Source organism: Callithrix jacchus, chromosome 2 (assembly GCF_049354715.1).
Source record: "Callithrix jacchus isolate 240 chromosome 2, calJac240_pri, whole genome shotgun sequence".
NCBI classification, from domain to species: Eukaryota; Metazoa; Chordata; class Mammalia; order Primates; family Cebidae; genus Callithrix; species Callithrix jacchus.
This window is the reverse complement of record NC_133503.1, coordinates 67637850-67709938: the sequence shown is the minus strand read 5'-3', so window position 1 is coordinate 67709938 and position 72089 is coordinate 67637850. Positions and strand designations below refer to the sequence as shown.

Sequence of the window (72089 nt, the reverse complement as noted above, 5' to 3'; positions counted from 1 at the left end):
CCAAATTAAAGAGTGTAATATCTTTGAAAAGAAGTATGCTTTAAAATTTGGTGGGGAGTCTCTTTAGAAGTGCATATTTGCAGAAGGCTGAGGGAGTAGGGCAGGTAAGGAAGGGCTGTGGGTTGAGTCATTTAGGGGCTGTCTCAGGACAGTTTCCCCAGTATGCACATGGTGGCTGCAGTTGCCTTCTCTAACAACACCAGTGCAGTCACTCTCTGCTGTCCTGGTTTGGACTTGTTATGTGGCAAGGAACACTAAATCTAAACAAATCTGGCTTAGAAAATGCATTGGATTGGCCGGACATGGTGGCTCATGCCTATAATCCCAGCATTTTGGGAGGCTGAGACAGGAGGATTGCTCGAGCCCAGGAGTTCAAGACCAGCCTGGGCAACATTGCAAACCCTGTTTCTACATAAAGATACAAAAATTAGCCAGTGTGGTGGTGCACACCTGCCTGTAGTCCCAGCTACTGTACTCAGGAGGCTGAGGTGACAGGATCGATTGAGCCTGGGGGGTCAAGGCTGCAATAAGCCATGATCACATCCCTGCAATTGAACCTAGGCAACAGAGAAAGTCCCTGTCTCAAAAATAAAATAAAATAAAATAAAATAAAATAAAATAAAATAAAATAAAATAAAATAAAATAAAATAAAATGTGTTGAGTCATTTGGCTAAACAGTCCAGGGGCAACAAGTTTCCCAGATGGTGAGATCTGAGGGTCACCTGGAGCATGTGTCTGAGAATGCTCTGCCTCTCAGTGTCATTCCTGGAGAGAATACGGTTAGGCAGGCTTTCTCCCAGCCTCGGATGCCAGAATGGTGGTCAAGGCTCCTGGGTCCACATCCTTCTTCATTAATATCCAGCAGGAAGAAGAGAGTTTCTCCTTAGTTACCTTGGATGAAGCATAAATGTTTTTGTTTTCTTTAAAAGCTCCAGCTTCTCACTGATTCATGGGATCGAATTAGTATCCTGTCCAGCAGTGTCCACTTGGGAAGCTTATTTACGTTTCATTTCATCTAGACCTAATGACTCAGAGGGGAGGGGAAGTGACTTCTCCAGTGGTTTATTTAAATTCTTTGTGATGCCCAAAGAATGGCCAAAAAGCAGGGGGGCGGCGAAGAAGAAAAGATAGATGTACTTTCCTGGGGGCCAGTCTACCCATGGGTGGCCTGTCAGTCTCCTCTGTCAGAGGGAAATGGGAACAAAGACCAGTTCTTAATGGGAGCCCCTCCTGAAGCAGCAGCTCAGCCAAAGGCAGGATTCCTCAGGAAGGGCCCTGATGGATGTTTGGAGGGTGTCCTGGTGTTGGGGGTGAGGCATGCTGTGTATCTGAATGCTTTATCCACCCTCCAGGAGTTTTTGATTATGAAAAATTTTAAACATATAGAATTTTGAATGTGCAGTGATTGCTTTGTCCAGTGATCACCTTATACACCTAAAAATTTAAAAATTTTTAATTTTTAAAAGTTAACATTTAAAAAATGCATGTGAACTACTTGGAAGTGAGTTGCAAATATCAGGACACTTTTCCCATTAAGGCTTCCTGTGCATCTCCTAAAAGTGAAATCCCCTCCATAGTCATGACATAGTTATCATGCCTGGAAAATTAATACTCATTCTCTAATAGCATCTAATATCCAGAGTCAGTTGTTCTCCAAAAGTCTGTTTTGTTTGAACCAGGAAGCAGTCAGGGTTGATGCCTTTATTCTGTAGTCTCCTTTATTTTAGATCATTACCCACACTTTAAAAAAATGGCACTGGGCTTTTTGAAGAGACCATCTGTTTCCTCATTCCAGTCTATTCCACGTTTTTCTCATGAATCTGGGGTTAAATATTAAGGCTTAATAGTTAGATAGATTTGAATTAAACACTTTTTGCAAGATGATTTCACTGGTAATGCTCTGATCTTCACATCGTGCCACTGCCCTAACTGTCAGGTCATTAATGTGGTGCAGTCGATGGCTATCAGAGCTTTTCCTGGTAAAGGTGCTGCTGCTTCTCTGAATTTGCTAAGTGCCTCTGGAGTGACTCTTGGAAACAGAAGTGTTGACCTGTCCCCAAGCAACCTTCACCTAATGGTTTTAATATTTAATGACGAAGTTTCCTCGAAGCAGTGATTTTAACAGAAATTGTGGGATGATGGTTTTTCTAATTCTATAATCTTGGGTTACTTTAGAGTGGGGATGTCTCTGCTTCCAGAGCTGGAGCCAGGGAGGATAGGAGACTTAGAATATGCTATCCACCCACCACCCTGAATGTTCTTTTACCCTAGTTACCCTGCAAGTGTTGGCTTGGACACCACTTTGTCTAACAGGCCTTCCCTGACCACCATGGTCTACATCAGGTGCCCCTATAGTCCCTGCCATTGTACTTATCACAGTTTATAAGGATATTGTATTTCAAGGTTATGTGCTTAATCCCATTGGACTGTAAAGGCTGTATCTATTTTATTTACCATTGTTTATCCAGCACCAAGCTCAGAGCCTGGCACATAGTAGACGCTCAGTAAACATATGTTGGCTGGATGTAGCTAGTCAAACACAGACTATATGGTCATACAGGACAGAGCTAACGTCCTGGCTTGACCAGTCTTGGGCAATCATTTGACATCTCTGAGTTTCAGAGTGGTTAACAGCTTATTTGAGAAGCAAAGGAAATAATGTACGAAAAATGACTGTCTGCCGAGGAGAGTTCCCTTTCCTTGCTTCCCCAGCTACTAAAGCCCACATTTTTGCAAGACTCTTTGCAGTCCCACTCCAACTTGTCTTATTAGCCTTCTCCCTTCCTACCTCCTTCCCCCACTCCTGCCTTTATTCCCAAAATGGAAGATTATTTACTGGGCAGTAAAGGAAATTTGCCCAAAGAGAAGCATCTGGCTTTTGCTCTCCTGGGAGGTGGTTCCTAAGTGTTTGGAGTGTTCTGCCTGATAAGAGTACCCTTGTTTACTTGAGAGTTTTGAACAATACCAGATAGACTACACTAACGATGTGATTTGAAGTAGGGGCTCTGGTAGCTCTATCTTTGGAGGAATTGGAGATTAAGCTCAGGCATGCGGGTGACCAACAATGCCTATGTGACTATGTCCCAAACTCAGGACACCAAGGCTTGGCTGAGCTTCCCTGACTGGCAATACCCCATGCATATGGTTGCACATCATTTCTGGGAGAAGTAGGCACTGTTCATGTGACCCTTCTGGGAGAGGAAACTGGAAGGCAGTTTTTGGAACTCTTGTGGACCTTGCCCTATGCATCTCTTCCCTTGGCTGATTTTAATCTCTATCCTTTCACTGAAACAAACCATAACCCTGAGCACGACAGCTTTGAATGAATTCTCTGAGGCCATCTAGCAAACTATTGAACCTGGGGTTGGAGGTAGGGAGCCCTCAGAATTGTAGTTGGTGTCAGAAGTGGGAATGGTCTTGGGGACTCCTGTGCTTTACATCACCTTCCACATTATTTCCCAGCCCCATGTGGCTGTCTACACTTCGTCCCCTTCCTGGAATGCCCTCACCCTCTTCACCCATCCTGATACCTTTATCCATCCATCGAAAATACTCAGCCATCATTTTCCACCCCTCTCAAGCCTTCATGGACTTTCCACACCCAGGGCAGAATGACTCTTTGCTGCCCATGTGAATGTGCTTGCATTTACTACATAGGAATAGAGGAATCATTAATGAATTTGCCCTTCTCCCCTCCTAGTCTAGATGCTCTTCCCAAGTAGGGCCCAGGCTTGCTTTCCTTCCCTCTGTTACTTTCCTTCAAAAGTGAGTCTATTGAGAGCCTCTGCTACCCCTTAGCATGCCATTGCACACTTGTAAATGTGTTCTTTTTGAGCCTCCCATAGCATGGCTGGGTCACTGAAGGGTAGGCAACATTTCAGTCCTCACTTGCTCCCTCAGCTGGACGTTCTCCTGCAATGTGCACACTGCATGGCATACACAGCTGTCCTGTGTGCATTCTTGCATTAATTTATATATTCACATATGCATTTGCACATTCCTGCACTCAACACTCCACGCAACAGTGTCCACTCTAAAGACACAATGGTGCCTATGACATATCTCTCATCTATGCATCCAGAGCCTGGCATAGGCCTTGTGCCGAGTAAGGGTTTTAATGAATATATAAATAAATGAATAATTAAATGGATGACTCAAATTAGTGCAACTACTGAAGATACTATGTATTCACCAAGAATGTGCATTTAGACTTCCTCCGAGAGCAGTGATTCTGAAGCTTATCTTTGTCAGTGCCTTTTTGGAAGTCTGATGAAACCTCTAACCAGTCTCCTGGCAAAATGTACATTGACATACTGTATAAGTCAGGATAGCATAGGCTCTTCTGAGGTAATAAACAGCTCTGAAATCTTATTGGCTTAACACTGCAGAAGTCTACTTTTTCCTGAAGTTAATGCTCCATATAGTCTGGCAGGGACTCTGCTTCATATGGAAATTCAGGGCCCCAGGTTGATGGGGCTTTCACTACCTTAAAACACTGGGTCTACTCACTTACTGTGAAGGGCTACAAAAAAGTTGGAAGATTATTGAACAGCTCTTCAAAGATTTGGTGCAGAAGTGGCACACATTGCTTCTATCTTCAGCCCATTGAGCAGACCCAATTCCATGGTACTAACTTCAAGGTCACTGGGGCAGATGTATTGTTTGATGAATTCCATTGCCTCTTACACACACACACACACACACACACACACACACACACACACACACACAATTTCAGGGTGATCCATGGATCTTTTAGGGGAACCCATGTTTAAAAGTAGTCAAAGGTTAAGCTATGAAGTGTCTTGAATGCCATGCAAATATTTATATTTATATAAGTCAGGATTTTCTATTAGAAGCCGGGATTCACCAAATAAAGTCCTGCAGCACTGGGCAGTGGCACAGCAGAGTAAGCACAGGTTGTCTGTGCCTTCAGTGTGTAAGTGGCAAGGTCCGGATGGTGCATGGGCCATCTGTAGGTGGGGAAATCACCTCCTCTCTGTTCAACTCATTTTTTTTGCTGTGAGAAGTGAGTTCAGTATTTTAACATCTTCCAGCTATTCAAGAGGAACCAGAAATCCAGATTTTAATTAAAATCTTTCAATACAGAAAATGTTGGCTCATTTAAATAAAAAACAACTTGATGGTCCATGGAAGCCTACTGATGAGCTAAATACGGCACATGGACCTCTCGGAGCTTCTGACTTCTGCTGGGAAGGAAACCTTTTCTCCCTCCAGCGCAAGCGCTTGACCCACATGCACTCCCTCAGCCTGACCTGTATCCGGGGACGCAGACCCAACCTGTTCAGCTGGTGTTTAAAAGATTCATGCTCATTATTTCTCCAGAGCACTGGAAATTATACTTTGCTTCATTAGAGTTTAGGGTGAAGTCCAGTGGAATCCAGTGGGCCATAAGTAAAGCTTGATTTTATTAGCTCACAAGAAGAACCAATCCTCCCTCTTGCCATTTTCACGTCTCCCTTGGGCCTGTTGACCAACCAAGGTTGATTAATGTGGAGGCAACGAAGAGCTGAACGTACAAATAAAATGGAAGATCAAGCTATTTAGAGTTCTTCTGCAGAGAGCAAATTGCCAGGATTGTCTGCCTGCACCAGTTTCTAATTTGGGCACGTTTTATGGGGACGGAGCTGGTAGTGGTGGGGAAGGAGCTTCCTGCCTGCCAGGCACAAGGCACAGGCTATGCTCATTACCTTCTTTATGTGTTTACTGCTTTTACAGCTTTCAAGGTGCTTTGACATAAATCTTCTCATTTAATTCTCATAGCCAGCAAATGAAGCAGCTGCTATCACCCTTTCCCCAGATGAAGTAACGAAAGTTTAGAAAAGCAATGATGCCATCTGCTCCAGTTTTTAGGATGTGACACAGCCAAGTGAACTGACTTTTCATGGTGTTTCCTGAAACTACAGGATTTGAGGTGACATCTCCATAATACAGGCTATTTCTATGAGTCATGTGTATTACTGTGCAATAAATAATTTTTTGAGACAGGTTTTTTTCTCTGTCACCCAGGCTAGAGTGCAGTGGAGCAATCACAGTTCACTGCAGCCATGACTCCTGGGCTCAAGTGATCCTCCCAAGTAGCTGGAACTAGAGGCATGTATCACCATGCCTGGCTCTTTTCTTTATTTTTATTTTTTAGAGGCAGGACAATATAGTTTAGATATTGTCTCCTCTAGATGTCATATTCAATTGTAATCCCAAATGTTGGGGTTGGGCTTGGTGGAACATATTGAATGATGGGGGTTGATGCCTCATGAATGGTTTAGCACCATCCCCTTGGTGCTATTCTCACAAGTTAGTGACTTCTTTTGAGATCTCATTGTTTAAAAGTGTATAACACCTCTTCCACCTGCCTCCCACATCCATGACATGCCAGCACCCCCTCATCTTGCACGATGGTTGTAAGCTCCCTGAGGCCTCACCAGAAGCAGTTGCTGGTGCCATGCTTTCTGTACAGCCTGTAGAACTGTAAGCCAATTAAACATGTTTTCTTTATAAATTACCCAGCCTCGGATATTTATAGAGATGCAAGAATGCCCTAATACATGGGGTCTTGCTATGTTGCCCAGGCTGGTCTCAAATTCCTGGGCTCAAGTAATCCTTCCTGCCTTGGCCTCTCAAAGTGCTAGAATTAGGTGCAAGCAAGTCACCACACCTAGCCTTAAATAACTTAAAAAAATAGACTTCATACCACTCCCATTTATATTTAGCTTTGCTTTATGCAGTAATATCTTCAAAATCCCAGATATTATGTACTTTAAAAACTCTTTCTAATTTGCATTAAGATAAATAGAACAGGAGCTCTTTGCCCACTGGCTCTGGGTCTGTATTTATTTTTGTTATTTATTTATTCTAACTTTTAAGTTCAAGAGTACATGTGCAGGTTTGTTGAATAGGTAAGTTGTATGCCACAGGAGTTTGGTGTACAGATTATTTCACTAGCCATGTAATAAGCATAGTACCTGATAGGTAGTTTTTCAGTCCTCACCCTTCTCCCTTCCTCCATTCTCAAATAGGCCCTGGCATTTGTTGCTCCCCTCTTTGTGTCTATATGTAATCAGTGTTTAGCTGTCATGTGTAAGTGAGAATATGCAGTATTTGGTTTTCTGCTCCTGTATTAGATTGCTTAGGATAATGGCCTCCAGTTCCATCTACTTTGCTGCAAAGGACATGATCTCATTATTTTTTATGGCTGCACAGTATTCCATGGTATATATAAACCACATTTTAAAAAATCCAGTCTACCATTGATAGGCATTTAGGTTGATTCCTTGTCTTTGCCATTATGAATAGTGCTGCAATGAACATCTGTGTGCAAGTGTCTTTATGGTAAAATGATTTATATTCCTTTGGGTATATACCCAATAATGAGATTGCTGGGTTGAAGGGCAATTCTGCTTTGAGTTATTTGAGAAAATTGCCAAATGTCTTCCACAATGGCTGAACTAATTTACGTTCTCACCGCCAGTGTGTAAACATTCCCTTTTTCCCAAAACCGCATCAGCATCTGTTATTTTTGACTTTTTAATAGTAGCCATTCTGACTAGTGTGATATGGTATTTCATTGTCATTCTGATTTGCATTTCTCTAATGATTAGTGATGTTGAGCATTTTTTCATACGCTTATGGCAATATATAGGTCTTCTTTTTAAAAGTGTCTATTCGTGTCCTTTGTTCACTTTTTTATGGGGTTGTTTGTTTTTTGCTTGCTGATTTGCTTAAATTGCTTATAGATGTTAAATATTAGAGCTTTGACAAAGATTTCCACTAGGAATGGCAGGCTCAAGAGAATCTCATGGTGGGGCAGATAACTTGGACCATCCTGGCTTTGAGGTCACAGTTGTCAGGTGGCTCACTCTGTGAGTGCCACTTTTCCTGGGCATGGATGCTCCATCTCTTTCTGAGCTAGGTGGCCTCTCATCAGACTGTCGAAGTGCAGTCCTAGAGACAGGTCTTGGTCCAGCCCATTTTTCATGTCCCCTCAAAGGTAAGACTGCCAAGAACCCATGCCCCCCATGGAAGAGCTGGCCTCTGGAGAAACTCTGCTTGGGATTCTTGCCACCCCTGGTCAGTGTGGATGTGACCACTAAAGGGAGAGTACCTATCATGTGTGGGTTTTGCAGGAATCTTATGAGGTTAGTATAGTTATTATTCCCATTTTACAGATGAGGAAACTGAGGTGCAGTGGTGAAGTCACTTGCCACACAAGTGGCAGGTGATACAGCTGGGATATGCTCCTGTGTCTGCCTGTCCTCTAAGATAGCACTTGGTTTCCTATATCACTTTCTCTCCTAACACTTCAAACTGTAATTGTCAAATATGTTGACTGAGGAAAGTCAGAATTAATATGAAAACTCTCCCTCTTTACAGGGCACATGCTACAGCTTTAACTGCATCAAAACTTTCCCCAAATCTCAGCAAGCTAAGAGATTGTGGTGCAGAGAGATGATGTTTTGTGAGCATCCTGTATGAGATCAATTTATGTGGGAAGACAGAGAATGAAGTTGCTCATTCATTCATTTATTCACTAATCATCATTCTTTTTTGTTTCTATATTTTCCCTTTCTCACTATCTGAACATTTAAAAGTTATTTACTAAGCATCTACTATGTGCCAGACATTGTTTGAGGGGCTGGAGAAGGATTAGTAAACAAGACAAACAAATACTTAGTCTCATGGAAATAGCATCTTGGTGGGAATGAAGCAAACAAGAAGGCAAACGCATAAAATGTATGTAACGATAATGGCAATGGAGAAAATAAAGCAGCCTCCTAAGGAGAATAATAATTTACTTTTCAAATCTTATGTGGGATGATGGCACAGAGTGGTCAATGTAAGTAACTTGGTGTCTGCCCACAGGGCTCATAGTCTTGGAGGGAAAACAGACTTTAAAGGATTAAATAAAGGCACAAATCAATATGTTACCCCAAATTGTTGAAAGTTCAATGGAAGAAAATGATGCATCAGTTTTAGAGAGAAGAAAGGGAGAGCCCTAATTGAACAGGTGTCTCAGTCAGTTTGCACTGCTCTAACAGAATACCGTAGACTGGGTGGCTTAAACAACAGACATGCATTTCTCACAGTTCTGGAGGCTCAGAGGTGAAGATCTGGGTGCCAGCATAGTCAGGTTCTGGTGAAGGCATGCTTCCTGGTTTGTAGGTGGATGCCTTCTTTGTGTAATCCTAGGAGAGAGAGCGAGACGGAGAGTGAGAGGGAAAAAAAGAGGGAGAGAGAGAGAAAGGGAGAGAGGAAGAATAATCATAAAAGGAGGAGAGAAGAGAGGGAAAGAGGAAGGAGGAGGCAAGATTTCATGTCCTTTCTTATTAGAGCACTGTCTTAGTAATGTGTGTTGCTCTATATAAAGAAATATCTGAGACCAGATAATTTACAAAGGAAAGAGGTTTATTTGGCTCATGTCTCTGCAGCCTGTACAAGAAGCATGGCACCAACTTCTGCTTCTGGTGAGAGCTTCAGAAAGCTTTCATTCAGTGGAAGATGAAGGGGAGAAGGCATGGTGAGAGAGGAAGGATGAGAGGGGAGGGAGGTACCAGGCTCTTTTCAACAATTAGTCCTCTAGGAAACAGAAGCTAACAGGGCAAGAACTCACTCATTACCTGCAGGAGGCACCAAGCCCTGCCTGAAAGATCCACTCCCATGACGAAAACACCAGCTGCCAGGCTTCACCTCCAACACTGGGGATCAAATTTTAACATGAGATTTAGAGGAGAAAAACATCCAAACTATATCAGGCACTAATTTTGAAATTACCTGACAGGTTCTTCCTGCCTGCTGCACAGACAAAATCAATTCACCGAGACCATGACATTGCAGTGAAGGGAGAGTTTAATTGACATGAGGCCAGTCTATGGAAGACAGAGTTATTGCCAAATCAGTCTCCTCAAAGTCTCAGGGGTTAGAGGTTTTCAAGGATAGTTTGGTGGATAGTGGGTTAGGTAATGAGAATGTTGATTGGTTGGGGATAGAATCATAGGGGTAACAGTCCTTGCATGCTGAGTCAGTCTCTGGGTGGGGGCCACAGGGCCTGTTGAGTCACGGGTCCAAGTGGAGTCAGATGGTCACCAGAAAAGCAAAAGTCTGAAAAAAAAAATCTCAAAAGGCTGATCTTAAGTTCTACAAATGTGCTGTAATCCACCAGAGTAATTGGGGAGGTTACACATCTTATGACTTCCAGAACAATGGCTGGTTATTATTTGCCTACACTGCCTCAAAATCTAGGCACTTGCCCTTGCTTTGCTGGGGAACACTCCATCGGTACCTCTTTTCTGTTCAATTTCTGTTTACTGTGCGAATCTGAGCTGCTGCTTCCCTAGTGTGCCTGCCCAGCACCCTGTCTAAATCAGCTCCACCTGCCGCCAAATTCACTTTCTCTCGTTATCTTAGTTCTTTAAACCTCTTTCCACTTATCACAATTTGTGATAATGTCTTTTTTTGTGTGTATTTCATGCCCCCTCCTCCAGCGCACTGTAAACTTCATAAAATCGCAGGCCATTTTTGTCCTATTCATCTGCAAATTCCCAGGTGGTCTGAGCAGCTGTCATGCAGCAGGTGCTGAATGTATATTTGTTGAAATGAAATAAAATGAATGAGGGACTTATGCTAAGAGTTTCCACAGTGATTCGTTATTTAACCCCACAGCAACTTGATGAGAAGCAGTATTTCCCTATTATGCAGGTGTGGAAACTGAATCCCAAGGTCACACAGTTTGCAGGGGTAGGGCTGAGTTCAAGTTCATGTTTGTCTGACTCTAACAGAACTCTTCTCTTGATTAACAGGCTCTGCAGACAGCACTCTGCACCTCTAACAGCTCAAAAAGAGTGCATGTACACACAGACACACAGCTCAATTTTTTTTTTTTAAAGCAGCTCCTTTGTTCCTACAGCTGAATTCAGTCCTGTTTCCTCTCCTGTTTTAAATGCTGGTTTCCACGGGGATTAGTGTAGTGTAGTGTAGTGTAGTGTAGTGTAGTGTAGTGTAGCGTAGTGTAATGCAGTGTAGTGTAGCGTAATGTAGTGTAGTGTAGTGTAGTGTAATGTAGTGTAGCGTAGCGTAGTGTAGTGTAGCGTAATGTAGTGTAGTGTAGTGTAATGTAGTGTAGCGTAGTGTAGTGTAGTGTAGCGTAGCGTAGTGTAGTGTAGTGTAGCGTAGCGTAGTGTAGTGTAGTGTAGCGTAGCGTAATGTAGTGTAGTGTTGTGTAGCGTAGTGTAGTGTAGTGCAGTGTAGTGTAGTGCAGTGTAGTGTAGTGTTGTGTAGTGTAGTGTAGTGTAGTGCAGTGTAATGTAGTGCGGTGTAATGTAGTGTAGTGTTGTGTAGTGTAGTGTGGTGTAATGTAGTGTGGTGTAGTGTAGTGTAGTGTAATGTAGTGTAGTGTAGTGTAGTGTAGTGTTGTGTAGTGTAGCGTGGTGTAGTGTAGTGTAATGTAGTGTAGTGTAGTGTAGTGTGGTGTAGTGTAGTGTAGTGTAATGTAGTGTAGTGTTGTGTAGTGTAGTGTGGTGTAGTGTAGTGTGGTGTAGTGTAGTGTAGTGTAATGTAGTGTAGTGTAGTGTAGTGTAATGTAGTGTAGTGTTGTGTAGTGTAGTGTAGTGTAGTGTAATGTAGTGTGGTGTAGTGTAGTGTAATGTAGTGTAATGTAGTGTAGTGTAGTGTAGTGTAGTGTAATGTGTAATGTAGTGTAGTGTAATGTAATGTAGTGTAGTGTAATGTAGTGTAGTGCTGTGTAGTGTAGTGTAGTGTAATGTAGTGTAGTGTAGTGTAGTGTAGTGTAATGTTGTGTAATGTAGTGTAGTGTAATGTAGTGTAGTGTTGTGTAGTGTAGTGTGGTATAATGTAGTGTGGTGTAGTGTAGTGTAGTGTAATGTAGTGTAGTGTAGTGTAATGTAGTGTAGTGTTGTGTAGTGTAGTGTAGTGCAGTGTAATGTAGTGTGGTGTAGTGTAGTGTAGTGTAATGTAGTGTAATGTAGTGTAGTGTAGTGTAGTGTAATGTTGTGTAATGTAGTGTTGTGTAGTGTAGTGTAGTGTAGTGTAATGTAGTGTGGTGTAGTGTAGTGTAATGTAGTGTAATGTAGTGTAGTGTAGTGTAGTGTAGTGTAATGTGTAATGTAGTGTAGTGTAATGTAATGTAGTGTAGTGTAATGTAGTGTAGTGCTGTGTAGTGTAGTGTAGTGTAATGTAGTGTAGTGTAGTGTAGTGTAGTGTAATGTTGTGTAATGTAGTGTAGTGTAATGTAGTGTAGTGTTGTGTAGTGTAGTGTGGTGTAATGTAGTGTGGTGTAGTGTAGTGTAGTGTAATGTAGTGTAGTGTAGTGTAATGTAGTGTAGTGTTGTGTAGTGTAGTGTAGTGCAGTGTAATGTAGTGTGGTGTAGTGTAGTGTAGTGTAATGTAGTGTAATGTAGTGTAGTGTAGTGTAGTGTAATGTTGTGTAATGTAGTGTAGTGTAGTGTAATGTAGTGTAGTGTAATGTAGTGTAGTGTAGTGTAATGTAGTGTAGTGTAGTGTAATGTAATGTAGTGTAGTGTAGTGTAGTGTAGTGTAATGTAGTGTAGTGTAGTGTAATGTAATGTAGTGTAGTGTAATGTAGTGTAGTGTAATGTAGTGTAGTGTAATGTAATGTAGTGTAGTGTAATGTAGCGTAGCGTTGTGTAGCGTAGCGTAATGTAGCGTAGCGTAATGTAGTGTAGCGTTGTGTAGTGTAGTGTAATGTAGTGTAGTGTAGTGTAGTGTAGTGTTGTGTAGTGTAATGTAGTGTAGTGTGGTGTAATGTAGTGTGGTGTAGTGTAGTGTAGTGTAATGTAGTGTAATGTAGTGTAGTGTAGTGTAATGTGTAATGTAGTGTAGTGTAATGTAATGTAGTGTAGTGTAATGTAGTGTAGTGTTGTGTAGTGTAATGTAGTGTAGTGTAGTGTAGTGTAATGTTGTGTAATGTAGTGTGGTGTAATGTAGTGTAGTGTTGTGTAGTGTAGTGTGGTGTAATGTAGTGTGGTGTAGTGTAGTGTAGTGTAATGTAGTGTAGTGTTGTGTAGTGTAGTTGTAGTGTAATGTAGTGTAGTGTAGTGTAGTGTAGTGTAATGTTGTGTAATGTAGTGTAGTGTAATGTAGTGTAGTGTAATGTAGTGTAGTGTAGTGTAATGTAATGTAGTGTAATGTAATGTAGTGTAGTGTAATGTAGTGTAGTGTAATGTAGTGTAGTGTAGTGTAATGTAATGTAGTGTAGTGTAATGTAGTGTAGTGTTGTGTAGTGTAGTGTAGTGTAATGTAGTGTAGTGTAGTGTAGTGTAATGTTGTGTAGTGTAGTGTAATTTTGTGTAATGTAGTGTAGTGTAATGTAGTGTAGTGTAATGTAGTGTAGTGTAGCGTAATGTAATGTAGTGTAATGTAATGTAGTGTAGTGTTGTGTAGTGTAATGTAGTGTAGTGTTGTGTAATGTAGTGTAGTGTAGTGCAATGTAGTGTAGTGTAATGTAGTGTAGTGTAGTTTAGTTTAGTGTAGTGCTGTAGGAGGTAATGTTCATCTTTTGTGAATCTCAAGGAGTTTTACAGGTGTCAGTCCTTAATCTTCTCTGGCAAGAAAATAAGTATGTAAATACAAAATATTGATAATTACACTGTGCATATTTCAGAATATATTACAAATGTATTACAAATAATTTTTTTTCTGGGCTAGTAGGACAATGCTGGTATATCAATTGGTTTTGCCTAAAATATAAATTACTAGCATAGTAGCTGAGACCCCCAGAACCTTTGGGAGGCTGCCATGAAAGTCCATAGCTGCTTTTAGTCTTTTTTGAAGATGTGAGAGGAATTGTACCTTTCCTTGCAATCTGACCATGAGTCCCCACATTTCTCAGCTCTGAGAGGACATAAGAACTCCCGTCACCACCATTAATAATACCTTCTGTTTTTGAAACCATGTTTTTGGAAAAGATTTTGCTTTACCAAACAGACCGTGGATAGTGTTGAAAAATACACGTCTTCTGGGTTCCTGCTAATCACAGACCTAGAGAAGAGCTATCGGAGCAATTGATTCTGGAAACGATGAGCTAGAAATGAGAATACAGGCTCACAGTTGTTTTCATAGAATTCCCGGGTCCTCAGAGCTCTGGAAATGGAAAGTGGTTATGTAACAGGATTAGCCATGGGCCAACAACCACGACCACATGAGAGACTAGATGGCTGCAAGCCTAAAATATTTCCTACCTGGACCTTTCCAGAAAAGTCTACTGACCCCTTCCTTTAGTGGCAAAACCTGAACGTCAGTGAGGCAAGTTGCTTATTCGTGGGTTTTTCTGTAGATGTGTCGTTGTGTTTAATTACAGGGTATGGTCCAGAACTCTCTGACACCGTTTCTTATTATATGCAATATACAATTTATTACATTCTTGATATCTAAATGTCCTGCAGCCTATCTGTTGTCAGGGTTTAAAACAGAAAAACGAGGACCTGTGATAGCTAACATTGACTGTTTTCTCTGTGCTGAAAAGGTTTTAAGTAACATCCATGTATCAAAGCTTAATCCCTTGCAACTCTTCCAGATAAATCATATAATTACCTTTTGACAAATGATGACACTGTGACAAGAGAAGTCAGAAGACCGAGAGTAAGTCACTAATAAATGACAGAGTCACATCCTAATCCCACATTCCGCCTTGAGACCCTGTGTTCTTATCCCTTCTCTGGACAGCTTCTCACAAACAGCTATTTCTGATGCAATGATGTAGACGCTGGACCTAGGAGGGAAAATGTGGGCTTTTGAGGTCAGGCACACTTTGCCCTGACACTTGCCAGGTATGTGACTTTATGCAAACCGTCACCTCTCCATCCTCCTTATCTGCAGCATGGGAATGATCAAAATTGCCGGGGTTATTCTAGGGATTGCTATTTAGTTAATTATGGTAGCTAACACTTACATAGAACTTTTCGCATGCCCAGAACTTTTCGGAGCTGTTTATATACATTAACTCAGTGCTCATCACAATTCTGTGAGGTAGGCCCTACTATTATGCCCATCATACAGATGACAAAACTGAGGGGCAGCAAGCTTATGTGACCTGTCCATGGTCACCTGCTGGTAAGTGACCACGGACAGGTTACATAAGCTCTCTCTGCCTGAATCCAGCTGTCTGCTCCAGGCTCTGGGCTCACAACAGCCATGCACAGCTCACTATATGTTATGAACCCAGGCCTCAATTTCCATATTCCCAAAACATGGACCATTTCTTATGACTTCCAGGATTGCATGAGAAACCGCAGATAGATAGATACCTAACAGATATCTAATAGATATCTAATAGTAGGTATTCAGCACAAGTTAATACAAAAAGTGACAAATATCATGGGGAGATAATCTTACCCTTTCTGAAAACATTCAGAAAAGTTGCAATGAACCTATTTTCCCCAACATTCATTTTCAAAGCAGAGTTTGGGCTTCTTATTGGGGTAAAGACTAAACTCTTGTTTCCTTTGCTCCACTTAGAGTGGGTCCATCTTGTGATCTACATAGAGGATGCCCAGGACTTGCAGAGTTCCTTTTCCCAAATGTGCCACATCTCCTTCTGCCACTGGCAGATGGCAGTCACTCCCTCCTCCCTTGCTTGGTTGGTGCCTATCCCTGTTTCAGGCTCTGCTTAAGATCACTTCCTCTTGGAGGCCCTTCCTGGCTCTGGCCTGGGCTGGCCTTGGGAATAGGTTCTCACCACTGCCCTGTCATGGCCCGCCATACCCATGGGCATGGTACTTGCTCCCCTGTCTGCTGCCAGTGCTGGGCCATGAGCTCTGGAGGGCGGGGTTGTATGTGATAATATGTTCATAAAATGCATTTGAGGAGCTTTGTTTAGTGATGCAGTTACTGGTCCCACCTCAAGAGATTCTGGTTCAGAAGTACCAAGGTGGAACCCAGAAATCAGCATTTTTAACAAGTTCACTCCCCTTTCTCCCCCATTTTATTTATTTGTTTGTTTATTTATTTTGAGATGGAATCTTGCTCTTCTCCCAGGCTGGAATGAAGCAGTGCAATCTCAGCTCACTGCAACCTTTGTCCACCAGGTTCAAGCCATTCTCCTGCCGCAGCCTCCTGAGTAGCTAGGATTATAGGCATGTGCTATCACACCTGGCTAATTTTTGTATTATTAGTAGAGACCGGGTTTTGCCATGTTGACAAGGCTGGTCTCCAACTCTTGACCTCAGGTGATACACTTGCCTCTGCCTCCCAAAGTGCTGAGATTACAGGTGTGAGCCACTGGGCCCTTCCCCTTTCCCCTCATCTTAGATGAGCTGAGTCTGAAAATCCCTGGGAGCAAGCCTGGATCACCTGAGCCTGGTGTGGCAGAAGCAGCCACATATCTCAAGACTTCCTAGATGGAAGCTACAAGAATTTGGTGTCAGATGCCCGGTGATAGGCACAAAGGCTCTTGTTACAAAAACTGTAGGAAACCAAAAGAAACAGGAAAGTGTTTAAGGCAGGGAGCCGGCCCCTAGAAACACAGACCGCCACAGAAGTGAGGAGTCCAAGCCTAGCTAGACCCAGCTGAGAAGCGGAGGGCTTGCTTTACCACCACCTCCAGGTGAGTCATTGCTGTTCAGATTCAAGCAGCCTTTAAAGGTAGCTGGGAAAAAATACTAACTATAGAGAATCGGGGGTAACAGGGCTAAGGAAGCAAACCACAAGAGGGAAACCGTGGTGGCCAAAGAAGTCAAAAGCAAAACAGTGCAGGTACTGTTTTTATGCCTAAGTAAATAAGAAAAATAAACAGGAAAATCAGAACTCCCAGTGCTGGTCAGGACATGGTAAACTGACAGCCCAAGTCCTGAGGCGAATGGTGTGAATGGACACAGCACATTTTGGAAAGTAGTGGCCGAGTGCATGAAGGGCTAAAAGGTGTTACTGCCTTTGACCTCATAATTGTACTCACCAGGGAAATAATGGGAGGAAAAACTGTATGCACAAGGAAGTTCATTGCAACAGTATCTAACAGGACAAAAAAAGAAAGAAGGGAGATATACCCATGCCCAGTGCCTGTGTATGTGGAAAGGAACAGAGGGCAGCAAGAAGACTCTGTGTTCATGGGTAGCTGGCCGAGGGAAGGGCTGGCACATGGCAGCCGGAGGGGCAACAGCTATAGTGATGGATGGCACTGAGAGCAGGCTGAACACTGGAGGCTGGGAATAGTAATAGGTAAGGATTACTGTTCTTACCATGTGGCTACACTATCAGACAACCCTATGGAGTGGACACTTTCATTGCCTACATGAGGAGGAAGTGGAGGCCCAGAGAAGTTAAAGCACCTTTATTCTCCACATGGTAAGGCCATGTGTCGGGTCCTTACCCATGTGGTTAGTAAGGCCACGTGTTTAGGTGACTCTCCAAGTGGTTGACAAGCCCACATGGTTGGGTTACTCTCCACATGGTTAGTAAGGCCATGTGGTTGGGTTTCTCTCCACAGGGTTAGTGAGATCACATGGTTGAATTACTCACCCCATGCTTAGAAAGTTGACATAGTTGGGGTTTACTCACATGCTTAGTAAGGCCATATGGTTAGGTTACTCTCCACTTGGTTAGTAAAGCCACATAATCGGTTTACTATGTACATAGTAAGGCCACATCCCTTTGGAGTGGGGACTGCTACTGATGCTGCCTGTCGATGTTGCTGCTCTCCTCCCCGACCCCTGTGATGTGCCCTCCTCCCACACCCCTATGATGTGTCCTCCTCCCACACCCCTGTGATGTGCCCTCCTCCCCCACCCCTGTGATGTGCCCTCCTCCCCCACCCCTGTGATGTGCCCTCCTCCCCCACCCCTGTGATGTGCCCTCCTCCCCCACCCCTGTGATGTGCCCTCCTCCCACACCCCTGTGATGTGCCCTCCTCCCCCACCCCTGTGATGTGCCCTCCTCCCGCACCCCTGTGATGTGCCCTCCTCCCACACCCCTGTGATGTGCCCTCGTCCCAAACCCCTGTGATGTGCCCTACTCCCACACCTCTGTGTTGTGTCCTTCTCATGCACCCCTGTGATGTACCCTCCTCCCCCACTCCTGTGATGTGCCCTCCTCCCCCACCCCTGTGATGTGCCCTCCTCCCGCACCCCTGTGATGTGCCCTCCTCCTGCACCCCTGTGATGTGCCCTCCGCCCGCACCCCTGTGATGTGCCCTACTCCCACACCCCTGTGATGTACCCTCCTCACACACCCCTGTGATGTGCCCTCCTCCCCCCCGTGATGTGCCCTCCTCCCCCACCCCGTGATGTGCCCTCCTCCCCCACCCCTGTGATGTGCCCTCCTACCACACCCGTGATGTGCCCTTCTCCCGCACCCCTGTGATGTGCCCTCCTCCCAGACCCCTGTGATGTGCCCTTCTCCCACACCCCTGTGATGTGCCTTCCTCCCACACCTCTGTGATGTGCCCTACTCCCACACCTCTGTGTTGTGTCCTCCTCACGCACCCCTGTGATGTACTGGCTGCTCTAGGTGCTTCATGTACCTTTATTAATTCATTTCCTCTCCACAGGAGCCTCACATGGTAGGGCAATCCCCTCCTCATAGGCTGTTGGATATTGGATTTGGAGGACCATTAGTATTTTATGGCTAAGAGGACAGGCTCTGGGAGGAGTCAGTGACCTGATAATTAATGATTTTTCATAATATTGTTAATTTGAATAGTATCTGCAGAATATGAATGATAATTAGTTTGTGTGGTCTTTGTGCCAGACATCACCTTGCCTCACACAACCCCCCACACCACCCTATTTTGTTAGGCATCATTATTATCATCTTCATTTTAGAGATGCGGAAACTGTTATCAGGACAGTTGAAGCAGCTTTCCCAGGACCACATAGCTAGTTAAAAACTGAACTGAGGCTCATTTCTCTCCTGTCTACTTCCCACCCAGGACCTTGGCAGATGGCATCAATTCATCAAGGAAGAGACTTCTGTTGAGCTTGCAAAATAGAAATGAAAAACAAAATGCCAGGGGCTGGCAGTGCTGGATTTTAAGCAGAGAAAACAGAACTTTCTGGAGTTTGAGGCTCAGTTGCCTACACCCACACGTGTCTGGCAAGTTGAGCTGGTGAGTGTGAGTGAGTGAGTGAGGAGAGCGGCAGCAGCTAGCTATATTTCTGCTGCTGGCAGGCACAAGGGCTCGGGCTCATGCTAAGAGAGGCAGCCCTGCTCGCATCTGCATGGTTCTACCAGCTGCCTCTGGCTCTACATCCTGTCGTTTCTCAGTGTGGGGGTAAACCGGATGACTGGCACTGGTTTGGAGGCTTTCTCACCTCCTCTGTGCATGGCAGAGGAGGTGAGAGCATGAGGATGGAAGCAAGTCATTTCTCCATTTGATGGCTTGTTGCGTAGCCTGGAGAAGATGCTTCACCTCTCTGTGCTTTACTTTCCTCATCTGCAAAATGGGGATAATAGTAATTCCTACCTGTTAGTGTTGTTGCAGAAGTTAAATTAGAAAGTACATCAATCCTGAGTACACAGTGCTTTTTAGCTACTACAAGCTCTTGTTATCAAAATTAATTAGTCAGTTTGCCTGGGTCCTTCTCCATGGGTCTTGATATGTTTGGTGCCATAAATATTCCCAGAAGTAGGAGTAAAAGTAACCAATATTGACTGGCAAATTTTACTTCAGGGCTTCACTTCAGCCTTGGGTTCAGTTTTCAAGGAGATTGGTAGACATGCTATTTTTTCAGTGAGAGGGGACCCCAAACACTACAGTTTCCTCTGCGTAAAGAGCTGTGGGTGGCATGAAGTAGCTGACCATTGGAGTTTCTGAGTCTGACCTCACTGGATCCTCCACTGCCTGAGGGCTGTTGTCCACCTTTAATGCTGTGACAGCTTCACAGCACAGACCTTGGCCTTGGGGCCTCTGAGCTTTCAGAGATGGTCCAGGACCTCCAAACGCATTGATAAAGATTCAGAGAAGTAAACCTGGGGGCAGCATAGTCACAGCCAGATCACTTGTGATAATTCCACAAAGAAGAGATGGAAAGAGAAGGGTTTTGAGGTAGAGGCAGAATGGGAGTGGCTGCCTACAATGATCTTGAGAGGAGCCGAGGGAGTTGCAGTTGGCAATTCTTGGGCCTCAGGCTCTGTCATTCCTATGTCTGACAAAGAAGGGAGCAAAGCGTGCTTGGTGGGCCAGGTCCCAGCAGTGCCGTGCTAAAACCATATAGCAGTGTGTGTTGCTGTTGAGGTCAGGTGAGTCTGAAGAAATCCTCAGCACCAGGAGCAGATGGAGTTTTGTTATGCAGCCAGGAGAGCTGAGTATGGTAGTAAAGACAGAATGTCACACACACGCACATCTCTGCTGTTTTTATTTTGGTTCTCAGTGTTAGCTTCTGCTACAACTCCTTTCTCTCTCCTTTCCTTTCCTTTCTTTCCCCTTCCCTTTCCCTCTTTTCTTCCCTTCCTTTCCCTTTATTCTTGTTTTGTACTGTCTTTCTTGAGATAGGGCTTCACTCTGTCACCCAGGCTAGAGGGCAGTGGTGTGATCATGGCTCACTGCAGCCTTGACCTCCTCAGTTCAAGCGATCCTCCCACTTCAGCCTCATGAATAGCTGGGACTAGAGGCGTGTGCCACCATGTCCAGCTAATTAATTTTTTTTGTAGAGACAGCTTCTTACTATGTTGCCCAGGCTAGTCTTGAACTCCTGACTTCAAGTGATCCTCCCTTTTTGGCCTCCCAAGGCATTGGGATTACTGGCATGAACCACTGCCCCAGCTTCTTTCCACTTCTGATATGTGGACATGAATGATATGGAAGAAAGAGAATAAAGAAAATTGATTTTCACCTTTCGAATTTCCTATCCTTCCCTAGGGAGTGCAGAGGACTTCTGAGCCCAGACAAGTATTAAATGAAATGCATAGGGATGAGCCACGCCATTCTCAGACTGGCGGGACATTTCCTAGACCATGGGGAGAGGCTATAGCTGTCAAGGAAGCAAACAAAAGAATGGACTGATATTTTGGGGTCGTGAGGAAGAATCCTGGACCCTGTTTCATTCCCAAACCAAGGTTTAGGGGACAAATAACAGGACTTCCAGATGTGATTTTTAGATTCAAGTGCAGAGGAGACTCAGGCCTCATCTTAGTGAAGTGGCAATACTGGAGAGAAGAAACAACCTTATTGTTACAGCTGAGCATTTAGGTAGATCGCTGGAACTCAATGACAAGGAGGCGACTCCTGTACCCCAGAGAGGGGCCCACAGGTCAGAGAGAGACCCCCAGAACAGGAGGGGCCTTGCTGCTGGTAGCAATCCCCTGCAGGGATGGATGTCAGTGAGAACAAAATTGTCTTTAATCCTTGGGCTCTTGGAATTATATAAGCTTCCTGGAGCTTCAGCCCCACGCTGGAGACAGAAAGGGGCTTCTATTTGCTGAGATCAAGCTTCTGCCACCCCAGTGGAATGGGTGCTGAAATAGAATGAAAACACATATAAAAAATAGGGCTACATTTTTTGTGCATCTGGGTTTGAGAACTGAGGTTTGCGTCTGCAAACCCGAGCAGAAGCCCGAGTCCCTGTAAATGCATTGCAGTTCCCTTTGCAAGATTAGCCAACAGAGGCTCAGAGAGGTTAATGAGCTGCCCAAGGTCCCACGAGGAATTCTGAAAGTAACAATTTTTAATAAGAGAACCAATCAGGCAGGTATTTTACTTCCCAGAGCCGTGGCTGTCCACACAGGGGTGGGGTTCATGAGATGCTCCTTTCTAGGCCCTGAGTCTGGCTCTTCCAGGGGCTTCCTGAGGCATCCACCTACGGACCCCACAGGGTTCTCTGGACACTGCCTGGACTCTGGTGTCCCAGGCTGCCACATGTTTCCCACAGCTGGGTTCTGTTGCCCCCGCCTCTCCTTCCCACTGCCTCATTCCCATCAGCCAGAAGCCCTTCCCTGAACTTCTTGATGCCTCCTGATTATGACATATATTCTACTTCTGCTGCCAATGCAGGGATAGCCCTCTCAGTTCTCATGTTGAAGGCCTTTTTCACTCTTTAGGTAACTGATGGTAGGAAGGAGGAATGTTCCCTCCTTTCAGATGACAGGTATCCCTTGCCAAGAGAACAGCTGTATTTTCAATCTGGCAGACTCTCTACATGATCACAACTTTAAACAGATGTCTCATGCCTGCAATCCCAGCACTTTGGGAGGCCGAGGCAGGTGGATCACTTGAGGTCAGGAGTCTGAGACCAGCATGGCTAACATGACAAAACCCCAACTCTATTAAAAATACAAAAATTATCTGGGTGTGAAGGCACATGCCTATAATCCCAGCTACTCAGAAGCATGTGCCTGCAATCCCAGCTATGCAGGAGAATCGCTTGAACCTGGGAGGCAGAGGTTGCAGTAAGCCAAGATCATGCCACTGCACTCCAGCCTAGATGACAGAGCAAGACTCTGTCTCAAAACAAACAAACAAACAAACAAACAAACAAACAAACACCTTAAACACACAAGAACATTCATCAAATGAACAAGTGCAGAAGGTGATAAAGGGGCTCTTAATTCCCAGAGGATAGGGCTGGAGGCTGGGCTTCCATTGAGCTCCACAGTCCTCTCTCCTCTCACAGTCCCATGATGGTGCAGAGAGGGTAGAGAAAAGCAAGAACCTCACCATGAGGTGGGATTCTGGGGGGCCCCTCCAGCTTGTGGCAGAAAGAGATATGATCCCATGGACTTTTCACTGCTCATGACCTCAGTATTTTAGCACTGGTTTCCTTCATTTATTATTCTGGAACTTCTGGGTACCCAAAAGAGAAAAAATACTGTTCTCAGCTGATTTCATTCTTGGATTTTCTAGAATAGCATGATTTTTTCCTGCTTCTCAAGCAGTTAATAGCTTTTGTGGACAAGTGAAAATTAAACAGGAAATGGCTCACTCCAAGGCCACGGGAACTGTGATCTGCTTTACTTAGCAGCTCTTGATGTGGCCCCAAACCCTGATACCATGGACCTACTAATGAGGCTCCAGACACATCTCTACACCTGTGGCCAGGAAGGGAGCTAATGACAGGTTTGATTAAATGAATTAAATTGTATTTATAGTCCTGGGGGCTGGGGAAGGGGGAGCAGTGTTAAAATTTTGCTAAGCATTTTCTGAAAAAGATAAAGGATACAACCTAATATATTTTCAGTTCCCTGTCTGTGGTGAGAACTGAAAATGCATTGCAGTTCCCTTTGCAAGATTAGCCAACAGAGGCTCAGAGACATTAATGAGCTGCCAAGGTCCCATGAGGAATTCTGAAAGGAAACAGACCTTAGGGGTCCCTTTATTCCCTGTGCCTCAATTTTTCCATCTGTAAAATGTGGACAGTAATAGTACCAGCCTCATAAAGATGTAAAGGTCAAATGAATAAAGACCACAAAGTGACTCTTGCATAGTAAGTGTTAGTGAATGTGAGCATCCCTGGCTGTTCCCGCTGGTGCCTAGAAGTGATTCCTGTTGCATGGGGTACATTCCTCAGGGATTGCCAAAGCTCCTCTGCCTTTCTTCAGGCACACCGAGCTAGCATGAACCTAAACTTGCACAAGATGACCTGATTTCAAAGGAATTTGATGCCTCGATTCAAGGAAGCGTACAAGAGTATGCTTCTATCTGCAGCTTCTGTGGATTGCACCTTGCTGTTTAGGTAAATTGTCTTTGTCTAGAGGATACTAATCTAGTTTTGCTTAATGCCAACTCACATAAAGGCAGAGAGCAAAGTTAAGCCCATGTAAACATATATGGGCCTGTAGTGATGCTGAGGGCCTTCTAGAACATGTGGGCTTTCTGCCTGTATGGTGACAGCCTCTGATAGTGGCATGATGTCACGTTTGTGAATCAGGTGTCTGCATATTCATGCATAGAAAAAATGTTTGGAAGGTCCTCTTTAAAAGCTTAACAGTTATTAGCTTAGGATGGTAGGCTTGTGGTTGGCTTTTCTTATTTATTTGATTTATCTATATTATCTAATTTTTCTTCAATGAATAAACATTATTTAATAAAATTAAATAAAATGACTGTTCTTTGTATATTACTCTGTTCTTATGCTGCTATGAAGAAATCCTGAAGACTGTTCTTTGTATATTACTTTGTTCTTATGCTGCTATGAAGAAATCCTGAAGACCAGGTCATTTATAAAGAAGAGAGGTTTAACTGATTCACAGTTCTGCATGGCTGGGGAGGCGTCAGGCTACTTATAATCATGGCAGAAGGTGAAGGGGAAGCAATGCACCTTCTTCACAAGGCGGCAGGAGAGATAAGTGCTGAGCAAAAGGGAAACAGCCCTTATAAAACCATCAGATCTCGTAAGAACACACTGTCATCCGAGCAGCTTAAGGGTAACTGTTCCCATGATTCAGTTATCTCCCACAAGACCCCTCCCATGACACATGAGGATTTGGGGAACTACAATTCAAGATGCGATTTGGGTAGGGAACAAGGCCAAACCGTATCATTTGCCAACTCCCTTTTTTATGCTGGACATTATATGTTTTTAATATATGTTTGCTCTTGAAACCTCACAGTTGTTTCTTCAAGGAAATAATTATTATTTTCATGCTTTTAAGAAGGAAGCTGAGACTTGGAAAAGCTAGAGAATAAAAGTCATTTTTTACCTTTCCACAAGGATCTTTTCCAAAATTAAGGGTCCTTTAATGATTCCTTTCAGATTTTTCATTAGAGACCCAAATAATAAACTCTCCAGCCCTCTCCCTTTTTTGTTAAGCAGCCAGTACCCTGAAAAACTTCTGTCTTCTTCTCAGGTCCTGGGAAGAAGATTTTGTGATATCACGGGCTCAGCAAATTTGTGCCCGGGTCTGGTGACATCATTAAGGCTTGCTGGGCCAAGAGACCATAGATGCTTGGCTGAAGCTGTCTCAGCAAGACAGAGTCCTGGCTATCCAAGGAGCCTGCCTGGGGCTGGGCAGGCAGTGGTGCTGAGCAGAGAGAACCCAGAGCTGGCCTGCCCTTGCCCCATGACACTCTGGATCCACAAAGCAAAGTTGCCTAGGGGTGGGGGTTAACACCTTTGCTTGGGTTTCTGGGACAGGTGTCAAGCAACTTTTAAAAGGCTGTATGGAGGGGGGTTGTATCTTGAACTTGGTTTAGTGGTGACAGGAGCTGTTTGGGGTCATTTAGTGCATTCTTTAAATTGAGCTCTGCTGACTGCTGCAGTTTTAAACCAAGAACACCAGAGCATGTTTTCCTGGGCTGATATGTGGGTTAAATGGGTGAGTGGATGATGATTTGGTGTCTGGGAAAATTACAGGGGATTATGAATCTGAGGAGAATTAGCTTCATACTCACTGCCAATGGACAGGCTCATAAATAGATACTTTCAGTATGAAATGTGCCATAAAAAGGTCTGCACAGCTCAGAGATGGGAGTCTGGAGTGAGAGGACAGTTGTGAAGGGGCACAGAGGTCTGAGAAAAACACAAAATTAAAGCTAGGTCACAGATAGGAGTAGTAATCATCTGTTGAGTATTGATGGGTTGTAGACGGTGTTCTGACACATTATAATCAGCTCATTTCCTTTGTCACAAGCCCAGGAGGCGATACTATTATTCTCCAAAAATAAGAGAACTTAAGTTATTTGCCCAAAGTCACATGATTAGTGGCAGAGCTGAAATCCAAACTCAATTTTGTCTGACTCTAAAGCTTGAGTCAGACATGTTTTAAAGCTAGATGATGAGAAAGCAAAGTCTACAATTGAAGAAAAAGGATTGAGGTGGCCAACAGGGAGTTTGAGCAGTCCTGAGTTGTCTTCTCTTGTCTGTGAACACTCCTCCTTAGCAGAAGTAGCAGATGTCTAGGCTCTAAACAAGGGTTTCTCAACTTTGGCACATTATTATTTTTGGTGGAATTGCTACTTGTTGTGGGTGCTGTTCTGTGCATTACAGGGAAGTTAGCAGCATTGTTGGCCTCTGCCTAAGGGATGCTAGGTGCATCCCTTTTTCCCTCAGTTGTGATAGACAAAAATATCTCCAGTTATTGGCAAATGTCTCTGGGAGACAAAATACTTCCCTTTCCAATAAGAACCCTATGCTAAGTACAGTGATGCCTGAGTGAATGTTCTACTCAAATTGAGTTCCCAGTTTATACAATCAGCCAGCCCTTTATACAATCAGGCCTATGCATCAATGCTATTCATTTCAAGCTTAACAGGCTCCAGATGGAACCCCTGGTCTCCCACCAATTTGTTCTCCCTGCATCAATTTTTCTAGGTCACTTCAAGACATCTCCATTTACTCATTTGCTCAAAGGAGAAGACCCAAACTCATCTTTAATCTTTTCCTTTTCTCTCACCCTCATATCCAATATATCAACAAGGTTTATTTGTTCAATATCCAAAGTACTTCCTGAACCCACATACCTCTGTCTGCCTCAACTTCCTACGCCACCCACACCAGACTCACCTCTCACCAAGATAACCCCACTTACCTCTTTAACTGCTTCTACTGGTTGCCTCCTCTCAGCTCATTCTCCAGACAACAGCAATAATGATCTTTTTAAAGCACCAATGTGATTCTGTCACATGTCTGCTTGAGTTATTTCAATCTCTTCTCATAACTGTTGAAAAAAAATCCCCTGCAAACCATGGCACTTAAAACTTTACTTGTTCTGGTCCTGGCCAACGTTTCTGACCTTACTGCATGTCTTCTTCCTCTTGCAGAAAGCCTTGAGGCTACGTTGCTCTCACTCTGTTAATCAAACAGGCAACCTCTTTCTGGTTTCAGAGCTTTTGCACTTTCTGTTCCTTCTTATGGAAATGGTTTCTCCCCTGAGGTCAGTTGCATTCTCCCCTCAGGCTTCTGCACACAGTTTCTCTGCATGGCTGTACTCACTTAATCTTTGCATGGCCAGAACTTTTTAATCCAAATTCAATATCAGCTCCTCAGAGAGACTTTTCCTGGCCCACTAATCCTAAATCACTATTCTAACTCTGCTATCCTCTGCCTCAGGGCTGTTCCTTGTATTTAACTTGAAAAATATGTATTTATATATTTAGATGTTTACCTTTCAAATATTTTTCTCTGATAAAATGTTGCCTTGCACGTAATCCGGTTTGAGAAACTTTTAAAACAAACTCTCCAGTATGGTTGGACTTCAAGGCTTCATGGTTTTTCTAAAGAGAAACTGTGGCCCACAGCCCCGGAGTCAAAGCCGGTTCCTGGCCCAGTCCCGTCCTGCAGCAGCCTGCCTCCTCTTTCCTTTCAACATGACAGATGCCACTGTGTCCTTCGCCAAAGACTTCCTGGCAGGTGGAGTGGCCGCAGCCATCTCCAAGATGGCAGTAGTGGCCATCGAGCGGGTCAAGCTGCTGCTGCAGGTACAGCATGCCAGCAAGCAGATCACTGCAGATAAGCAATACAAGGGCATTATAGACTGCGTGGTCCGTATTCCCAAGGAGCAGGGAGTCCTGTCCTTCTGGCGCGGTAACCTGGCCAATGTCATCAGATACTTCCCCACCCAGGCCCTTAACTTTACCTTCAAAGATAAATACAAGCAGATCTTCCTGGATGGTGTGGACAAGAGGACCCAGTTTGGCGTTACTTTGCAGGGAATCTGGCATCAGGCGGTGCTGCTGGGGCCACATCCTTGTGTTTTGTGTACCCTCTTGATTTTGCCCGTACCCATCTAGCAGCAGATGTGGGTAAAGCTGGAGCTGAAAGGGAATTCCGACGCCTCGGTGACTGCCTGGTTAAGATCTACAAATCTGATGGGATTAAGGGCCTGTACCAAGGCTTTAACGTGTCTGTGCAGGGTATTATCATCTACCGAGCTGCCTACTTCGGTATCTATGACACTGCAAAGGGAATGCTTCCGGATTCCAAGAACACTCCCATCGTTATCAGCTGGATGATCACACAGACTGTCACTGCTGTTGCCGGGTTGACTTCCTATTCATTTGACACTGTTCGCCGCCACATGATGATGCAGTCGGGGCGCAAAGGAACTGACATCATGTACACAGGCACACTTGACTGCTGGAGGAAGATTGCTCGTGATGAAGGAGGCAAAGCTTTCTTCAAGGGTGCATGGTCCAATGTTCTCAGAGGCACGGGTGGTGCTTTTGTACTTGTCTTGTATGATGAAGTCAAGAAGAACACATAAGTTATTTCCTGGGAATTGTCCCCCTGTGAACAAGCATGTTGTATTATATAACGTATCTTGAGCATTCTCGACAGACTCCTGGCTGTCAATTTATCTGTGGCAACTATTTACTGGTTGAAAATGGGAAGCAATAATATTCATCTGACCAGTTTTCTCTTAAAGCCATTTCCATGATGATGATGAAGGGACTCAATTTTATTTTTTATTTCAGTCACTCCTGATAAATATCAAATTTGGAGAAATAAAAATATCTAAAATTAAAAAAAGAGAAACTGTGGAGAAGTGGATTCTAGTTACCCGTGGTTTCACTAAGAAGACTCTTGCTGAAGCTGGCAGAGAATTGTACAGATTGGTTGCAGCTGCCTCAATTTGCTTTTCTGACCAAACACCCCTCAAAAGCATTTGGGAGTCATCAGCAGCTTTGCTAAGAACTGTCCTTGGAAATGAAACTAACATGCCCGAAAGGAGGGGATGGAAAATGCCATAGTGGGAACTGTCCCCTTCTCTGCACATAGAGAATGTGCGTGCTGACTGCCTGTGACTCTCTGAGTTTCTGGAGAAGTTTCCTGATCAAGGGTAAAGGAGAGGTGATTGGCAGCAAAAGGCCACGCCAAGGAGGCTGTGCCTCCTGTTTGAAGCCCTCCTTCCTTACACTATGATCCTTCGTCTGAAGGAGTCATGCTCTATTTTCACCATGCATACTTAAATATTGAGGATGATCTTTGGGAGGGAACAGAATAATGGGGGTCTTGACGCTTTTGTTCTACTTTCAATACTCAAGTATTTACTAATCAGCCAGTTATAATGCTTTTATTTCTTTTACTTTAAAGACATTAAGGTGCTAAATAAGTAAGTGCCCCCAGAAGCATTTTAAAGTATCATACATGGTTTCTAATATTTGTTAATTTATTCAACATACATCTCCTGAGCACTTGGTCTGCACTAGATCCTGCATGGGACACTCACTTCATAGATGCAATCTGTTATAATTTCTACAAAACCCTAGAGAAGCATTCTTAATTCCTATTTCATGGATGAGGAAACCGAGGCTCAAAAGGTAACTTGCCTAGGATCTCACTGAGAGTAACAGAGACAAGATCTGTTTAACTCCAAATCCCATGATCTTTACTTTTGTCTTAAAATTTATTTAAAAATATTTAACATACACAAAAAGGTATAAATAATCATATACCATCCAGATTTAAGAAATAGAATATTACATATAAAAATAAAGCTTTCTGGGTAGACCAGTCTCTCTCCCTCCACAGCCATTCTGATTGTATGTCTCATGTGTATTTGACAGGAAACCATTAATATAAATTTTATTTTCCAGTGCATATCATTTTACTTCTACCACATATGTATATTTCTAAAACATATACAACATTCTTGCATGTTTAAAAACTTGAATATAGATATTATTCGTTTGGTGTATATTTTTCTTCAATATACCTTTTCGCTCACTATTATTATTTTGAGATTCTCCCAAGTAGCTTAGGTTTATTTTCTCCTTGATCTTGCTACAAGACCCCACAACCCAAGGTGCTCAGGCTAGTGGGACATGGATGTAAAGATAACTTATAAAACTGTGAAATAATGGTAGTATGACATAAAGAATCGGAGCCCCATGAGCTGCAAGAGCAACACATTTAGCTCAGGGGGATCATGGAGAGCTTCGTGGAGGAGGTGCCTTTGAAAAAAGTTGAAGAGAGAAGGAAGAGGACATTTCAGGAAGCAGAAACAGCATTTGGAAAGAAACAGCATGTTACCATGAAGAGAGTGAGAGAGCGAGAGCAAGAAGGGGCAGGGAAGAGGAGTCCAGTGTTGCCAAAAAATGGACTATGAGGAGAGTCATGGCAGGATGTGAGACTGGGAAAACCACTGAGTGCTTAATAATGAGGAAATAAAGGGCTTCTGGTGCTCTTTTCTTGTGTATGGTTACCAATTCCAAAGGGTATTCACAGTCATTCTGAAAGATAGGGAAATTTCAACTTAAAAAATTAAGTCACTGCCCCTAAGTCACAAAACTGGAAGGTGGAAGAGCTGAAAGTCAAACTCAAGTCCCTGTGATCAAGTCCAGGGTGCTTCCTTCTATGTCATTTATATGACTGACATTGGCAGATAGAAAAAATAGGAAGGTGGTTTTAGGGAAGTGGGATGAAGGGTGTCTGGTGAAAGCTGGCACTCTTTCTATGTATAAACAAAAGAATACTCAGAATATCTGATCTCCACTTACAAAACACAGATAAATCTAGATCTTTTGTAATATTTTGTGGTTGACAATTAAAACATTTTAGTAGTGTGACGGACCAATCCAAACATGTTTGTGGCTCACATGTGGTCATTGTACTGTGACCATTGTTTGTGACTTTTGCAGACATAATCCAGCAATGCCCTTAAGATGAGTATGTTATAAACAGAAAGAAAGAGAGAGATATATATAAATAGGTAGCAATCATAAAGACAGCAGTCCCCATTTTATAGATAACAAGGCGAGTCCCAGAGGTGAGAAGGTTTAAACAGGAGGAAAAGAGCAGGGACTGAATCAAAATTTGGGCCCTTCTTACTACCTATTTAGTCTCCGTGTGAGAGATGTGGTCTTAAAGTTGCTGTCTGTCATTCTTGTTCACTGAATAGCTGAGCCCTTTTCCTCTTTGTGAAGACTCACTCATCTTTGAGACAGAATCTACTTTTCACTATAGACAATAAAAGCAACAGATCTTTTTCTAGGCTCCCTTGTGCATGGCACTGAATTTGTCCTTCATGTGTACCCACCTCAAACTTTGAATGACAAGCTAGTGACACCAAAAACACAGACCAATCTTTTGTGGGGATGAGTTAGTTGTGGCAATGGGGTTTATCTTTTATGTATTTTTTTCATCTGGTAAAGTGTTGCATGGCACATAATCCAGTTTGAGAAACTTTTAAAATAAACTCTCCAGTATGATTGGGCTTCAAGGCATCATGGTTTTTCCAAAGAGAAATTGTGGAGAAACGGATTCCAATTACCAGTGTTTTCACTAAGAAGACCCTATTTCTGAAGCTAGCAGGGAATTGCAGAAGTTGGTTGTGGCTGCCTCAATTTACTTTTCTGACCAAACCCCCCGCAAAAAGCTTTTGGGAACCATCAACAGTTTTGGGCAGAGGTTAGCGGTACCTTGGAGCTGTCCTTGGTGCCGAAACTGACACACCAACAAAGAGGGGATGGGAAATGCTGCATCAGCTTCATCTAAATTCCAGTTTCAGTGTCATCACCTGCCTTAGTTCATTTTCTGTTACTTATAATAGAATACAGAAAACTGTAATTTATAAAGAAAAGAAATTTATTTCTTGCAGTTATGAGGGCCGATAAATCCAAGGTAAAGTGGTCACATCTGGTGGGCTTGTGAAAAATCTTGTTGGTGGAGATTTTCTGAGGAGTCCCAAGATGTCACAGAACATCACGTGATGAGGGGTCTGAGTTTGCTACTCTGCCCTCTCTCTTATAAAATCACAGATGCCACTCTTGCCATAAACCATTAACTCATTAACCCATTAATCCAAGGATACATTAATCCATTCATGAGATCAGAGTCCTCATGACCCAATCACCTCTTAAGGGCCTCACTTATCAATACTGCCACATTGGGGATTAAATTTTAATAAAGTTTTGGAGGGGACAAACACTCCATTAATATTGGCAGTATAAGCTGCTGGGTATCTCCTCATCCATGGCAATTATAAACTGGCATCTTTACTGGGTCAATATGTGCGGTGATTTAGAGACATTATCCTAGGCTGCATAGCTTCTGAATCCAGGCCTCCACTCGTTCAGAGATGCAAGAACTCTCCAATATCACCAGAGCAAATCATTTTTCTATTTAAATTAGCCAGAGCCAGTCCTTGATACAGGTTCCCTGATTCCCAAACCCTAAAAAATACAGAAAAGACTACTGGGAGTTTTGCATGCTCAGTTTTATTTTTCCAACATTTCACTTGCTAAAGTTTCATTTAAAATTACTGACAGCAATTTTCTGATTGCCTGTGATAATATATTCTGGCTATTTATGACTCCATCTGTGGGGAGAACAAAAATCCTCCTGAATTCCTTGAGTGATAGCCTTTGCATAATTTTGCTCTGCCCTCTTGTTCTTATTACTGTGCCTCTAAATAGCCACACTGACTGATTTTCTTTCCAAATCACAGGAGTCAAAGTCTCCTCTTTGCAGTATCCTCATTTTCAGAGAATATGGTTGCATAGCTTCAGTTTTAGTCTTTTCTTGGATATTTGTGTCTTCCTTGTTTTCCCAAAGTTCTTGTTTGGGAGTGCTGTATTAGTCAAGACAGGCTAGGTTATGTCACAGTAACAAATAATACTAAAATCTTAGTGTCTTACAATACCAGAAGTTTGGGTCTATCCTAGGGTCAGACAGATTCTACTTTTACTTCTTCACTCTGAGGCCCAGCTGATGGAAAATCCTCTTTCTGGAACATTGTCATATGTATAGCAGAAAAGAAAGAGATGTAGCAAATCGTGTCTGACTCTTGAAGCTTTTCTCAGGAAATGAATCATCACTTCTTCCCTGCTGTCATGGACCAAAGAAGTTACATAGTTTACTCCTAAATTCATTAAGGTGGGGATGTATAATCCTCCCACAGGGAAAGGAAATACAAAGAGAGAAAACACATTTTTGGACTAATCAGACATTAAGTTCCTTTCCTCCTTTTCAAACAGAAACCCTCAAGTTCCTCCTCTTCTTAAGAGAGACCTCAAGAACTGCCCCTGCTGCCTCCAGGGGCTTCAAGACTAAAGTTCAGATGCTCCGCAAGAGGTGTTATAAATTCTGCCTGGTCCTTACCAGATATGAAGCACCTAGATTCAGAAAACAATTGTCATAGTTAGGTTTCTCTAGAAAGATACCTTGAGATAGGGACTCAACATGCAAATGATTTATCTGGGAAATAAAAAAAAACACTGGTAGAGTATTGGAGAAGTGAGACAAAAAAAGAAGGTAGTCAAAGGAGCCAATAAAAGGCATGGGGAATTGGAGCTAAATCCCACTGGAGAAACGATGAGAGCCAGTGAAGACAGACAACTCAACATCCCACTTGAAAGATTGGGAACCTTGGGTACTTATAATTGATTCCCATCAGTCATTGGTTGAGGGATGTTCCCAAATGGGTTAATTCCTCAGCAGTTCTACCTTCCATGTTGGCGAAAGGAATCCTCAGGCCAAGAGACTCTAGTGATGTAGTTGGATATCAGTAAGTATGTGTGGCAAAGTCAAAATAAGGTTGTAGGAATAAAACGCCAGTATCATCACTATACCTGTGAGTCAAAAATATATCTGTTTATTTCTCCCCAAAATAACAGTGTCAGAACAGAGATAGAATAATCTTAATAAATACTGTATTTTGGAAAGGAAAAGAATGAAAAGCACATAGCAGTCACTGGCCCATAGCAATTCTGTAATCCTGTATGACAGACATGAGATTTCTAGGTGGGGTTGGGATATCTATTGTTCTCCTTCACCCTTTGGGATGATGTCCTTCCTTTTCCATGATCCTTCTTCGATGCAATTGAAGAGGGCTTTGGAAAACAATCCCTCCTGGGGATTGTTTCCCTCTCACTTGCTTTCTTCCATAGAAGGTTGATAACCCACAAGTTTTAAACTGTTACAATTTTTACTTTTTATCTAGAGTGGTGGTTATTTTGACATAAAACTCTTAAAAACGTAGCTAGTATCTTTCAGTCAACAACATATGCCTGTAGCTACACCCACAGGAAGCCAGTAGCTTCCTGAGACATGACTTTCTCTCAAAATTTAGTTGTTTTTACCTTTTTACCCATTTTCTGAGTGAACCTTTGAGATCTTTTTTTTTTCCTGAGCAATTTGATCTAAAAGATTTATTAGAGCTGTCTTAGTTTTCTATTACTGTCTAATGAGCTGCCACAATCTTATTGGCTTAAAACAACACACAATAGTCATCTCTAGTTCTGTCAGTCAGAAATCTGGGCAGTGTCTCATAAGGCTGACATCAAGGCATCAGCTGGGCTGAGTGTCTTTCTGAAGCTCAGGGTCCTCTTTCAACTCATGTAGTTGTAGGATAGAGGTCTTTGGTTTCCTGCTGACTTTTCTCCAGGGATCACTTTTAATTCCTAGAGGATGTCATCTGGTTCTTACACCTTCAAAACCAGCCACAGAATTTCGCATTCCTCAGATCTCTGTAAACACCGTTAAGGGTTCACCTGGTTATCAAGACCACCCAGGAAAATCCACTTTTTGACAAAACTTAAAATCTCCTGATGAGGGGCCTTAATTACATCTGCAAAATCCCTTTTGCCATGTAACTTAAGATAACCAAGGGAGTGATACCCCTTTATATCCAGTTTCTGCTTACATTCAAGGGGAGGAGAGTATATAAGGTGTGTGCACACATACCAACCTAGTCAGAAGACACATATGCCATCTTAATTCAGAGGGCTTAACAGGAGGCCTGGTGGCTGCAATCTTGGGTTGGCCCTTCCCAGGAAGCTAGCTTTTAATCAACCATTGCCACTTCTCAGGTTTTTTATTCCCCCTCTGCTAGAGTTTCAGAAGTTGTACCTCCTGAAAATATACATGGTCTTTTGTTTCTAGATTTACTAGTGTGTTTTGGTCTTGGCTAAAATTTGGCCAATTCTTTCTGATATCTTCTCTTTCTTGTCTAGAGTTGCAAGCTCATCAGGGCTCTTATGGCAGGTGAAACTTTTACCAAATGTTTTACCTCTGCACTACATGGGCTTCCATCCAGCCAGTCTCCAAAGACATATTTTATTTTTTATAGAAGAAACTCCACTTTTGGAACAAATATATTTGGTTAGAATAGGCTTGGTATGCTGCAGCATAGCAAGTGACTTTAAAACCTCCGTGTCTTTCAACAATAAAGTTTTATTACCTGCCCTGCAACACATCATCCTGGGGCTGCTGCATCTCCACGCTGATACCCAAGCTGATGGAACACCTTCTACATGGTACAGTGCCAGTTTTTGTGGCAGAGGGGGAAAGAGACGTGGCTGGCTCTTAAAACTTCTCCCTGAAGTGAGAAGCATCATGCCAGTCCACATTTCAGGTCAGAAGCAAGTGAAGATGTGAAGATCTCTGTGTTCAACAAGATGGAGATGTATAATTCGATTGCAGGGACTGATAGTACACCAGGAATATTGGAACATTTGGTAAGCAGTAATACAATGGAATACTTCCGTTTCTTTATGAAAAGGCATTTCATAATCAATTTCAGGAGGAGGGCACTAGCCCCCTACCTGGTTTCTCTCCCTCCAGTATCTTTGTTGAGCAACACACGTTTGCAATTTAGGAAGCAATGCTGAGATCCTTCTTAAAGGAGGAAGCAGAATCATCTTTTTTTGGTTAGCAATTCTCAACCTTTTGTGCCACCCACTGTTAAACCTTCTAACTTATATATCCACTTAACAGGGCACTGTCAGTAATAGCTTGCATTCTTTGCCTTACAATGTTTATCTTTGTCTATCTTTGGTTTATACATATGACTTACATAATTTATGTATTCATTACACCAATTGTTTCTGAATGACAGAGAGGATCTGGGTATCAAAATGTGGAAGATCTTGGCTATTTTTTGCAGCATCTACAGCTTAATTGGCATTTCTGTAGATCAATTTTCCAAGAACCCATAGGGATATCAAGGCTTTAATTGCTTTCTAGATTGTTATGATGGTTGACTGTGTATTAATCAGGGTACAGTTGGAAAAAGAGAAAACACATGAGTGTGATGGATGCTCTTACTATGGGAAGCACAGCTGATCATGGGAGAATGAAGGACAGGTTCATGGTGGTGGGAAGGCAAAACAGTACTGACACTGTGATGTTTAAACTGAGCTTTAAAGGGTGAGGACATGTTATCCAGGTGAAAGGGGTAAGAATTATGGAGGTGAGATTGGAAATTACAAGCAGAGAACAACAGGTATGAAGACTTGGGAAGCAGTTTCGTGTGGTGGTTAAGAGTTTAGGCTTTGGATTTGGGCTGATTTGGGTCTGAATGTCAGATCTAAGGCTTACAGGATGATAAATCCTGGACAAATTATTTAGTACTTGGGGCCCTAATTTCCTGAAGGATGATTGTAATGATATTTCAACCTTAAATTTACATCAGTTATTATTAGGGACATCAAAATGATCACAATCACTTTTAATAAGAGCATAAAAATATAACTGAGTAAGGTGTTACCAGGCAATGGGAGTAGATTTGTATGTGGGCAGAATGAATGTACAGCATGGTGACCCAGAGTTGGGGGAGGCAGGTGATAGAAGCTGAAGCTAAATATGGAAGCTGTAAAGTTTTGAGGGTTTTCGAAATGTGGGTTTTAGACTTTATATAAAAGCAAAAAAGAATGATAGAAATAAATAACAAGAGAAATAACATGGTCAAATTAGTGCATAGAAAGTGCATTCTATAGAAGCGTGGAGGATGAACTGCCTCAAATTAGGTAATTTATAAAGAAAAGAGATTTAATTGACTCACAGTTCAGCATGGTTGGGGAGGCCTCAGGAAACTTACAATTATGGCAGAAAGTGAAGGGGAAGCGAGGCATGTCTTACAGGGTGGCAGGAGTGAGAGAAAGAGAGAGAGGGAGAAAGAGAGGGAGAGAGAGAGAAAGAACAAGAGAGAGAGAATGTGTGTGTGTGTGTGTGTGTGTGTGAGAGAGAGAGAGAGACAGAGTGTGTGTGTGTGTGTAGGGGTGGGGGAGGGAAGTGCCACACTTTAATCCACTAGATCTTGTGAGAAATCACTCACTATCATGAGAACAGCATGGGGGAAAACCACCCCCATGATCCAATGACCTCTCACCAGGACCCTCCCCTAACATGTGGGGATTACAATTTGACAGAAGATTTGGGTTGGGACACAGAGTGAAACCATACCAGCTAGTTAGCAGACTGGCCTATGGTCCAGGTGAGAGATGAAGTGGCTTGACCTGGGAATGGTTGTGGCCATGGAGAGGCTGACACACTAGAGATTCAGAGTACCTTGCTATGAGATGAAAGACTGATGAGGAAAAAACCTACTAGTGTCCTGTAAAGGACTCCTGGAAGTCTTTGGGGGCCACTAGTATTTACTAGTTAGGGATATAGACAGCCCAGAAATGATATATTTCTATCTCCACTCTTCACAAGTAAAAACTGAGTCTTTGAAGAATGATGGCTTGCTCAGATGAGCCTGGGTGGACTCTACCCTCAGTGTTGTAATAAACACACCTCAGTAATCAGTAACATAACATAGTTGTGTTTACAAATTGCCATCACCATGTGATGGCCAGTTTTTTTGTGTCAACTTGTCTAGGTTATTCAATTAAACAGTCCCCAGTTATTCAATTAAACACCAACTCAGATGTTACTGCACAGTTACTTCATAGATGTCATTAAAATCCATACTCAGTTTACTTTAACTGGTGGAGATTATCTTAGATAACCTTAACCTGATTCTGTCAGTTGAAAGGCCTTAAGAATAGAGTTGAGAATTTCCTCTAGAAGAATAAATCCCATCTACCTAATAGTAGTTTTGCTAGTATTCGATAGCACAGTAGTGTGACTACAGTTAACAATATTGCATATTTCAAAATACCTAGAAAATGAGATATGAAATGTTTCTAACATTTCAAATAAAAGTTGGAATGATAAGTGTTTTAGGTGATGAATATTCTAATTATCCTAATTTGATCACTACACATTTTATGCTTGTATCAAAATATCACATGTACTCCATAAATATGTATAATTATTATGTAACAATGAAAAAGAAAAAAGAAATCCCACCTGCGGACTGACTGAAGCTTTAGCTTGTGCTGGGGACTTCCACTGTTCTTCCTGATGGCCTGCCCTAAGGATTCAGACGCTTCTAGGCAGGCCCCACAATAGTATAAGCCAATTCCTTGCAATGAATGTTTTAATATATACCTCTTAATAATTCTATTTCTCTGGTTGAATTCTAACTGATAAAACTGTCCATTTGGCTAGGTGCAGTGGCTCATGCCTATAATCCCAGCACTTTGGGAGGCTGAGGCAGGTGGATCATGAGGCCAAGAGATCGAGACCATCTTGGCCAATATGGTGAAACCCCATCTCTACTAAAAATACAAAAATTAGCTGGGCATGGTGGTGCTCACCTGTAGTCCCATCTACTTGAAAGTCTGAGGTAGGAGAATTGCTTGAACCTCCTACCTCAGGTAGAGGTTACAGTGAGCCAAGATCACACCACTGCACTCCAGCCTGGCAACAGAATGAGACTCTGTCTCAAAAAAAAAAAAAAAAAGAAAGAAAAAGAAAAGAAAAGAACTGTCCAATAAGGGATAGTGAGGGAGTTGAAACTTAGCTCTATGCAGTCTTTCAGGGACCCAATCTCCTTCTAACATGTTTCTACCATTTTCTAGGGTGTCAAAATTTTCCATTGGAATTTTTTTAGTTGGTGAGTTGAATAAGAGAATAAAGTGTAGAGAAGGCACACTCACTCTCAACTCTTGTCCTAGAGGTGATAATAGCACTTCTGGAAGTTGATACTCCATTGGCAAAAACCAGTATTCTTACCATCAAGGAGCCTAGGACATGTAGTCTAACACTGTGCTCAGTAAGAAGATGACTCAGATGCTAGTGGGCACTAGCAATGTCGACTCATCTCTCAAGGCAGTGCAAGTGTCCTGGCCCTTTCCCTTTGCCTTTGGGTAGTTCAGCTTCAAGCCAGCTTGGTCTTTCCAGGCCACGGGTTGGATTCCTTTTGCCGATTGTCTGTTAGATACCCAAATCCTGCAGAGCAAGAGGCTGAGGAATGCATCCAACTTGGGATGTCAAACAAAATGATTGAGATTGACTACAGGGAAACTAGATCCAAAGTCAAGAGTATTAGAGAAGCAATGCATATCCCTAGTTCTGTGCATGGGTTTTCTGTGATGCGTAAGAAATTATTAAAAACGTAGTGGCTTTGGGAGACATACATTCACTATTTCAGAGTTTCCACTGGTTAGGAATCTAAGTATGGCTTATCTAGATTCTCTGCTCAGGATATCACAAGGCTGTATCAAGATGTTGGCTGAGCTGCATTCTTCTCTGGAAGCTTGCATAGGGAAAATCTGCTTCAAAAATCCCTCAGATTGTTGGCAGAATCAGTGTCCTTATGGCTATAGGACTGAAGTCTCTGTTTTCTTCTTGACTGAAACAAGAAGGCTGCTCGAGGCTGCTCCCAGCGTCTAGAAACCACTGGGTTGCACTCAGGTTGCATACAACTGAAGCTGTACTCAGGTTGCTGCCATGCAGCCCCTTTTCAAAACACAGCAGCTTTCTTTTCAAATCTGGGAAGGGAGAGTCTCTTCCACTTCAGTATGCTAGGATGAAGTCTTACGTAGTCAAGGGAGTGAACTCCTATTACCATTGCTATGCCTTATTGGCTAGAAGTCAGTCACAGTTTCTGTTGTACAAGGGTGTGACTCATTGTGGGTGATCACCTCAAGATGTATCCACCACACTGCATCACAGAGATGGAACATAGTAGGTGTACAAATGAATGTTTGTTGAAGAAGTGAATGAGGAGTGTGAATCTGGTGAAATCAGGTCTTGAAAAACTCTGGAGTCAGGATTTTTGTTTTCATACCTTCCCAGCACTCATTCACATGGGCGTGAGATGTTGTATAAAGGGGAGATAGTAATAATAGAATGAACCCTTATAATTTTGAATCCTGATTCTTATCCTGCAGCTCTCCCCAGATATAGGAGAATCATGCACAGAATTGGGCAACCAGGTCTTGGGGTGAAGGTGGGGTATTAATGCAAACTGGCTTGCAAAATGATGAGAACATCAGGTAATTGCCAAGGTAAATGGGATAAGTCTCCTAATATCATGGTACTTGCTATGTGAGATCAGCATCGTTACTATAATGAAGATGATGATTAGATTGGATTTCCACAATCACATCAGCTCTGCTTATAGAACTATGAAAGCCAGATCCCGAAGGCAACTCAATTCCTTCTGTGGCTGAATTTTCCCCTTCTCTACACAAATGAATTTTTCTCCTTATAGGCTTTTCTTGGGAAAGTCAGTTACAATCGGAGGTGCCATCTGTCTTTCTGGCTTCAAGCTGAATAACTTCATTAAAAATTGTGGGAAACTTTCTCCTGCACTGTTTTCAGCTTGGGCCATGGCCAAAAGGAACTGGTAAGGAGGGTTGTCTTGGAAGGAGAACTGGAGACCAGGATGTGCGTACTCACAGATTTTGTGAAATAACCCCAGGAAGCACCAGTGTTGGGTAGGGAATTGGGACAGGAAAGGAAGAAAAGCACATACAGGGTGTGTTCATGAACTGGTTAGCACAGTCTTTGCTGAGGCACAATCCCACTGGCCAGCCTGAGAGACTGTTAAACATGCCCCAGAGTCATCTCAGTCAAAGGGCAAGAAATCTGGGATATTTATCACCAGTTATTGTCCATGAATTCTTGAAGTAAGGCCCTAAGAGCATTATTTTCCTGGGTCCCATATGATGGGGCATCAATAGCATCTGCTAAAAGGTCTCTGAGGTGGTCACTACTGAGGGTTCTGCTGGTATCTAGGCAAGAAAGAAGCACTGATCTACAGAACCTACCTTTTTGTCATTGCTAGATTCAGTTTGTTAATATTTCAATATTTGTTGTGTCTGTGTTCATGAGAGATGTTGATCGGTAGTTTTCCTTTTTAATGATGTCTAATCTTGCTTTGGGACCAGCCTCATGCAATGAATTGGGAAGTTTTCCATACTTGCCCATTTTTAGAAAGAGTTTGTGTAGTATTTTCTTCCTTGAATGTTTGATGGAAGTTGCCAGTGAAGCCATCTGGGCCTGTGCTTTTTTATGTGAGAAGATTTTAAATTACTAATTAAGTTTCTTTACTTGGTATATGTCTATTCAGATTTTCTATTCCTTCTTGAGTTAGTTTGGATAATTTGTGTCTGTCTAGGAATTTGTTCATTTTACCTAAGTTGTCTAATTTGTTGGCATAAAGTTGTTTATAATGTTCCTTACAATCTTTGTAGTTTCTGTAGGTTTGTAGTTTTTGTAGTTTTCTTTTGTAGCTTGCTTTCTTCATTCTTGCCGTTGGTAGTTTGTGTCTTTTTATTGTCTTTAGTCATTCTATTAACGGTGCATACATTTTGTTGATCTTTTCAAAGAATTGACTTTTAGTCTTATTGATTTCCTTTATTTGCTTTTCTAATTTATTGATTTACTGTTCTTATCATTACTATTCTTGTACTCCACTTCTTTTGTGTTTGATTTATTTTTCCTCTCCAGATTCTTAAGGTAGAACATTAGATTATTAATTTTTGATATATTTATTCTTCTTTAGGATGCATTCAAAACTACTAATTACCATCCAAACACTCCTTTAGCTATATGCTGTACATTTTTATGTGTTGCATTTTAATTTTTTTATTTCTCTTGTAATTTCTTTTCTTTTTTTTTTTTTTGAGATGGATTTTCGCTCTTGTTACCCAGGCTGGAGTGCAATGGCACAATCTCGGCTTACTGCAACCTCCGCCTCCTGGGTTCAGGCAATTCTCCTGCCTCAGCCTCCTGAGTAGCTGGGATTACAGACATGCACCACCGTGCCCAGCTAATTTTTTGTATTTTTAGTAGAGATGGGGTTTCACCATGTTGACCAGGATGGTCTCGATCTCTTGACCTCGTGATCCACCGGCCTTGGCCTCCCAAAGTGCTGGGATTACAGGCTTGAGCTTCTCTTGTAATTTCTTCTTTGCCTTGTGGGTTATTTAGAAGTACATTGTGTAATGTCCAAATATTTGAGAATTTTCTAGATTGCTTTCTGCTGTTGATTTCTAATTTAATTTCATTATGGTCAGAAAACATACTTTGTATAATTCCCAATTAAAAAATTATGGAAACATATTTTATGACTTAGTATATAATTTATCTTGGAGAATGTCCCACGTACAATGGAAAACAGCATTTTCTTATTGTTGGGTGGAACGTTGTATTGCAGCAGTTAGGTCACGTCGGTTTTGTTATTCTATTAGTTACAGAGAGAGAAGCACTGAAACTTCCAACTAAAATTATTAAATTGTTTATTTGCCTTTTCAGTTCTATTAGCCTATTTTGTGCCATATTAATATAGCCACTACAGCTCTCTTAAGATTACTTTTTAATGTATAAAGCTAAAACACTGTTGTACAGCAGAAGGAATCCTTAACTGAGATGTTAGACAAACCTGGATTTTAACCTGGGCTCTGTTATTCATTACGTTAATGGCTGTGAGGAAATTCTTCCTTTTCCTTGGGCTTAGGCTCATTTTTCTTTTTTTGCATGTGTCATAATAAAAAGCACATAATATAAAATTTACCATTTTAAAAATTTCTATTGTACAGTTATTAATATTAAGTGTATTCACATTGTTTTGTAATAGATTTCCAGAATGTTTTCATCTTGCAAAACTGAAACTCTGTACCCACTAAACAACGATTTCTCATTTTCCAATCTCCAACCTCTGGCAACCAGCATTCTACTTCCTGGTTCTTTAAGTTTGACTACTTTATAAATCTCATATAAATGAAATCATACAGTATTTGTCTTTTTCTTAGTGGATTATTTCACTTAGCATAATGTCCTGAAGGTTCGTTCACATAGTAGATGAACCTTGGATTCTCTTACTTTAAGGTTAAATAATCTATTGTCTGTGTATACCTAATTTTGTTTATCAGTTCATCTAATAATAGACACTTGCGTAGCTTCGACTCTCAGCTATCGTGAATAGTGCTGCTATAAACAGGGGTGTGCAAATATCTATTTATGATCCTGTTTTCAATTCTTTTGAATATAAATCCAGAAGTAGAATTACTGAATCATTTGGTAATACCAATTTTAATTTTTTGAGGAACTACCATGCTATTCAGCCTAGTGGCTGACTCATTTTACATTCCCACCAACAACGTACAAGTATTCCAAGGCAAAGATCTCCACATCCTTGCCAACGCTTGTTATTCTCATCTTTCTCTTTCTCTCTCTCTCTCTGTGTTTTGATAGAAGCTATACTAATGAGTGTGAGCTAATATGTCATTGTTTAGTGGTTTTGATTTTGATGTGTATTTTCTTGATGATTAGTGATGCAGCTTTAAATATGCTTCTTGGCCATTATATATTAGCTTTGGAGAAATGTCCATTCAAGTTCTTTGGCCATTTTAAAATTAGGTCATTTTTGTTGTTGTTAACTTACAAAAGTTAATTATGTACAGTCAAGCACAACATAACAATGTTTGGTCAATGATGGACCACAGGAACAACAGTGGTCTCATGAGATTATAATGGAGCTAAAAAAGTCTTATTGTTTAGTGACATTGCAGCCACTTTAAAATCATAGTACAGTGCATTACTCATGTGTTTATGGTGTATAAGCAAATCTATTATGCAAACAAACCTATGCAACTGCTGGTAATGTGAAAGTATAACACACACAATTTTGTAAAGTACATATTACTTGATCATGATAATAAATAGCTGTGTTGCTGGTTTATGTATTTACCAAGCTATACTTTTAATTGTTATTTTAGAATGTACTTCTTCTACTTATGAAAAAAAGTTTTATAAGGTTTGGTGACACGTACATATAATCTCAGCTACTTGGGATGGAAGGAACTCCCTTAAGCCCAAGAGTCAGGACCAGCCTGGGCCACAAAGCAAGAGTTTCTCTTATTTTTTTTTAAACAGTTAACTATGAAAGAGCTTCAGGCAGGTCTTTCAGGAGATATTCCAGAAGAATGTGTTGTTACCTTAGAAGGTGACAGCTTTAAACAGGTTAGTGACCTTTCCAGTGGGACAAGATGTGGAGGCAGAAGAAAGTGATATTGATTATCCTGACCCTATGTAGGACTAGGCAAATGTGTGTATTTATGTCTTAGTTTTAAAGAAAAATGTTTAGAAAGTATAAAATTAAAATAAAAATTTTAAAAGTATAAAAAAGCTTATAAATGAAGATATAAAGAAATAAAATATTTTTGTTTAGCTGTACAATGTAATTGCATTTTTAAAATTGTACTTTAGGTTTGGGGGTACATGTGCAGATCATGCATGATTGTTGCATAGGTACACACATGGCAATGTGGTTTGCTGCCTCCAGCCCCCCATCACCTACATCTGGCATTTCTCCCCATGTTATCCCTCCCCAACCTCCCCACACTCCTGCTGTCCCTCCCTTGGCCCATGAGTGTTTTTACAAAGAGTAAAACTTAAAAAGTGTGTAAACTAAAAAGTTACAGTAACATAAAGTTGTTACTATTTATAAAAGAAATTTTCTTTGTAAATTTAGTGTAGCATAAATGCACAGTGTTTATAAAGTCTACAATAGTGTACAGTAATGTCCTAGGCCTTCATATTAACTCATCACTCACTCAGATCAACTTTCTGTCCTGCAAGCTCCACTGAAGGTAAATGTCCTATACAGATGTAACATGTTTTTGTCTTTTGTATTATAATTTTACTGCACCTTTTCTGTTTAAATATTTTTAGATACACAAATACTTACCATTGTATTATAATTGCCTCTAGTATTCAGGACAGTCACATGCCGTACAGATTTGTAGCCTAGGAGCCCTAGGCTACCCCCATAGAGCCTAGGTGTGTAGTAGGCTATACCATCTAGGTTTGTATAAGTGCGTCCTACTATGCTTGCTTACAGAATTGACTAATGATACACTTTTCAGAATGTATCCCTGTTGCTAAGCAACACTTGACTGTATTCTGGAGATTAACCCATTATCATTTTCATCATCTGATTGATATAACTCTAGTAATGAACTCCCTTGGCTTTTGTTTATTTGGGAAAGTCTTAATTTCTCCTTTGTTTCTGAAGGGTATTTTTGTCAATTATAGTATTCTTGATTGACTTTTCTTTCTTTCAGTACTTTGAATATATTATCTCACTGCCTCTGTCCTTTGAGGTTTATGGTAAGAAATTTGCTAATAATCTTATAGAGGATTGTATATAATAAGGTGCTTTTCTCTCTACTCTCAAGATTCTTCTTTGTTTGACATTTAGCAGTTTGACTATATTGTGTTTGATTTGGGTTTCTTAGGACTTTTTTGTTAGACTTCATTGAGCTTGTATTAGTACATTCATTTCTACTCTCAAATTTGGGAAGTTTTTGGCCATTATTCAGATAAGCTCTCTGTCCCTTTCTTTCCCTCTTCTTTTTCTGGGACTTCCATAATGTATACAATAATGTCTTAGGCTCCCTTAGGCTCTTTACACTTTTCTTCACTTATTTTTTCTTTTCTGACTTGGTAATTTGAAGTGACCCATCTTCAAGTTTATTCTCCTTTATCTAGCCTGCTGCTAAACTCCTTTAGTGCATATTTGAAATTCAGTCATTGTACCGTTCAGCTCCAGAATTTTTGTTTGGTACTTAAAAAATAGTTTCTATTTTTTGTTGACGGTATTATTTTGCTTGGGTATTACTTTGCTGATTCCATTTGGTTGTCTATCTGTGTTCTCATTTAGCTTTTGAGTGTCTTTAAGAAAGCCGTTTCATACTTGTAGTTAAGTGTCTAGAGGTCTGCATTTCTCTAGGGTCTGTTGCTGGAGATTTGTTTTATTCTTTTCAATGTGCCATGTTTCCCTGTTCTTTTGTATGCTTTATGACTTTTTTTTTTGTTGTTGAGATTTGGGCATTCGAAAAAACGATGGCCTCTTCCAGTCTTTATGGACTAATTTTGTGCAGAGGAAGATCTTTATAGGCTGTGTGTCCTTTCATATTTTTTCTAGAGATGTGTCTCATACGTATGCTTTTATTTCAGTTCCTGGTAACAATAATTTGGTGCTTTAAATCTCTTAATTTCCCCAAAAAACTTACCCCTGCTTCTTCTCAGAAGCCTAGGGTGGCTATTTTATTCCTCTGCCCATATGGTTTGCTCCCTGGTGCCCAAAGGACTTCAGATTCCCTGCAGTTCTAACATATCATGGCACCCACTGCTGCTTTCAGCAACCTATGATGGTATTCAAACTCTGCTACTATTCTCATGAGTCCTTAAAGTCAAGTGAGACAGAAACTAATCCCTAGAGCAGCTCTCAGACAATGTTGTAAATCAGAACATTGAGTGTGATTTCCAAATTTTTCTTCCATCCCAAAGGAGGAGCTTGGGAGTTGGGCAGCTTTCCTCATATTATGTCATGCTATGCTATAATGAGTAGGGGAAGGAGGAAGGGTGTGCAAAAGACAACAACCTTTTCTATTATTTTGGGTGAAGTGTTTTCTTGATTAGTGGTTTTCCTAGTGGCTGAAGCTTAGCAGATTTTTTTGTAGTTCTCACAAAGTTATTACGTCTATATATTGTTTTTAATTCAGTGTTTTCATGGGAGAACAAAGGCCTAGAGCTTTCTAGTCCATTATCTTCTAGCCATGCTAACCTCTTTCTTACTCCTGAAATGTGGCACACATGCTTCCATTTCTAGAGTTTGCTTATGCCTTCCCTTTCTCTACAATACTTCCTTCCTTCAAGTCTTTGCTTAAATATCAACTTTTGGAGTGGTCTTCTCTGATTAACCTATTTAAAAGTGCAACCCTGGGTGGATGCAGTGGCTCATGACTGTAATCCCAGCACTTTGGGAGGCCAAGGTGGGTGGATTACCTGAGGTCAGGAGTTTGAGACCAGCCTGGCCAACACAGGGAAACCCCATCTCTAATAAAAACACAAAAAGTAGCCTGGTATGGTGGCAAGAACCTGTAATCTCAGCTACTTGGGAGGCTGAGGCAGGAAAATTCCTGGAACTTTGGAGGTGGATGTTGCAGTGAGCCGAGATCATGGCATTGCACTCTGGCCTGGGCAGCAACAGCAAGATTTTGTCTCAAAAAAAAAAAAAAATGCAACCCTTCTTCTGCATCACACTTCTTATTTCCTTTCCCTGCTTTATTTCTGTAAATTATTAGAACCTTCTAACTATCTTTATTTTTTACTTCTTTGTATACTGTCTCCCTTACTAGCATATAAACACCATCGGGGCAGAAAATCTTTTTTTCTGTTTTGTTTATTGCAGTATTCAGGGTGCCTAAAATAATTCCTGACATGTAATAGATATCCAGTAAACACTAACTGAATAAATAGACTACTGTTTAAAAATTGAATTCAAAAAAAGGAGCTTATTTTCATTTGTATGCCCTTAAATTATAGGACAGAATTTGACCCAGAAGGGACAAACATTCATATACTAATGACAGTAATAGTCAAAAGTACCTCCTATCCTTAATAAACATTTGCTTAGAAGGATTCTATAGGTGGTTTACACCAAATAGTCAACAGTAGACCATCTCTACTTTGCACAATAACTAATAACTTACAGCAGCATAGGGAAATCAAGTCAGTATGTTTTATGAGCCTAGAAAGACCTTGATGTCAAGTTGACAAGGTAGTATGAGAAAGAAAATCTGCAGGCTGACCTCACTTTATAAACATGAGTAGTCCTAAATAAAGTATTAGTAAATAAATTATAATTTTATTTAATGAAATGAAATATCAGACATTTTAAAGGCAGGCCAAGGATCAACTATTCTAGCTCTGTAATCTGTAGCTGTGTGGTCCTGAAGAATCCAATCTCTTAGAGCCTCAACTTCCTTGCTCATAAAATGGGATTGATAAATCCTATCTCATTCATCTTCATTTTCATTCATTCTATTTATGTTAGGGTAGTATTAAGGTAGTATTGTCTTGTTTACTTGTGTGCCATCTGTTGTTCTTGGCACTGGTGCCCACAGTTGGCATAACTGCTGCCATGTTGGCTTCGGAAGATTAAATAAGTTAAAGTGTCAACACAGCATGGTCCCTAGCACATAGTAGTTGCTTAAAAACTTTGTACTCATTTCCCACATTCCATCCTGCCAAACTCTCAACGGTATCAGTAGTTTATTTTCATACTCATTCTCACCTCTTGAATAACCCCTCCAAAGGGAGCCCATCCCTGGTCATCCATTAAAATAACTCTGCACCCCTTTTTATCATATGACCTCATTTTTTTTTCTTCATAATACTTTTTACTTTCTAAAATCATCTTGAAAGTGTTTTTCCCTTTCATCGTCTGTGTCTCTTTGAAAACGTAAGCATCATGAGAGCAGGTACCTGCTTTTTGTTTGTTTTACTCTCTGTTGTATCCCCAGCACCTAGGAAGTGCCTAGTATATAGATAAGTCTCACACATAAGTGGGGGATAAGATGACCGAAGGCCCAGGGCGGGGCTTAGAAAGTTTATAGGATGAAATTCTTGTAGTGTAGTAGCTGCAGGGTCTTCTTCCTAACTGGCTTAAATGTAAACTGCTTTTCCAGAAAGGTCTGCAGTGCTGGAAAAATGTTGACATTAGTAAAGATAGCGTTTCTGTGCAGAGCCAGCTCGCCAACCTTCGAGGCTATAGACATAAATAACCACAGGGAATGTGGTCCCTGAATTTCCCACATTATGCTTCTGTGTGCAAAACCCTGCTTTTCTCTGCTTAGGACTCTGGCCTCCTGGGAAGATTGGCAAATACAGAAGAGCACATGTACACAACCATTTCCAAAATTTGTTTTTTTCTTCTAGAATGTCATTGGCTCCTCACACAAATCCTGGGAGGTATTGGGTGATTTTGTTCACTTTGCAGCAGCCGAGGGCTAGATGACTTGCAATCCTTCATCTACTTGTGTGTCACTCAGCAAGTAGACGGTGGAGTGAGTCTGTCAGTCGTGCTTTTCCACTTTAATTTCCATCTTGTGGCATAAGACGGGACTAGAAACTTGCTTAAGTATGTGTTCAGGTTATATGGTAAGAACCATGGAAAAGAAAGAGAAAACTCTTTTTTTGCTTTAAAGAGTGTTAAAACTTGTAAGAGGGAGAATGAATGGTAAAAGGTTGAAAACTGCCTCAAATTTACTCTTTTAGGTGGAAAAAATGCCAGGTGCTTAATATAATGCATCAAGAACAGCAGGCATTAGATAATATTATCTGTCAAGAAAGAAATTAGAAAACTTTTAGTAAGTCATCATAATTTTTTAAAAACTTTTTTTGGTAGAAAGTAAAAACTTTGACGAACACACAAAGTATCCCAACCGATTTGATAATGCTTGAAAGAAAAGAAGGTGAGGTTTAAAAAAATTCAACAACGATTGAATACAAAATGTTAAATTTATCTGGCAAATCTGTATTCTAGCACATTGCTTCCATAATCACTCAAAGCTCACAGCAACTTTGCAATGTAGGGATTCTTTTTTTTTCTTGAGTTGGAGTTTCGCTCTTGTTTACTCAGGCTGGAGTGCAATGGCGCAATCTCGGCTCACCGCAACCTCTTCCTCCTGGGTTCAGGCAATTCTCCTGCCTCAGCCTCCTGAGTAGCTGGGATTACAGGCATGCACTACTATGCCCAGCTAATTTTTTATATTTTTAGTAGAGACGGGGTTTCACCATGTTGACCAGGATAGTCTTGATCTCTTGACCTCGTGATCCACCCGCCTCGGCCTCCCAAAGTGCTGGGATTACAGGTGTGAGCCACTGCACCCGGCCTGGGATTCTTGTCTACATTTTAAAGTGAGAGCATTGTAGCTCAGAGGTGTGAAGTGATTTATCTAAGAACACATAAATAACACGAACAGGGCCAGTGTTTGGGATTCCCTTTCACTAAGCTGTTTTGGTCAAAAGTCTCATGGGCCTTTACATTTCTTATTAGTTGTATTCCTAGGTATTTTATTCTTTTTGTAGCCATTGTGAATGGCAGTTCATTCTTGATTTGGCTTTCTTTAAGTCCGTTATTGGTGTATAGGAATGCTTGTGATTTTTACACATTGATTTTGTATCCTGAAACTTTGCTGAAGTTGCTTATCAGTTTCAGGAGATTTTGGGCTGAGACGATGGGGTCTTCTAGATATACTATCATGTTGTCTGCAAATAGAGACAATTTGGCTTCCTCCTTTCCTATTTGAATATCCTTTATTTCTTTTTCTTGCCTGATTGCTCTGGCTAGAACTTCCAGTACTATATTGAATAGGAGTGGTGAGAGAGAGCATCCTTGTCTAGTGCCACATTTCAAAGGGAATGCTTCCAGTTTTTGCCCATTCAGTATGATATTGGCTGTTGGTGTGTTGTAAATATCTTTTATTATTTTGAGATACGTTCCATCAATACCGACTTTATTGAGGGTTTTTAGCATAAAGCGCTGTTGAATTTTGTCAAAGACCTTCTCTGCATCAATTGAGATAATCGTGTGGTTTTTGTTTTTGGTTCTGCTTATGTGGTGAATTACGTTGATAGACTTGCGTATGTTGAGCCAGCCTTGCATCCCCAGGATGAATCCTACTTGATCATGATGGATAAGCTTTTTGATGTGCTATTGCAATCAGCTTGCCAGTATTTTATTGAAGACTTTTGCGTCTATGTTCATCATGGATATTGGCCTGAAATTTTCTTTTCTTGTTGAGTCTCTGCCAGGTTTTGGTATCAGAATGATGTTGGTCTCATAAAATGATTTGGGAAGGATTCCCTATTTTGGATTATTTGGAATAGTTTCAGGAGGTATGGTAACAGTTCCTCTTTGTGTGTCTGGTAGAATTTGGCTGTGAAGCCATCTGGACCTGGGCTTTTTTTTTTGTGGTAGGCTCTTAATTGCTGCCTCAACTTCAGATTTGTTATTGGTCTTTTCACGATTTTGACTTCTTCCTGGTTTAGGCTTGGGAGGAGGCAAGTGTCCAGAAATTTATCCATTTCTTCCAGGTTTACTAGTTTATGTGCATAGAGTTGTTTATAACATTCTCTGATGATAGTTTGAATTTCTTCGGGATCTGTGGTGATTTCCCCTTCATCATTTTTAATTGAATCTATTTGGTTATTCTCTCTTTTTTAAAATTAATCTGGCTAGTGGTCCATTTTGTTGATCTTTTTGAAAAACCAGCTCCAGGATTTATTGATTTTTTGAAGGGTTTTTCGCATCTCTATCTCCTTCAGTTCTGCTCTGATCTTAGTTATTTCTTGTCTTCTGCTAGGTTTTGAGTTTTTTTGATCTTGCTCTGCTAGCTCTTTCAATTTCGATGATAGGGTGTCAATTTTGGATCTCTTCACTCTTCTCATGTGGGCACTTATTGCTATATATTTTTCTCTAGAGACTGCTTTAAATGTCTCCTGGAAAACTACAAACCACTGCTCAATGAAATAAGAGAGGACATAAACAGATGGAGAAACATTCCATGTTCATGGTTAGGAAGAATTAATCTTGTGAAAATGGCCATACTGCCCAAAGTAATTTACAGATTCAATGCTATCCCCATCAAGCTACCAATGACCTTCTTCACAGAACTAGAAAAACTACCTTAAACTTCATATGGAACCAAAAGAGAGCCCGCATAGCCAAGTTAATTCTAAGTAAAAAGAACACAGTGGGGAGCATCACACTACTGCACTTCAAACTATGCTACAAGGCTACAGTAATCAAAACAGCATAGTACTGGTACCAAAACAGAGATATAGACCAATGGAACAGAACAGAGGCATCGGAGGCAACACAACATATCTACAGCCATACAATCTTTGATAAACCTGACAAAAACAAGCAATGGGGAAAGGATTCCCTGTTTAATGGTGTTGGGAAAACTGGCTAGCCATGTGCAGAAACTGGACCTCTTCCTGACACCTTACACTAAAATTAACTCCAGATGGATTAAAGACTTAAACATAAGACCTAACACCATAAAAACCCTAGAAGAAAATCTAGGCAAAACCATTCAGGACATAAGAGTAGGCAAGGACTTCATGAACAAAACACCAAAAGCATTGGCAACAAAAGCCAAAATAGACAAATGGGACCTAATCAAACTCCACAGCTTCTGCATAGCAAAAGAAACAGTCATTAGAGTGAATTGGCAACCAACAGAATGGGAAAAAATTTTTGCAGTTTACCCATCTGACAAAGGGCTGATATCCAGAATTTACAAAGAACTCAGATTTACAAGAAAAAAACAAGCCCATTCAAAAGTGGTCAGAGGATATGAACAGACACTTTAGAAAAGAAGACATACATGAGGCCAACAAACATATGAAAAAATGCTCATCATCACTGGTCATTAGAGAGATGCAAATCAAAACCACATTGAGATACCATCTCACGCCAGTTAGAATGGTGATCATTAAAAAATCTGGAGACAACAGATGCTGGAGAGGATGTGGTGAAATAGGAACACTTTTACACTCTTGGTGGGAGTGCAAATTAGTTCAACCATTGTGGAAGACAGTGTGGTGATTCCTCAAGGACCTAGAAATAGAAATTCCATTTGACCCAGCAATCCCATTACTGGGTATATATCCAAAGGACTATAAATCGGTCTACTATAAGGACACATGCACACGAATGTTCATTGCAGCACTGTTTACAATAGCAAAGACCTGGAATCAACCCAAATGCCCATCGATGATAGATTGTACTGGGAAAATGTGGCACATATCCACCATGGAATATTATGCAGCAATCAAAAACTATGAATTCGTGTCCTTTGTAGGGACATGGATGAACCTGGAGAACATCATTCTCAGCAAATGGACACAAGAACAGAAAATGAAATACCGCATGTTCTCACTCATAGGCAGGTGTTGAACAATGAGGACACATGGACACAGGGAGGGGAGCACTACACACTGGGGTCTGTTGGGGGGAATAGGGGAGGGACAGATGGGGGTGGGGAGTTCGGGAGAGATAGCATGGGGAGAAATGCCAGATGTGGGTGAAGGGGAGGAAGACAGCAAATCACACTGCCATGTGTATATGCAACTATCTTGCATGTTCTTCACATGTACCCCAAAACCTAAAATGCAATAAAAAAAGTCTCATGGGCTACCTGGAAAAGACCCAGCCATTAGCTCTGGGTTTATAGTGTGGGTTTTGTGATGCATTATCAGGGTAAAGTGGCAGGGAGGAGTGCTACACGTAGAAAGCCCTCATTCTCATGGCATGTATAATGACACATGGGCAGACAGTGATAGAGCTGCACAAATATCACAAAAGGAATGTGCTATGTTTCAAGGTAGGTGGTATCAATGAAGACCCTCTGAGGAATTAAGAACTTTCTCACTTAAAAGAGACTAAGATCCTCCTGTAATTAATATATCAGCTCCTTTCCCACAAGGAAGTGATTGGTCTTGAGTGGGTGGGTGTGGGATATGGATCAGAGTGGGAGACAAAAGTGGATCAGGAGCCAAAATCAGGCAAAGAAAAGAAGTCACAATTAGAGCTTTGGCAGTCCCTCAGGTCTTCCCATGTATGGTTTACTTTACCAAGCCCCACTGAGAAGGGTTTGGTTATATCTAAATAGTATTTGTAATGTGATGAGTGTGTGCAGTACATATCTGCATATAGATGAATACCTGTAGGCCCATGAGTATACACACACACACACACACACACACACACTTTCGCACTCTCTGTCATCATTTAGCTGTTTAGTAAACTATTTCTTCCTCTTTACATAGGGTGTGCCTTAGTCTGTTTAGGCCACTGTGACAGAATATGATAGACTGGAGAGTTTATAAACAATAGAAATTTATTACTTACAATTCTGGAGGCTGGGAAGTCCAAGGTCAAGCTGCTGGCAGATTTGCTGTCTGGCGAGCACCTGCTTCACGGTTTATAGGTGGCTCTTTCTTGCTATAACCACACATCATGGAAGGGGTGAGGGAGGTTTCTGGAATCTTATTTATAAGGGTATTAATCTCATTTATGAAGAAGGCAGAGGGGGTGACCACACTTTCATGACTTAATCACCTCCAAAAGGCCCATCTCCAAATACCAACATATTGAGGATTAGGTTTAATTTTGGGGGGACACAAACATTCAGTCTCTAGCAGGATGGCTTTAATTTTTATGCATTAAAAATTTTGTTTGGGGAAGCAGCCTCAACCAGGGCAGTGATTTAAACATTTTTAAAACTCTAAGAAAAACAGAGATTATACTTAAACAATGCTCCCATGTGAAATACACAGGCAGTACTTTGCTAATGCATATTTAGTTGGCCATTTCTTTTTTTTTCTTTTTTCTTTTATTTTAGGTTCATGTATACATAGGAAAGTTCATTATATAGGTAAATTATATGTCATGGAGGCTTGGTGTACAGATTATTTTATCACTCAGGTATAAGCTTAGTACCTGATAAGTAGTTTTTCCATCCTCACGCTTCTCCTGAAGGAGGTCCCAATGTCTGTTGTTCCCTTCTTTGTGTCCATGTGTACTCAATGTTTAGCTCCCATGTAAACATGAGAGCATGTGGTCGTTGTTTTTTTTTTTTTGTGTGTGTGTGTATGTGTGTTAGTTTGCTTAGAATAATGGCCTCTAGCTTCAACCATGTTGCTCCAAAGGACATGACCTCCTTCTTAGTGGTTGCATAGTATTCCATGGTTATCTGAAATAACTGAGTCAGACAAAGCTAAAGAAAAAAATTAAAGAGTGAATGGAGGAAGTCAAAGGCATAGACTCCTTCATGGATTTAGAATCCCCATTATCTAGTATTTTGGAACATGACTTAATTATCAAATGAACATTTTTATGAGTTTCAAGTCTGCCAAACTGGACCAGAACTTAAGTTCCAGATTCACTATGGGCACTTTATCTGCAATGGAAGTCTTGTAACATTGTGACCTGCCCATCAAAACTTAGTCATATTACAGAAGCCCTCAAACTCACTGTAAACCCATTGTCATTCTAATCAGCATACCCATTTTCCAGGCATTCATGGTTGGTCCCCACTCAAATCTCATCTTGAATTGTAGTTCCCATAATCCCCATGTGTTGTAGGAGGAACCCTGGTGGGAAGTGATTGTATCACGGAGGCTGTTTCCCCCATGCTGTTCTCCTGATAGTGAGTGAGTTCTCAGGGAATCTGAAAATGTTTATAAGTATATATAAGTGTTTGGCATTTCCCCTGCCAGCACTCATTTTCTCTCCTACCACCCTGTGAAGAGGTGCCTTTGACCATGATTGTAAACTTCCTGAGGGCTCCCTAGCCATGTAAAACTGTGAGTCAATTGAACCTCTTTCCTTTAGAAGTTACCCAGTCTCCAGTAGTTCTTCACAGCAGCATAAGAATGGTCAAATGCAATGGTAAATACAGAGGTAAGAGAATTCTTCCTCAGGAGTCTGCACAGACATGAATTAACACAGAAGTGCACAGCAATGCACTGGAAGACTCTAGTGTGCTACAGTGTGGTATCTGAGAAAATTTTTTGTGTGCTTTTCTGTTATGGCTTTGAAAATTGTAAATGTACATTTAAAATGCTGCTTGAATCAAATGTTTGCAGCATCTCCAACACCACTGTATTCTGAAAAGCCGTGGTATAGAAGAAAAGGGACCTTGAACTGAATCCTGACTGCTGCTTGTTAACTGTATGAATGTGATTTCACTTCTTTAAACCTCAGTTTTCTCATTTCTCCAAGGGGGTGGCCATCCCATGGGATCGATGTGATAATGAAATGGAACAATGTGTGTAAGGGATATACCACCAAAGTCTCCCACATAAGGGACACTCAGAAATACTAACTCTTCTATTTCTGACTTTATACAATCACAATTTTATGGAATATAGGTAGTGCTGTGGATAGAAGACGTAAAGTAGAGTAAACCATGCACTTTTGCAATCTGCCTCCTGGGAAGACCAGGTGAACACTGCTCAAGAGTGGGTTTGTAAGCTCCGCTGCCCAGGAATCACATAGGGAGTTTTGAAAAAATACTGATGTCTGGGCCCCACCCCCAGAGAGTCTGATCTAGCTAGTTGGAATGCTGCCTAGACATTGAAATATTTTAAAGCTCTCCAGGTAATTTTTAATGTGTGGTCAGGGTTGAGAACCACTGCTCAAGACAGAAGGATCCATCTATATTTAGCACTTCACTGTGGTCTTGGCATGACACCCAGTCTCATTTTGTCTTCTTCCCCAAAGGGAGAAGTGTAATTTGTTCTCCAGCTTCTGCCCATGGCCAACGTGTAACTGCTGCTATCCCTGGCAAGGTGCCACTGACACCATATGCCGCACCATGTGCCTCCTCTTCTGCTGCTGCCTCTGTGGCTCATCCCTGGCTCATGAAGCAAAATACTTGGCACATGCACTGAATGCCTTGAAGAAAATACCAAGTCCCTCTTTTGGGCTAAAGGCAAGCTTGGCACCCTGCGGTGTGGAGGGATGGTGTTTAACATGATCCTGTTCAGTCTGCAGGAAGAATTGACATTGCTTAGAATGAAAAAGAAAAGGCTACAAGCTTACTCAGGCTGAGGATCCTTAATCTGTAAAAGATGGCAGACAAGTCACGTCTGGTCATAGACTGCCACTCAGTTGCTCTGGTCAGAAACCCCCCACTAAGTCATTCATTAAGTGTTTTCTGAGCTGAGTTCAAAGGAGAGAACATTGACTTCTGCCTCCAGGAGACACAGGGTTCATCACAGAGGAGGTAATTTTTTATCTGAGTTTGGAGGAGGTGTTGGAGGTTGGTTGAATGTTGGAGGACATGTGAATGGAGCTAAACAGGGTGACTAGTATGAGAGCCAAAGCATGGAGGTGAGAAGTCATCCTGTGTGTTTAGAAATTGCAGCATGTGGAAAGGAATTGGGAGGTGGTGAGTGCATAGGTCAGGATGAGTTAGGCCATGCTGCAGTAACAAACAGCCTTGAAAGCTTGGTGGCTTAAAACAACAAATGTCCATCTCTGTCCTGTGCCACAGATTCATCGTGGGTCAATAGGAGCTCTGCTCTGTGTTGTCCTGACTTTGGGTGGTGGTCCCTCTACTGTCTGGATCCTCATCATTCACTATGGCAAAAGGACAGGAAATGATGAAGGAACTAACCCTTATAGGATTCTCCCTGAAAGTAACCCATGTCACTTCTGTTCACATTTCTTTACTACATGGCCTGAAGTATATGATCTTGAAGTACAGTTTTCCAATAGGCCCAGAAGGAGAGGAACTAGAAACATTAGTGAATAGCTCAAGTGATGACTACGGGAGGAAGGGCCTTCAACATCTCACTAGGGAGCTTGAATTTGATCTTGAATGGATAGATAGACTAGTCAAGGCTTGTAAGTGGGAAAGACATGGTCAAAAGTGAGGTTACATGGAAGTGGCTGGAGAAGAACACTTGTTTCCTTTCCTGAAATAACCTTTCTCTCTCTTCCTGCTTTTCAGATCTGTTTGCTACAGAGAAGGGACAATCTTTTTTTCTTTTTTAAATTTTTTTGAGATGGAGTCTTGCTCAGTTATCCAGGCTGAAGTGCAATGGCATGATCTTGGCTCACTACAACCTCTACCTCGCGGCTCAAGTGATCCTCCCACCTCAACCTCCTGAGTAGCTTGGACTACAGGTGTGCACCACCACACCCAGCTAATTGTGTGTGTGTGTGTATTTTTAGTAAAGACGTGTTTTCACCATTTGGCCAGGCTGCTCTTGGACTCCTGACCTCAGGTGATCTGTCTGTCTTGGCCTCCAAAAGAGCTGGGATTACAGGGGTGAGCCACCCCACCTGGCCAAGAAGGGACAATTTTTATCTGATGTCTGCTTTGGGGAGATATTAACAGGAAAGACTGCCCTCTCACCATTTACCCTGCAGTTTTGAGGGTGCAATTTAGAAGGTTGTCAACCTACTTGCCCCCAGGTCTAAGCCTTGTTTTACATTCTAGGTTTTATTAGGAACGAAGCTGATGTAGTCATCTCTATCTGACTTGTGGATATATTTCTTGTTTACTGGGTTTCTAACTTGGTAGGGGAAAAGGGGACTTTCTGTATATACTCTCCCAAACCCCAAGATGGATGGAAAGGAGAAAGACAGAAGAAGATAAATCAGTAAGGGATTGTGTGTAGAAGCCAGATGAAAAGAAGATAAAAATGGTACAGAGAAAAAGGATTAGAGAGAGGTATTTCTGAGTGAGTAAACTGTGGGGATTGAGAGGAAGATCTTAGGAGGCTGGCTGCCCCAAGATCCAACTCCAAGTTCTTTCATTACCAATGGGAGCTGGGGGTGAGGGGTGTGAAGCAAGACCTGAGCAAGTTGTTCTACCTTCCTCTGCTTCATTTACTGTCTCTGCAAAATAAGAACAATATGATAACCCAAATCATAGGGTCCTGTGAGAAATATGTGATGAATCCATGGAAAGTGTTTAGCATAGTTCCTGACATATTGAGTCCTAGACAAACAGTTTTGACAATTATAGTTTTGCATGTCAAAATTATAACCAATTAGGCTTTAGTGTGTATGAAGATACTTGGATCCTTAAAATTAAAAGGCCAAGTTCTGCCTTCAGCTTGCCTCTTTATCCTTTAACTCTTGCCTTAAAATCAAATTCCTGTTGGTAAAGAGATTTGGTGACTCAGTCCAGAGGAGTAGAGCTAATACATTTCTTCATATTGTTCTGTCTCTAGTCCCTTGTGTGGTTCAAATTTTATTTGTCCCTGGAACTTTAATAAACTTCTTGTTATTTTCATTCTCACCAGGCTGGTTTTCATCATTATAAATTCCAGTTTTTTCAGCTCCTTAGGTTGGTCTGAGTCATAATCTCTCCATGAGTCTGCAATGGATTATGATGACAGTTGCTAATGGTGGTGGCTCAGAGAGATAGAATATTATGGCTTGCAGGATTACTCCATGCCCTAGGCTAGAGTATAGCATGGATTTTATAACATTTTCTTAATGCAGGTAGAATCAGATTTATTTTCATGTCAGAGTTTTAAAAAATTGTATGGAAATTTACCTTTGTGGAGGGACTTTTACTTTAATTTGTATATCTTTGGGTTACTGTCCAGGAAGACATTTCAGATTCTTACAGATGCCAATCTGAGATTATGTGAGGCTGGAAGTAATGTTGCAGGGTATCTTAAGTTCAGGTCCCTGGAGGAAGTTTCTGAGATAAAGGTTTGTGTGCAGGAAGTATATTGCTCTTAAAGGGAAATTTGCAAGGAAATAAGCCAAGCTGGATTGGACTGAGAGGGAAGTTGAGATGTGATATAATTACAATAGAGACTTCAGGTGAGCTTACAAGATTGACAGCTAGAATGGCCCTGTAGAGATGTCCTGAATGGAGTCAAGGGGTCTTTTTACCCCCACATGAACAAGTATATAGATATGTGTTAGATATAGAGAAAAGGACAAATATGGGCTGAAACAGTTCTTTTCATCTCAGGGCAATTCCTGAGAGGGACATACCTATGAGCTTTCAGCAGTCAACACTTAAAGGTAGGGTAAGGGCATAATGAGAGTCTCTGCCCTGAAAGGAAGACCTGAGTGGTACACTCCAGTATGCACTCTGTGGGGGCACTTCTTAACAGAGCATCACCAGAACTACCAGGAATTGTTGACTGACTTCTTTTTCTCTGTGGGTGACTGTGACCATTTTAATTTTCCAGGACTGCTATAGCAAAGGGCCACAGACTTGTTGGGTTAGAACAACATAAATTTAGTCTCTCTCCATTCTGGAGGCTAAAAGTCTAAAATCCAGGTGTCAGTGGGGCCATGTTCTCTCTGAAGACTCCATCGGGGGAGCCTTCCTTGCCTCTCCTAGTTTCTGGTGGTTGCTGTCAATCCTTGGCATTTTTTTGGCTTGTAGATGCATCAGTAGAGTCTCTCCCTCTGTCATAACATGGCATTCTCCTTGTGTGTCTCTGTGTCTATATGTTCCCCTCCTTTTTATTTTTTGAGACTGAATTTTACTCTTGTTACCCAGGCTGGAGTGCAATGGTGTGATCTCGGCTTACTGCAACCTCCGCCTCCTGGGTTCAGGCAATTCTTCAGCCTCAGCCTCCTGAGTAGCTGGGATTACAGGTATTTACCACCATGCCCAGCTAATTTTTTGTATTTTCAGGAGAGACAAGGTCTCACCATGTTGACCAGGATGGTCTCAATCTCTTGACCTCGTGATCTACATGCCTCAGTCTCCCAAAGTGCTCTTTGTGTAAGAAAATCAGTCATTGGGTTAGGGTGCACCAATACAACCTCATCTTAAGTACATATGCAAAGAGTATGTACTTAAGTTTCCAAATGGTCACATTCACAAGCTTTGGGGTTTAGTGCTTCAACCTACCTTTTTGGAGGATACAATCTAGCCCACAATGGCCACCATTTGAGAATACAGTAATTTATTTGCTGAACCATCAGCCAGACCATATCACTCACCTGGTTCACAGAGGTATCATTAACAATGATATCTTTCCTCCACCATTTCTCTCCTTGACTGTGTGTTGTAAGGACCTCCCTACCATTCTTCCTCCTGTCCCTTTGTCTCTCTCGACCCTCCTCATTGTTCCAAGGGGACTTTCAAAGATCCAATTTTGAACATGTAACTCTGCTGCTCAAAATTAATGGCTTTCAGTTGTGAAATCCACACTTTGTCTTTCAAGGTCCTATGTTATTTGGTGCTGTCGACCTATACAACCTCATCTATGACTTGTTTGCTTTGCATTTTACACATAAAAATGTTATATTGCTTATATGTGTCTAGCACATACTGGGCACTCAATAAATGTATTTCATTCTCTTTCCTCTACAGTTTGCAAAAAGGCTTTTATTCTCCAATGATCTAACGAAATTCTCACAATCACCTGATGATACAGGTATTTTTACAGATAATGGACGTAGTTGATGAAGATGCTGAAAGTCAGGAGACACTCCAAGCTGGCTAATGTTAAAGCCAAGAATCACACCCTGATTTCTGACTTCAGTGTGGTGTCCTTTACTGTGTGTGGTGTCTGTACAGATCACACTTACAAACTTGACCTTCCATGAATTTAAATTTGTGACCTGTTTCCCATACCAACTATCGGTGCAAGCTGCAAATATTAAATTTAAGGGGCAGATATCTCCTATATTGCACCATAAACAGAAATGATTGTGAAAAAGAAAATATATTTTTTCATATGAAACATTTAGGGTATAATAAAAATGTATTTGGGCTATGAGAAACTTCACCTTTTTTCATAATTTCTCCCTCATAAAAAAATTGATGCATGTCAGTAAATATTCTCTCACTGTGTATCAGGAAAGCATGATTGGCCCCAGAGATTGACTAAAAGCATCAGCTAATGTCTGTGTTTCTTTAAAATACAGCTTTGTAAGCCAGAGGTGCTGTGCCAGGTGCTATGAAGGTTCCCATGGCAACTTTATCTTTATTTTCCCTCCTGAATAGCACTTTAAATGGTGATTTTGAAGCAGCACTCATTTGAGATTCTCAACCTAAAGGGTCTGTTTCATTTTAAGCTGCATTTACACATCTCCAAACAGAGAGGAGAACTGAATAATTTCTTAAGGAACTGGGAAAATGTAGACCTTCCAGCGCATTTTAGACAATCCACCTTTTCCTATTAGTATTACCTGAATGATCCCACACTTACTTGAACTCTAAACTTTGCTTTTCCTTGGTAGAAGTGCTGAAGACATTTTATATCCTCACCCTTATGAAAAAGAAATTTCTAGAAACTATTTGTAGAAAAACCAGGTTAGTGTCATTGGGCAAATACAAGGTAGAAAGCATTGTAATATTTGGGCTGTCAAGAGGGCATATCTAGAAAACTAGAATGAGAGTCGATTTTCTCAGAAAATGTGGTCATGTTTTCTATTTCAAAGGCCATAGAAAGAGGTTGGAGTTGGTTAAGTATGATACAGATCTCAGAGTTTTGGGTGGTGCCAAATCACCCATTCTTTGTGGCAATCCTATCAGAGAAAAACTTGGCAACAAACTTTGCATGGACAAAGACCCTCCACAAAATTCTTTTTGTAGAAAAGTGCATGTTGTTCTTCTTGGTCAATACTTTCTTTTAAGACTAGCCCTTAAATTAATCAATATCTTACAACTGAATTGCAGCCATTAGCTTCCAGCTGGGGCAAGGACAGTGGACAAGGCCAAAGATGAGGAACCAGGTGACCTGATTCTTGTTAGAGCTCAGTCACTCACTAGCTGTGGGGTGTCAGCAAGTCATTTAACTTGCTGCATTTCAAAAATTGAATTAATATTACTTCTAAGCCTTTTGACCTTTTAAAGTAGTAGCTTCTCTAAACATTAAGATAATCTCATCCAATAGCAAGCCTGCATTTATTTTGTGGTTGGAAAACCCACTAGTCTATCAGTGGTATTCATTCATCAAGAACGACAGAACATAGGGGTTAGTGTTTGGCATTCAAGACTGGCAGACCTAGAATTGGCTTCACCTCTTTAAGTCTTAGGTCCTCATTTTAAAATTGACATTGAAAATAGCACCTACCACAGGAGGTATTGGGAGGATTCAGCAATATAATGTACATAACACACGTAGCACAGTGCTTGGCTCATAACAGATGTTCAATAAATCTTTGCTGAAAACATGGATGGAAACGTTTATTGAGCAGCAACTTCATTCAAGGCTCTCATTGACACATTGGGTTCAGGGAGGAACTTGACATTATCCAGGCCTCAGTGGATGAGAAAAAACCAAAATATTAATAGATGGCTTTGTGTCTTGTGTCTGTTATAAGCATTAAACGTGGCACTCTACACAGACAGCAGGATCCCTCATTGGTTTCTGAAGACTGTAATGAGCACATACTTCGAGGTCAGCTGACTGGGGTTCAAATCCAAGCTTCACCACTTACAAGCTCTGTAGCCTTAGACTTTTTATTTTCTTTGGACCTCATATTTCTTGTTTGGCCATGTGGATGATTGGCCAAGGCCTGCATCATGGACATTTATGTTGTTTACAAATTTTAGTATTAGGAACAGTGCTTCAGTAGACTTTGTTGTGTATAAGCTTTGAATTCATTTCAGATTACAGATCCTTAATCTAGATTACTGGAGTGGAATTAGTGGGTCAAATGGTGTGATTCACCTTACGCCAGAGGCAGGCCCAGGATCCTGAGAGTCATAAGAAGGGCAAACCTCACGTGACCCAGGCAGGCAGGAGAAGATAGTAAGTGAAAGATCATGGATGAGTTTTAAAGGAAGAGATGACAACAATACCAAGAATACTAGAAGGTAAATAATATTATTATTCCCATCACTTTACAGATAAAGAAACAGAGGCAGTAGAGGTTGAAACATTTGCTCAGGATCCCACAGCTAGCAGGGGGTGGAGCTTGGGTCCTAACTAAGGCTGTCTGATTTTGCTTCCTATGTGTGGGGGAGGTTGGAAGAGGGGAACAGAGGGAAAGGGGTAGTGAGGAGTAGATAGAAAAGGAAAAAAGGGGAAATGGAATTCCAAGGAGAAGAAATAGCATGTGCAAATGTAGCAAGTTCTGAAAGACCTAGAACTGGTGCAGTTCTAGGATTGCAGGAGATTTTTATTCTTGTGAACAGTATGAACAGCTCCTATTAGAGCCCTCTGGAAAACTGAAACATTTCAAGCTACTTAAAAATTGTTTCTGAAAATCCCAACTAAGCTCACCTCAGTGACTTTGAAGGGCTGTTGCTCAGATAAATCAAGACAAGTTCTTTGAAAAAGGCAAGATTCTATAAAAATATGAATATTTATTATTATTACTCAAGTGAGGAAAATTGGAAGGGATTCAATTTATATTCAGTTAAACTCACCTACCTTGACTTATCCATATGGTTCTCTCACTAGCTGTTAGCATACTCCTGGCTGGTGAATAATCGTTCTGCAGATGGGGTATCTATGGCTTGCTGAGCTTGTAGCTCAGTGCTTTATGAACAATGTTTCTCAGCCTTCTAACTACATTCCAAGGTAGGTGTTTTCATACCTTTTTGCAGATGAGTAAATCAATCTCAGATATGTTAGATGGTTTTCCCAGAGATGCACAGTGGTGCAGGGTGAAGCTATTCCTTGAGCCTTCTTCAACCTGTCCTCAGTCTGTAGCCAGCAGCAGGCCAGAAAAGGAGTCAGGATAACTGTGATTTCTCTGATAATACAAAATCTGCCTTTCAGATTCTTTCTTATACCAGGAAGACAAAAAGAAATGGCCCCCTTGTAGGTCTTCCCATCTTCAAACTGCCCACCTCCAACTTCTGTGCATGCTGCTTCCCTAAGTGTCTCACATGCTCCTCTCATGTCATTCATTGCTCATTTACTCCTCTCACTGTCCCCACTGCCTCAGGGGCCAAGGCAAGCTCTTTTGCTGGCCGTACTTTCTGTGCCTCCACCATAAATTGGGCACTTCTACCTTCCTGGTTTATCATCTGATTCTTGTAATGGTCCAGTGAGGCAGGTATTATGACCTGTATTTTACAAGACAAGGAATATGAGGCCCAAAGGAAATAAAAGGTCTAAGACTACAGAGCTTATAAGTGGTGAAGCTTGGATTTGCACCCCAGCCAGCCTGAAGTGTGTGCTTATTACTGTCTTCAGAGACCAATGAGGCATCCTGTCATCTGTGTAGCATCCACGTTTAATGCTTATAACAGACACAAGACAAAAGGCAAGGCCTAACTTTTCCTCCTTCCTAGGAGGATGAGCAGTGTTTCTCTTGTCACTCAGAGGAAGGGACAAAGGGTCCTGTTTCTGTCCAGGTTGCTCACCTTCTTTTCCTCTAGAGGAAATGAGAAGGCAGGTAAAGGGGGAGAAAGGCCAAAAGTGCCCTCAGATCTAGCCTCCAGCCAAGTGCCCTGTTCAGTGGCAAACCAGAGTTCATGAATGGGTGGATGTGCATGAGAGTAACACCTGTTTACCAGTTTCAGCTCTACTGTAAGACTGGAAAACCACAATGAAGAATGCCGCTTCCCAAAGGGCAGAAAAGAGAAGTGTAGTTCACTGTATCACTGCTGAGTTGCCATCAGTCATGACTCTGGGTTCTAAAATCAAGAAGAGAAATGCACTTTTCCTAAGGGTTTCATCTATCTATCTGTCTGTCTGTCTATCTATCTATCTACCTACCTATCTCTATAATCTCTCCATCTATTACCTGTCAATCAGTCGATCAATCAATGTATCTATCTATCCATTTATCATCTATCAACTACAGGTCAGATTACTAGAATTAATATGTCCCAAATGACAAGGAAAAGACATCTTGCCTTAGGAACAGTTAAATATGAGTTTAAATCTTGGGTCCACAATTTGCTTGCCTCCTTGAGCAAGTGATTTGACTTTTTGGAGTTTCCTCAACTGTAAAATGAGGATAACATTTATTCTGAGAAATGGTTGCACAGGATAATGTGGGTAAAATGCCTTACATTACATCCAGCATGCCCACAGCTGGTCAATGGATGGCATCTGTAATTACTGAGAACAAAGATAATTCTGTGTCTATACCATGTTTTCACAACCAACTTGTTTGGCCATTTGGATGGGGGCTCAAATTGATTTGGAGTTTTTGATGTCAGGAGGTTGCATGTGTTGCATGCAGGCTCCATTTTTTTACCCAGTTTTTCTTCTTAACCATGAAAGAATAATTGATTCATTAATTATTTCTCCATTTATCCATTAGCTAACCTAATTAACTAATTAATTTACTTATTCACTCACTCCTTCAACTATACGTCTAATGAAGACTTATGAGCTCGGTGCTGGCATGGGTCCTGGGGAGGCAGAGGGTACTTGAATGTGGGTTCTACCTTGGGTAGCTGTGGGGGGATGATCAGGGGAATGGTGAACTCAGCCCTGAACAAGCTGCCATAATCCAGGGATTCTCCAATGTGCAATTTAATTTACATTCCAGAATAATCCAGTGAGATGAGCATCACTTTCATGGATTAGGACGGGGAGGGTCCTGTATGCAAGCCTATATCCACACAGCTGGCCAGTGGTAATGCAGAGATTTCTGCCTCATCCAATACCACATGCTTTCAACATGCCATGTACCTGCACAGTGCCATAGCAGAAACATAACCAGTCAGCTTCACAGAGGTCTAGAGGCAGAAATAAGAATACATAAGGTGAGGGGAACATAATGCTACCTAGCTTCACAGTCATTGGTCTTCCACCTGAGCCTACTGTTAGCCAGGTCTGTTCAGTGGCACCTTGTGGTCCACCTTGGTATTATGATGTAAGTCCCATCTTCCCTGTTTTTCTCCCCTGCATTTGCTTTATACATTGTGCTCTTTACAAGCCTCCCATGTTGGTGTCCTGTCCTCTTCTTTTGCCTTTTCTTGGTGGGAGGGTCACTGATTCCCCTCTTCTCTTTCTAGCCCTTTGCTCACACTGTCCTCTCCACCTAGGTGCCCACTTTCTCCACTATCTGTTGGAACCATACCCCATCAAAAGCAACCTGCCCTTCTCTGAATGCTTTTTTGTCTTTCTTATCCTTTTTTCCTCTTTTTCTTATTGACTACTCATTCCTCTTACACTGTCAGTAATAGGTATGTTCAATATCATTTTCCAGGCCCTGTGGTATATACCCAGCAGGCAGATGGTATACTTTAGATGAATGCAAAGTGCCATATCCCACCTTTGTAGCTGAGCCCAGTTAACTCCTTGCTATTTGATCCAAATTTTCCCTGCACAATGGGAATACTAAAATTTGCCCTGAGCCTACAAAATGGATTCAGCCAGGTTGGCAGATAGGTTTTTTGACAACAAACAATGACTGATGCTTGTTGTGTCCTAACCACTATGTCACCTACTAAGAATTCAGCAAGACATTGCCTCTTACCCCAAAGAACTCAGCAAGGAGGAAGGAGATGGTTGTCGGGTGGGGAGGATTGGCAGAGGGAGGCAGGAAAATCAATGATACTGTCCACTGTGATGCAGAGTGCACAGAAATGGCCATCTCCTCTATCTTGGGGTGGGAGGTGTCAGGAAAAGATTCCCAGGGGCGGCGGCCTTTAGTTACATTGTGAAGGAGCAGAATGGATTATAGAGGTATGGAGGAGAGGGAATCGTGAGCATCTGAAGCAGAGGAAACAGCACATGAGAAGGCATTAGAGAGTAAATTTTTGTGATGCATTTGATGTACTTGTAGCTAAATAGGCCTTGGTTTCCCTAATTGTGAAGTGAAGGATGAATGTCTAAAGACCTTCTACAAATTCTATGATTTGACAGATGATAGAGTATTTCTTATGCCTCGGTAAGAACTTAAACTCCAAGTACAACGTGGGTTGTAAAAAGAATTGGATATTTAATCTCTATACTTTACAAATATTCTCATAAAGTGTTCATGCTGCTAGCTCTAGGAAATTTTCTCAGATTTTGAGATTGAAAACGTTGTGCAAAGAACCAATCAGTTCAGAATCTATAGTGGACTGATCTGATTAAGTATCTTGAGGAAAGTAAAACACTTTTCAGCAAAATTGACGTTCTCATATTCTATCCCTGTTTCTTTTAAAAATAAGATTGTTCATTTTAGCCCCAGGATCTCAGAGTGAATGGAAGTGTCGAATATGAATGCTTTCAAAATAACTCCAGAATCACACTTGCTTTAAGACAGAGAAAGTATTTCCCATTCAATTACACATTATAAAAGATGCCCTTAAGTTCTGCCACTGGGAATGGCTGGTTAAAGCTGTTTATTTCCGAGAAAATATGGAGAGCAGAATATTGACTTAACACCTGCTCTTTGTGGTTATCTCCAACACCTTCAGCTTCTAATCCTCACAGTAGCCCTAAGACCTGTTCATTATCCTTTGATGGCTCAGTGGGGTCACTCAGCCTAGAAATTATATATTTGGGATTTGAACTTAAGTCTGTGTGACACCAAGACCCACAGGTCTGCCATGCCACTTCTTGTAGTGGGCATTGTTTTTGCTTGCCTGTAATTTATTATCTTTTCCTCTGAAATTAGCAATTTGATTTTCCTCTGAGGACCCATCTCTTCTTCATCCTCAAGTCTGTTGATTTTGCTGTGGCTGCTTCTAAAACTTGGCCCTGGAGATGAGCACATGCCTCACATACAGCCCATCAGTATCTCACATTTCAGCCAGCCCTGGGAATCTGTTTAGAGTTTGCCCTGTGATCCAAACCAGGTCAGTAAAACAATTCTGAGATTTTTTTTGGTCACCATTGTAAAAGAGAACTCTTTTCCCCCACTGGAATTGTGAGTTTTGAAGACACTATAAGCCTTGAAATGTCATACCACACAGAGAGAATTTGGCTAGAGTTGGTACCAGCACAGAGGAAAAGACGAACAAAAGGTGGAGGGTAGGGTTACTGACTTGTTCTGTTTTTCCTGTACTTTCTCAGTCTTAGCACTGAGAGTCCCACATCTCAGGAATCTGCTTATTAAGGCAAACCAGAGCCATTGGTCATTCTACTTGGGGGGTGGGAAGTGAGAGAAAGAGAGAGAGAGAGAACAAGAGATCAAGTCTTGATGCCACTGTCAACCCAGACATCTGGACCGACCTATGTCTGATGCCTCATTAATGTGGACAATTCTGTTACTCAAGCCAATACATTTCCTTTTCTGCTTAAGCAGGTTGAGTTGTTTTCTATCACTTGCAATTGCGAGGGTCCTGATTAATATATGGCTCCAAGTTTGAGGTTTGAAACCTTTCCACAGGAGTCTAGAGGATAAGAATTTGCAGAGAGACAAGGGAAGGCAAAACATGGAATGTTACTAGAGAATAGTTTGAGAATATTGCTCTAATGAAAGTGCTGTGGAAATTCCAAAACAGAAAATGTCCAGGAGGAGATTTGTTTTTAATTAGATCTTGAATGAAGTTAAAGATTTAGGTTGTATCAAGGAAAGGGGAGGCAGGAAAAAAGGAGCTCACTGAACAACTAAAAAATGTTCAGCCAGGGAGGACTCAAAATGGCGCAGTGAGAACAACCCAGGATTGAAGCTCTCTGTGAATGTGTGAAGAGGGTGAGTCAGGGCCGCATTTCCACATGGATCTTTGTTGCCCACAGAACGGGGAAATTCCCAGGTATAAAAGAGATGCGGGATGCTAGGCAGAGGTTTTGGCTGGTGCATCTGGCAGCTGGTGCAGTTGGCGGCTGGCGCTGTAGTGCAGCGGTGCTACACAGCACTCCACACCAAGTGCACTGGTCCAGGTGCCCTGTTGAACCGGCAATCTGAGACTTGAGAGGGCTGAACCTGAGACTGAATGGAACTTGGACAGTGAGCCAGCCCAGGAGATTCCAGGAAAACAGCGTTTGGGGTAGCACAGAGGGACAAACAAAATGGAGATTCCAAACGCTCCCGGTGGAGAGGTTCCCGTAGGGCACAGCTGAACCCAGTACAGTGCAGCTCTGTGGGGGAGGGTCGTCCACCATTACCGAGGCAATCCACCCCTACCGAGGTACACGGCCATTGCTGACACAGCCTGCTGTTGCTGAGGCAACCCGCTACAACAGAGAGACTCCGCAGCAGGGCGTAGCCCATGGCAGCAGGGTGGAGACTGCAGCAGAAGGGCAGAGCCTGCAGCAACAGGGCGAACCTCACACCAGCAGGGCGGAGCCTCGGCAGGCAAATAGTGACTAGGCTGCCTCCTAGCTGGGCAGGACAGCACAACGGACACTCACAAAGAAAGCTCCCCCCACCCCGAGACAGAGCATCTGAGAAAAAAAGGGTTTTTTTTATGAGTTCTGTTGCAGCAGAATTAAACACAGCAGCCTAACAGCCTCGAATGAACAACAGAGCTCACAGCTCAGCACTTGAGCTCCCATAATGTACAGACTGTCTCCTCAAGCAGCTCCCTGACACCTCTATATCCAGAAGACTGACATTTGGCAGGCATCATTCTGGGACAAAAATAGCAGAAAAAGAAACTGGTAGCATCCTTCACTGTTCCGCAGCTGCTATAGGTGCACCCCAGAAAGCAGGGCCTGGAGTAGACCTCAGCAGTCGTACAGTGGAGGGGCTAGACTGGTAGAAGGAAAACCAAGTAACAGAAATACTTCATCATCAACAATCTGGCCGTCCACTCAGAGACCCAATCGAAAAGTCAGCAACTACACAGACGACAGGTGGATAAATCCACAAAGATGGGAAGAAACCAGCACAAAAAGGAGGAAAACACCCGAAACCAGAACACCTCGCCTGCTAGAAAGGAGCAAAACTTCTCACAAGCAAGGGAACAAAGCTGGATGGAGAATGACTGTGATGAAATGATGGAATTAGACTTCAGAAGGTAGATAATGAGAAACTTTTGTGAGTTAAAAAAACATGTTTTAAATCAATGCAAAGAAACTAAGAACCTTGAAAAAAATTTGAAAAAATATTTGAGGAAATGATAACAAGAATTGCTACCTTAGAGAGGAATATGAATGAATTAAAGGAGCTGAAAAAAAATACGAGAACTTCGCAAAGCATGCACAAGTTTCAACAGCCGAATTGACCAAGCAGAAGAAAGAATATCAGAAGTCGAAGATCAACTCAATGAAATAAAACAAGAAACCAAGATCAGAGAAAACAGCGCAAAAAGGAATGAACAAAGTCTCCAAGAAATGTGGGACTATGTGAAAAGACCTAACCTACGTTTGATAGGTGTACCAGAATGTGACGAGGAGAATGAATCCAAGCTGGAAAATACTCTTCAGGACATTATCCAGGAAAATTTCCCCCACCTAGCAAGACAGGCCAACACTCAACTGCAGGAAATACAGAGAACACCACAAAGATATTCCGCTAGAAGAGCAACCCCAAGGCACATAATCATCAGACTCAACAAGGTTGAAATAAAGGAGAAAATGCTAAGGGCAGCCAGAGAGAAAAGTCACATTACCCACAAAGGGAAGCCCATCAGACTCACAGCAGATCTCTTGGCAGAAACCCTACAAGCCAGAAGAGAGTGGGGGCCAATATTCAACATCCTTAAAGAAAAGAACTTTCAACCCAGAATTTTATATCCAGCCAAACTGAGCTTCAGAAGCGAAGGAAAAATACAATCCTTTGAGAACAAGCAAGTACTCAGAGATTTTGTCACCACCAGGCCTGCTTTACAAAAGCTCCTGAAACAGGCACTACACATAGAAAGGAACAAACAGTACCAGCCATTCCAAAATCACACTAAATGTTAACAGCATCAACATAATGAAGAATCTACATCAACTAACGGGCAAAACAGCCAGCTAGCATCAAAATGGCAGTATCAAATTCACACATAACAATATTAACCCTAAATGTAAATGGACTAAATGCACCAATCAAAAGACACAGACTGGCAAATTGGATAAAAAGCCAAAACCCATCAGTGTGCTGTATCCAGGAAACCCATCTCACATGCAAGGATACACAAAGGCTCAAAATAAAGGGATGGAGGAAGATTTACCAAGCAAATGGAGAGCAAAAAAAAGCAGGAGTTGCAATTCTCATCTCTGATAAAATAGACTTTAAAGCAACAAAGATCAAAAGAGACAAAGAAGGCCATTACATAATGGTAAAAGGATCGATACAACAAGAAGAGCTAACGATCCTAAACATATATGGACCCAATACAGGAGCACCCAGATACATAAGGCAAGTTCTTAATGACTTACAAAGAGACTTAGACTCCCACACAATAATAGTGGGAGACTTTAACACTCCACTGTCAATATTAAATAGATCAACCAGACAGAAAATCAACAAGGATATCCAGGGCTTGAACTCAGACCTGGAGCAAGCAAACCTGATAGACATCTACAGAACTCTCCACCCCAAATCCACAGAATATACATTCTTCTCAGCACCACATCACACCTACTCTAAAATTGACCACATAATTGGAAGTAAAGTACTGCTCAGCAAATGCAAAACAACTGAAATCATAACAAACAGTCTCTCAGACCATAGTGCAATCAAGTTAGAACTCAGAATTCAGAAACAAACCCAGAACCGCACAGCTTCATGGAAACTGAACAACTGGCTCTTGAATGTTGACTGGATAAACAATGAAATGAAGGTAGAAATAAAGAAGTTCTTCAAAACCAATGAGAACAAAGACACAACATGCCAGAATCTCTGGGACACATTTAAAGCAGTCTCTAGAGGAAAGTATATAGCAACAAGTGCCCATATGAGGAGAATGGAGAGATCCAAAATAGACACCCTATCGTCAAAATTGAAAGAGCTAGAGGAGCAAGATAAAAAAAACTCAAAACCTAGCAGAAGACAGGAAATAACTAAGATCAGAGCTGAACTGAAGGAGATT

General features: G+C 41.6%; 1 pseudogene; it reads left to right on the top strand.

The window, feature by feature from the left end:
• Positions 1–27013: 27013 nt before the first annotated feature.
• On the top strand, positions 27014–34928 carry LOC144581562 (ADP/ATP translocase 2 pseudogene; annotated as a pseudogene).
• The last annotated feature ends 37161 nt before the right edge of the window (positions 34929–72089 follow it).